This window comes from Rutidosis leptorrhynchoides, chromosome 11, assembly GCF_046630445.1.
Source record: "Rutidosis leptorrhynchoides isolate AG116_Rl617_1_P2 chromosome 11, CSIRO_AGI_Rlap_v1, whole genome shotgun sequence".
NCBI classification, from domain to species: domain Eukaryota; kingdom Viridiplantae; phylum Streptophyta; class Magnoliopsida; order Asterales; family Asteraceae; genus Rutidosis; species Rutidosis leptorrhynchoides.
The window spans coordinates 28,619,195-28,691,283 of NC_092343.1; the positions used below are offsets into that span (position 1 = coordinate 28,619,195).

The 72,089-nt window shown below is 36.1% G+C and overlaps 2 protein-coding genes across 2 annotated transcripts; both read left to right on the top strand.

Moving 5' to 3' along the window:
- The first annotated feature begins 15,394 nt into the window (after window positions 1-15,394).
- LOC139874415 (uncharacterized) lies at window positions 15,395-16,285 on the top strand. The gene has a single exon (XM_071861850.1). The coding sequence runs from the start codon at window positions 15,395-15,397 to the stop codon at window positions 16,283-16,285; it is 891 nt and encodes a 296-aa protein (XP_071717951.1).
- A 5,864-nt stretch (window positions 16,286-22,149) lies between these two features.
- Window positions 22,150-24,518, top strand: LOC139874416 (uncharacterized mitochondrial protein AtMg00810-like). Its single transcript, XM_071861851.1, has 2 exons — window positions 22,150-22,264; window positions 24,178-24,518. The coding sequence occupies exons 1-2, from the start codon at window positions 22,150-22,152 to the stop codon at window positions 24,516-24,518; spliced, it is 456 nt and encodes a 151-aa protein (XP_071717952.1).
- The last annotated feature ends 47,571 nt before the right edge of the window (window positions 24,519-72,089 follow it).

Below are 72,089 nucleotides of genomic sequence, written 5' to 3' on the forward strand. Positions count from 1 at the left end.
TAGATAGTTTTTAATTGAATAACTTGGTACATTCTCCCCACACTTGGCTTTTTTTTCATGCGTCTTTTTATATTTTAATAAATAAATTCAAGCGTTTTAGTTGTTTCTTAATTTATGTTCATTCCGAGGTAACGATAATTTCGGTATTAACACCTAGTTTTCATCGTTCATAAATATGTATAAACATGATTTTGAATTCATTTAGTTGAAAAATTTTAAAATTTTCACAATATTTAGAATATAAGCCAAGTATAAACCCGAGAGAATTTATAACCCTTCTCCACACTTGAGATCATGCAATGCCCTCATTTGCATGAAATCAGACTCTAATTATAAATTCATGAGGGTGATTAGTGTAGAAAAGTAGTTAAAGATACCCAGTTTGTAATTACAAAGCTCGTCGAATGATAGATGGTGCACCTCATCGTTCATCCCTTCTTGTTTTATCACACGTTTTTTTTTCCTTCAAAAACGGCTGCTTTTCTGAGCTGTTTGTTAATATTTGAAAATGCGTCTTTTACCTTAACTTATTATGCATGTTTATTAACGAGTTATGCACTAACCTGAACCCCGAATTTAACGTTAAGTGGAGTTAGACTTCCCCACACTTAGCTGACGACATGTGAAGTCGGTAGAATAAGTTCCACGAATTAAAATAGTGAGCCAGTTATTTACATCTCGGGTGGTATAAAATATATCAGTGGGTTTAAAGTTTAGACCCACCCGATCGTCACTACTTAATTCTTTTTTAAGTGTAGCTTTTAGTAAATGGATATGTCTCTTTTCTGGTTCTTGGTCAAATGGATCGATATACACCGATATATATATTTCTATAGGGTGGACAATTCCTAACATTTCCTTCCGTTTATTCTCTGGATCAAAGTTTTCACCTCTATTACCCAATTGGGTGAAATCCGAGGTGTCATTATCTATTACAGCTCGTAGTTCATCTTTGGTAGATGACTCGTCTATTGAGAATATTGGGTTGGAAGGTTGTGGAATGGTGAATTTCGGGATCGAAGTAGATTCTTTTTCATTAACGGTACTTATCGGTCCCACCACTTTGGTCTCGGAGGTAAAATTTTCAACGTTATCGTTTTCCCAAGAGTACCAATTTGTCACCCTTACTTCTTCTTCATCCATTGATGGATCGATGATTTTGTTGGTAGAGGCTAATGTGTCGATATGTTGTGAAATTGGTAAGACTGAATAAAAAGTATCATCGGGATAGTTGGTGATTTCGGAGCTCTCGAATTCATCAAAATTCGATGATATGAGATTTTCTTGCACAATATTCCTCAGATCAACAGGTGTGTAATCTGATAGAGTTTCAGCTTGCCTATTTACAAACTCTCTCATTTGTTCATTTTGAGCATCGAGTTCTTCGAGTTTGATTTTCATATAATCTAAAGAATTTTCAGACACATAATTTTCCTCGTCTTCTGGTTGTGGAGTTTGGATATATTCTTGGGAATAATCCCAATTAGAATTGTATTCCTCATAATCATTCCATTCAGGTTCCATGGGTGCATAATTTTCCATAGGAACGTAATAATAACATTTCCATGTTGAGTGATAATCTCCACAGATTTCACAACCAGTTATTGTTTCGTCATTCGTGATCCAAGATTGACCGAACGAATTGTCATCAACACCCGTTTGAGAGTATTGATTAAATTGATTTCGGATGTCATAAAGAGTTTCCAAAATATTCTCGAGATTTTCCATAATGCGCTTATTACCAAATTTTAGCTACAATGTGGTGCATTTACTAATTATCCTATTAGTTATAAAACTAAAAATTATATAAGTTATCAAATTAATAGACTTTTCTGATTTTGCCCACGTTTCGAATAGCCAATAGATGCAGCAGGGAGCCAGAACCCTTTAAATCGGAAGCTCACAACTCAGCCACTAACAAATCCAACTATTACTACGAACCAGAAAATTTGGATGTCTATCAATTTAACTGCTTAAAATAATTTTTCGTTTTTGAAATTTTAGAGAAAAAAAAATAGAAAATTCTATGTTCTAAAAACTAGATTGTCGAGAAATAAGAAAGAAAAAGATCGCGTCGGAAAACATCTAAAAATAAAAGGTCGAAAAATAATAAAAAGAACGTAGCGCGTCGAAACTTAAAAGTCTAAAACTAAGAATTAAAGGTTGCGTCTAAAGGTATTTAAGCTTAAAAGAAAAACTATATCCCAGATGGCAATAACTTAAAAAGGAACTAAAATATAAAAACGGCGTCGCAAAATTCTAAAGCACTTAAATCTTAGTCTAAAGAAAAAGCACTTAAGGGATTTTACGGCAAAGCCTAAAAATCTAGAAGTAAAAATAATTATGGCAAAAACTATGACTTGAAACTAAAAACGAGCGAAAAATACAAATATTTTAAAAAAATACAAATTATAAAAAGCGACAAAATATGATAAAATTACTTATTTTTATAAAAATATTATTTTTATATTATTATTTATTAATACAAATTTAATTGAAACTTAAAAACTAACTAAAATAACTAAATTAATTAAACTAATTAATAATAATAATAATTAATTCTAACCCTAAATGATTTTTAAATTATAAAAATTAAACCCTAATTCAGCATTAAATACGTACCAGGTTCAGCTGTCAGATGATCCCATGCGACCGCATGGTTTTACAACAGCCGGCTCATGCGATCGCATGGGCCTGGTTTTTTTTTTTTTTTTAATTTTATATTGTTTTTCTAAAAATATATATAAATATATTTATACAAAAATGGATTAAAAATATAGCATTTCGCCGAATCCCCGGCAGCGGCGCCAAAAATACTTGATGTTATGCGAGGCGTACATAAATAGCTTATATTTTACTAGGAAATACTATTAAATACGATACAATTTTACACAAGATATTTATTTATTTATAGAATGGATATACCTAAACCTTGCTACAACACTTATAGGTAGTGTACCTAATCGTACATTAGTGTAGTTTTTAGTAAGTCCGGTTCGTTCCACAGGGAGACGACTTATTTTACACTATATTTTAAACATCTATATTTGTACAAAATATATATTTTTATATATAATAATAATATAAAAGGGGGTTTACCGTTTAATGACCGGTTTGTCGATTTTATATTTTAAGTCAGAATTAAAACCTAATGAAAAATATAAATGACGATAATTTAAGTGCGATAATTAAAAGTGCAATAAATAAAATGATAGTAAATAAAAATGCGATAATTAAAAGTGCAATTAAATATGAAATAAAGGAATTATGCTTATTTAAACTTCCGTAATCATGATGTTTGACGTGTTGATTTTAGTTTATTCCCATGGGTTAATTGTCCTTCGTCCTGGATTATTTAATATGTCCGTCTGGTTTTTGTCCATAACAGTCCATCAGTCATAAATATAAAATGCGAGTGTCCTCGTCAAATTATCCTTATACCCGAAGTTAAATATTCCAACTAATTGGGGACTTAAACTGTAACAAGGTCTTAATTCTTTGTTTAATAAGTACACCAGGATATCGACTGCGTGTAACCCAAGGTTTTAATACTTTGTTATCAATTATGCCAAGTGTCCTTGTACATAATTTCACCCCTGTTTTAATAATTCCATAGACTATTAATCCATACCCGTGTCCGGTTAAATGAACGATTATTCGTACATATAAATACCCCGCCCATCGTGTCCGATTAAGTGTATATGGTTATTTATAGGTACGTCCAATTGTAAATATTTATATTAAAATTAACAAACTATCATTTAGTTAAACAAATATAAAGCCCATTAATAGCCCATAGTCTGATTTCCACAAGTGTCGTTATTTTGTCCAAACCCCAATTATGGTACAAAGCCCAATTACCCAATTTTAGTAATTACCCAACATCATGATTACTTCGGTATTAAATAAGCATAATAATAACTTAGCTACGAGACATTAAATTAAAAAGGTTGAACATAACTTACAATGATTAAAAATAGCGTAGCGTTACACGGACAGAGCTCCGACTTTAAAACTCGTAAAATAACCTTTACATTACCCAAACTAACTAATATAAAACTATCCTATACTATATATATATATATATATATATATATATATATATATATATATATATATATATATATATATATATATATATATATATATATATTATATTTATTATTATTACAGAGGAGTATTATTATTATTATTATATTTTAAACTCGTCGACCAGGGCCAGCTTTTATAGATATGTGGCCCGCTACAGGCCTCCATGCGATCGCATGGATTTTGGTCATGCTGGCCATGCGATCGCATGGCCCAGTTTTCCAGCTCAGGATCCTTTGTCTCATAGCTTGTCGACATGATTATATATATATATATATATATATATATATATATATATATATAAATAATTTATATAATTATTTATATATTATATTTTATTCTTGTGCATAGTTGACTCATAATTTTTGACCCATTGCGTCGGGCGTTGATAGTTGGCTCAGGTCCTGGTTCTGAATTTTCGAACGTCCTTTCGTACTATTTAATATCTTGTACTTTGCGTTTTGAAATTTGTAATTTGCACAAAAAATTATTTTCCTTAACTCCCAAAATCCGCGCAAGTCTTTTAACTCAATTTTTGGGACGCTTTTGAGTGCACTATGGCTTTAAGGACCCTTTTTCAGTTTTAGGACGCTTTTTCTTCAATTCTTTAATCTTCGTGCTTTTCGTTTCGTAACTTGTACTCTTGTCAATTTTAGACGTTTCTCATCATTAATTTGAACCACTTGAATTGTATCTTGTACATTTGAGCTTTTTGGACATTTGCGCCTTCAAATCGTCGTTTTCGCCTTTTGTCTTCGCACTTATTTAATATAAATGATTACAACTTAAAATAGGACAATTACAACTAAATAATTTACATATTAGGAGGATATTGCTACTAAATATATGTTCATTTGGAGCACTATCAATACCCTCATTATAAACCATGTTATATAACTCTTTCATTCTATTTAACCTCTAAACTATCAAGAAAATATTTTCTTAATGATTCGGTCTTTTTCGAGGTATTCTGGTAATTTGACAAGTCAGATTGTGCTATTACCGTTTCTTTTTAGAACATTAATTATGTTCATTCCGAAATTTATACCTACGAATTCTGGACCATTATTCGCTTGATTTAAAGTCGGGAAGATAAAACAAAAGCATGAAGCTTTAAAATATCAATGGGAGTATATATAAATCACAGTAAATTGGAGAGAGTATTAACTGTGGATGTCAATGATTATGGAAAGACAGAAGCAGAGACATCGAAATATAAGGGAAGATATAAAACCCAACAACCACCCAGAAATTACAAACCGTGTATATCAATGCGTATAGCAATATAAAGACACAGGAAAATGAAAAACACTATAACCCCAAGGTAATGGTAGAAGAAAATAACTTCCTCCGGTGGTAGATGAAAAAGAAGAATGACAGATATGAAAGTTAGGAGTATATCAAGAATTAGAACTGGATGAAGCATTTTTTTTTACAATCTTTTGAAAATAGAAAATGAGGAAGAAGATGTAAGAGTGATGAAAATAATGAAATGGAAGAGATCAATTTATAGCGAAATATCAAACATAGCAATCGAGGCAAATTACGCATTTAATCAAAAGAAATCTTAATTTCCTTAAATTCCGAAGAATCAAATCTTATTTAGATTATGAAGATTTTCTATTCCTTAAATTACGGAAATCAATCGTTAATACGTCAAGAGTTAAGACGAATCTCTATTCTTCATTTCACTCTTTTACGATAACTTCTCTCATACGCTTCGAATAATCGGATTGTTTTATCCATATTATTTAACGGTGATAAAACTCTATTTATCAACACATATACGGCATGAAAACATTTTTATTGTTAGTCATGACGACCTCACTTAAATTTTGGGACGAAATTTCTTTAACGGGTAGGTACTGTGATGACCCGAAAATTTCTGACCAAATTTAAACTTAATCTTTGTATGATTAACATTTTCGACACGATAAGCAAAGTCTGTAAAACTGAATCTCAAAATTTTTGAACTATTCAAATACCTTTCGGTTGTTCTCGACGATTCACGAACAATTATATGTAAATAGATACATATACTATAACCTGAAAATGTAACAAAGTGTTAAGTAAATGATAATGTGCATTAAACTTATTGGTTTGATTTTCTGATTGATATATTCAACTACAAAGTTAAAATTTTATGCCAAACAATTGAATTAAAAGATATTTATTAGGTCTGTTGTGAGGTCCACACTGATTTGAGAATTTATTCCTTTTTAACGGTATTCGGAATAAATGGTAAAGTGTTTGATGACAAAAGTTAGATAAAAGTTAGTGGTAAACTAAACTGCATAATATTTAATTGATTGTGTTTCGAACGTGCGAAAACGTTTTTCGATATAATAGAATTGGTTAATTAAGTGTGCTTGTTTAAATAACGTAATTTGGACATATACAAAAATAAAGAATATTAGCTGTTAGAATTAAGTATATGAATAACTTGTGAGATGTATTTTAAAACGTGTTTATAAATATTGAGAATAGATATTAATTTGGTTATGAAACATTTGATAAATACTATTATATTAATAAATAACGAGACAATGATTTATAGAAGTAAATGACCAAAACACTCGAAAGATTAAGATATACTTTGAGTGGTATAGTTTATTGATAATTTAAGACTATATTTTGACAAAGGTACGAGTCACGAAACGTAAAGTGATAGTTTTCTAAGCATACGAAAATGCGTTCGAGAAACCGGAACCGGGGCATAAGTCGAGTGACAACGTACGAGACCTCGGAACGAAAATTTCAAGTCAACTATGTATGAGAATAAAATATAATATATAATTAATTAATATAAATTATATAAATTATATATTAATAAATAAATATGTCGACAAATAAGAAAACAAAAGTTGGTGAGCTGGATCAGAGGGCCATGCGATCGCATGGCCTTGAAGCACAAATCCCATGCGATCGCATGGGGTACTTTTTCAGAAAAGGTTCTATAAATTGCTCGATTTTTGGCTTAGTTTTCACACATCATATATTACTCCGTATTTTATTATTATTATTATTATTATTATTATTATTATTATTATTATTATTATTATTATTATTATTATTATTATTATTATTATTATTATTATTATTATTATTATTATTATTATTATTATTATTATTATTATTATTATTAAGATTAATATTATTATTAATCTTATTATTATTAATATTATTAATTAGTATTATACATAAAATACTACGACGAGGTTATGAGCGTGTCACTTTCAAAATGGTTTTCAAGCGAGATAGAGCTAAGAAAATTATGGGTTATTGCCAAGGAGGTTATGGGTAATGTTCAGGGGTATATTTGTGAATCAAACCTAGTGTTTATCATCTCCGTTACGTCTACGTACTTTCCTACAATATTGAATCTCAATATTGATACGTAAGCACTCATATTTTATCTTTTATATATTAATTGTGTATCCATGTCTAGTGCTCGAGTATATATATTTATACATGCTTGTATGCTAAATTTTGTCGTTAAACAGTTTATGATGAATCACAAATTAAATACAGATATTACTGGTAAAAGGTATATGATATGCATGTTTTTGAAAAGTTGGCAAAAAATCAATGACTTTTCATTTAGATATCGAATAGTTTCGATGAACGGATTAAAAGATATGATCAACTGAATTATGATTGACGTTAATTGTAATTGCTTTTGAATCTGCAATTAAGATTTAAACAACTTGTTTACGAGATTGATAAATTGGATTTTTGAATATTACCAACCGAATAAATGAATCCTTATATAAGGTACGTCTCATTTTGTTAAACAACTGTCAAAATTGACCTTTTGAAACGACTTTGGATAATTTTTTTATGTCGATCTCGAGCATTAAGATTGTGATACACTATGACCTGACCTAGCTTGATAGACAATTATTGACCAACATATGTTCTCTAGGTTGAGATCTACGGTTATTTGGTATTCCAAGTTTCGGTCACATTTCGGTGAACGACTTTATGTACTGCTAAGGTGAGTTTCATTGCTCCCTTTTTAATTGGTTTTGCAATATATATTTTTGGGCTGAGAATACATGCAATTTATTTTAAACGCAATGGATACAAGTACATACTTAATTCTACACTGAGTTTGAACGTAAAAACCCTTAGCTTTGGTAACTAGTAGCTTCCAGTACATAGGATATGGACTGGTGGGCGCGAATAACAGTATATGGATCCATAGGGCTTGACATCCCCGTCTGAGCTAGAGCGCTAGCCTTTTAACGGACGTGTGTTATTTGAGTTTAGGACACGTTGGTTTGCGTGTATTAAAACGAATGGGGTATTTATCATTATAACGTTAAAGCTTAGTTACCAGGGTGCACTGTTACGTAGAATCTATTGATAAACGTTTTTGGATGAAACAACTGAAATCTTGTGATCCACTTTATATACAGATTACGCGAAACACTAAAACTATGAACTCACCAACCTTTGTGTTGACACTTGTTAGCATGTTTATTCTCAGGTTTCTAGAAGTCTTCCGCTGTTTGCTTATATGTGATACAAGCTATGTGCATGGAGTCATACATGCTTTATTCAAGAAAACTTTGCATTCACAAAATCATCACCGTGTATCTTATTTTGACTTCATTGTCAACAGATGTATTATGGTAAACTATTATTTATGGTTATTGTCTATATGTAGAAATCATCAAACGTTGAAAACCTTAGAAATTGATATTCATTTATTGTGTACCTTTTGAAAAGAATGCAATGTTTATAAAACGTATCATATAGAGGTCAAATACCTCGCAATGAAATCATTGAATGACGTATTCGTCCATATGGATTTGGAGCGATCGTCACAGGTAATTTGATTCATCAGGGTGTGCGCCATACGCATAGCTTCTGGTACATTCGCTGGTTTCAAAGAAGTGACATTTACCTGAATGTCCTTGGGGAGTCCCCACAGATACCTCTCCATCCGCTTAAATTCAGGTGTAACCATTGTGGGGCACATCAACGCTAACTCCAAGTACCTTCGGTTATAGCCATCAAGATCAGTTCCTACAACTTTCAGTTCCCAAAACTCTGCTTCCATTTTCTGAATTTCGGTTCTGGGGCAGTACTCCTCGATCATAGCCCTCTTAAACTCCTCCCATGATGTAGCGTAAGCTTCGTCAATTCCTCGTGCCTTGGTGAGCGTATTCCACCAAGTCAAAGCGCCATCCGACAAAGTGCAGGATGCGAACTTAGTCTTATTCCCTTCGTAGCAGTTACTCACATGAAATACAGATTCCAACTTCTCAAACCATCTCGTCAGCCCAACTGGCCCTTCTATTCTACTGAAATTGTGGGGCTTGCAGCTCTGGAATTCCTTGAAAGTACACCCATTCTAGAAGTTCGGGTTAGCCGGTGGAGCTGGAGCAGGGTTGGCATTCGCCATAGCTGCGGCTACTCGAGCGGCTATCATCTCCTCAAGCTGTGCTGCGGTGGGCATTTCTCTTGGACCTCTTCCGTTAGCCATCGATCTTTCAAACAAAAATTTCGACTTAAGTCAAAATCCATGAACCAACAACGTCACGACATACGGTAAACAACATGGAAACAACATAGCACACAACAACTAAGCATGGCAACAAGCAGCAGATAGCACAAAAGCCAATATGTAATAAAACGCAATATAATAAATCAACAACAGTAATTCCATTCATAATAAGAAAATTGCATACAAAAGCATAAGATTCGTACAATACATAAATGAAAAATAGGAAACTACAAACAGAATACACAAAGAAATCTGATACAATAACCCTAGGGTGAGGGTGGGTAAATGATGTCCATCAGGTGGGACATCTGGTCCTCGAGCTTAGTTACCCGAGCACGGAGGGCATGCACCTCCATCGTCAGTTCCTCGACGATAGGAGATGCTGGTGGGGCAGGTGGTGCAGATGATACGAATGTAGTACTAGAAGTAGACGGCTCTGAGTGGGTGACCATACGAACAAATGGATCGGCAGGATACGGTACAACCTTCTTACGGGCTGTGACCCTAACCAACTGTCCATGTGCGTTCACGAATGGCTTTCCTCCATTAACCTCTGGAATAACAGTACCATCGAAACGGTACCGCTTCTTCGACAGGGTAGAGGGTGGCTGCACGGGCTCCTCCTCGGAATCCTCCTCAGAATCCTTCTCGAAATCCTCCGCGCTGGTGTCATCGGATGATGATCCGTCTGAATCGTCGGAAGGTAGTGCAGGTACATCATGTACTGGTGGATGTGTCTGGCCGGTGGTCATGAGTCGATATCTTTCAGGTGTAATCGTTATGACACGTCCGTCAGCGGTGCGTCTAGCACAATGTCCATGCTAGTTACGAAAGGGACCGTCTCCGTTTCCCCCCAGGGATCACAGTACCACCAAAATGGTGCTGTGGCTCCGGGATTCTAGGGCTGGGTGGAGCTGGAATCTCCTCGGGATCATCGTCTCCGTCTGAGACATCCATCAGGGCAAGCACGTGTCCACTATCTCCAGAAAATGAATCGCCAGAGTCGCCGAAGGGTAGCGGTGAATCAGCAACAATAGTAGGCGAAGTAGCAGGCGTATCTGAGGTACTCTCGATGTCAAAGGTCATGGGCGGCATGTCTCACATCTGAACAAGGAAAAATAATTTTTTCCATGTCAGTAAGACATATAGCAAGCACGTAACCAGGCACTACAGCATCCTAGCAGTACATAACATGGCAATCGTAACAGTATTAAACAAAAGTAACATGCAATCAAAGACAGATAGTAGCATGCAGCAAGTTCACATAGCAGTAAAGGTAAGCATTAGCATGCAGCAGTAGTAAGCAGTAACAAGTAAACGAGCAAGTTGTAGATTAGTCCTATTAGCGAATCCTACTCGGCTCAGTCAAGACTCACTAATGCAACCTAATTCCCTACAACCGATGCTCTGATACCAAATGTGACGCCCCATACAAAACCATCATGTACGAATCGTCAACAACAGGTCCATTACACGGTATAATACTACATGCTGTTTTAAAACAAGTTTTGCATTCAAAAAGGATAACGTTTTACAAAAGATAACGTGACACAAAGGTCGTTACAAGCCATTATTCAAATAACATAAGTTGTGAATGCAAGATAAAAGTTCCATGATTAAGACATCTCTAAGTAATGCAGCGGAAGTCTAACACAGCCAGTCTGTAACAGAAAGTCTAAAACACCAAGACAGCAAGTCTAACAGCGGAAGCAACAACGTCTAAGCACCTGGGAAATACATGCTTAAAAGGTCAACATGAATGTTGGTGAGCTATAGTTTGTATTCAGTAATGTAATGTAGACCACGAGATTTCGTATTCAAAACATTATGAAAAGTATATGCTTATCTGTGGGCACCCGGTAACTAACTTAACGTAAAGTAAATATCACCCCCTAAAAGTACACTTGGCGAATGCGTATGTTCTCGAAGTATAAAACACCCGTTAAATGAAAGCGCGACTAGCCCGAGTGGGGATGTCAAACCCTATGGATCCATATCTAATATTCGCGTTCATCGGTTCAAAAACCAATGATTAAACGTTATCGTGCTAAGGGGAAACTTTGTGCCGTTATATAACCCACACATATGTAAAGTTTAACTACTCGTGTCTAGTACGTAAAACATAAAAAGCACATGTATTCTCAGTCCCAAAATAGTAAAGTACAAAGGGAAGCTATAACTCACAGTGAATAAGCAGTAAAAGTCGATATGAAAAGTATGCAGGTAGTAAGTCGGTCCGAAAGGTCGTCAACCTAAGTCAAAGGTTACTAAGTCAGTATATTATCCCAAAAGGTTTAAAAGTATGTAAGTAAAGTCCTAAGTATCATCATCGTCATCATCATTCGTAAAAGATAAAGTAAGTTTTCAAAAAGAATAGAGATCGAAACAAAAGGCTGATTTCGGACAGCTGCTACGACCTCTATATAAAACGAAAAGATGAGTGGTCAGTGGTCAAGGCTCCGTATGTAAGTCTTCTAACCGTTGTCCAATTTTCAGAATATAACTCATCTTCGTTTGACCGTGGCGATGGTTTAAGTGCGAGTAGGTCAGAATTTTAGCACGTCGTTACAAAGGCGTAGTGACTTTCGGAAGGCTATAAATCCTAAACTGTATATCGGATTTAGGCGAGGCCTAAATGAAAAGTGATCTACTCGAAACGAACTATCTGAAAATTAATGTTCCAGAACTCCAGGAGTCTAATCAAACCCCGAAAAAACAGCAAACAAGTGCTCCGGTGGGTTTCTTGGTGCTTGATGCTCATCACGGTTCTCATCCTTGATGCGTGTAAGCTTCAAGTGTACAACTCTTTGATGTTTTAGCATCACTTTGACCAAGTTTCAACCATAAACACACAACTAAGAGTAAAAGCTATCATTCTACAAGTTTTGAACATCAAGGTTGCCTCTTTATTGCATAAACCCAATAAAGCTTCAACCTTTGTCCTTTCTACACAAGTTTATGCATCTACATCATGTGAGATGATAAAGACTTGATCTTTATCATCACAAAAATCACAAAAAGGTTCCAAGTAAGTGAGATCTACAATAATAACTTAGATCTCAAGTATTAAGAAAACTCTAAGCTAGAAAGCTTGGATCTTTACAAGATTAATGAGACCATAAGCTAGAAAGCTAAGATCTAGTAAAAGTAATGAGACCATTAGCTAAAAAGCTAAGATCTTTAACAAAATAATGAAACCCTAAGCTAGAAAGCTTGGATCTTTAATGTTCTGGAAGATCCTTAAAGCAAAAGACTAGATCTTCAAGTTACATGAAGATCATAAACACAAGTTTTGATCTTTATAACAAAATAAAGGAATCATAAGCTAGAAAACCTAGATCTAACAAGTAAATGAAGATTCAAAGCTAGAAAGCTTGAATCTTTAATGTTCTTGAAGGATTCAAACCCAAGTTTGAGTCTACAAGATATAACAAGATCAAAAAGCTAAAAAGCTAGATCCTTTAATGATGATGATGATGATGTCGACAATGAGAAGAGAAGAATAAGAAGAAAATTTAAAACTTACACTTTTTAGAGTGAGAAAGACTAGAGAGAATAAGAGAGTAAGTGTGTGTAAATTGTGAATGAGATCAAGTGTGAAATGTGAGGAATTAGCATGGTATTTATAGGAGGTGATGGGGTGGCATGGTGGTGGTGACCGTCGGCCATGGGGGGACAAGGGGGACAAACTTTTGCTTTTTGGTTAATTGTTGTCTAAAGTTGGTGCTTATGTTGGGATCCCATGCAACAATTGTGATTATGGTTAACAAAAATGCTAGTATATTCCCTCTAATAAATGGGCATTTGTCTTACATATTAATGGGTTACTAAATTATTAAAATTGGGCTAATTAAATAGTCCATTAGCTAGAGTTGGGTGGGCTTGAGTACAACAAGGTAGAAAGTCCAACAAAACTAACTAGTGAGCATAAGTAAATTACTAAGCGTAATTAAGCAACCAAAATCCCAAGTAATTGTCATTATAAAATAACAATTAGTATTACGTAGTCATAATATTCCAATTATGACCAAAGTCAAACGTGTAACAAAATACATAGCTCGTTTTAAACGTCAAGTGACACTAACGGTCATAAAAGCATTCGGGGATCAAGTTAAGTAACTAAGTACTTAATGGCACGTTGTATGGTATGAACGAAGGTAATTAATCATGAAATAAGATCCCAGAATATAAACCAATACAGTACGCACAAATTCGCAGTTTCGCAGAAAGTAACAAGCACAAATACAAGTCGAAAAAGTCGAGTCGTTACAATAGAACAATGCGTACCTTATGCTTTAAGCCATTTACTTTGTGTATAATCCACTGACTCGATCTATGTAGTTCGTACGTATGCTAATCCCGCAGACATCAAATTCATTTTAATTGGATCAACAACAACTACTTCAAATGTGAGCCGTGTACGTTTCTCTGTTGGTAGACCACTAACCTGAGGAACATCAACCAATGCCTCTGGTATAATATAAAGCTCAACCAAATTCTGGGTTTCTTTTATGAAATTCTTTACAAGTCATAAAAATTTTCCGTCTGGTTCCCGTAATATAAAAACAATATATGTATAGCTATTTCAAAGGATTTAAGTTTTTCATTCAATATCAGGATGGAGATTTTCACAAAATATGACCGATTCCTCAAATGTAATTGGGTGAGAGTGGATATCAGGAAGAAGACTTGCACAAAATATCGTGACCTTGATAAGGTTCTGAGACAGTAATTTAAAATAATTAGTGGCTTTATCCTTGTCAGTTTGGCATACGAATTCTTCAAATTTATGTACCTCAGGTGATAGAAAATTCCAGCCCTAATGCAAATCATAGAAACACCACACCGAACTCTGCAAATGTTTCAATGTGCCAGAACCAACCACCAGATCTGAAATTATCCTATCTAGCAGGGAAAATAACAGAAAAAGACAACAATCAAAAGAGTAAAAGACAACAAAAACAACAATCAAAACTAAACGTCATCGAAGAAAAGAAACAATAAACAACTCATACCTTAATATTTAAGCCATGTACTTTGTGTATAATCCACCGACTCATATATGTGTAGTCCGTACATAAGCTAATCTCACCGACATCAAACTCATTATAATTGAATCGGTAACAACGACTTTTAATGGTATACACTGAAGAGTCAACGAAGTCAATGCTATAGATACTGGTCAAGTCAATAACATATCCAGTCAACATAGTAAATGCAGAAAATATCTCATCAGCTTAGATTATATATAGCTAATTTATATTGATTGTTAGGGTTGTTAGAATTCTGTTAGCACTATTACATTATCTTAGGGATTATATACCCTTGCTACTCCATTATATTACTCAGTGTTTCATAATGAAATCTATGTGTTCAATTCACTTTACTCTTATGGTATCAGAGTGAATCATTAACTGATTCAATCGATCCGCCATTTTCTCCGATCAATCAACTCAATCACTGATCCGCCATTTTTTCCGGTGACCTAAACGTCTCAGGTTACCATTTCACTCTTCTCCGATCAATCACTGATCGATTATCACTCAATCAATCACTCAATTGTCATCTACTTTACCTAATTTCAAAAATAACACAATTCAGATCTACTTCAATTTAACCTAATCTCTCCATCTTACGAACAAAATTCAAGATGTCAAACAACTCTACAACAAATCCGATCACTGCTGAAGATACTAATTCACCTAATCATCCTCTTTTCCTTCATCAACATGATCATCCAGGTCTGATTCTCATCTCGAAGAAGTTAACTGGCTCAGAAAACTACAGTACATGGAGGAGATGACTATTGCTCTTAATGCAAAGAACAAATTGCAGATTGTGACTGGAGACTACACTGAACCATCTGCAGATTCAGGAAACAAAGCACTCTGGGATCGTACAAATGACATGATCATCTCTTGGATTATAAACACCATATCAGATCAGATAGGTAACTCTTTAAGCTTTGTGAACTCTGCTGCTGCCTTATGGAAGGAACTACAAGAGAATTATTCTCAACTTGATGGTCACATAATTTATCAATTAACTAATAACATAGCTCAATTGAAACAAACTGATTGTACTGTAGAGATATACTACCAGAAACTTAAAGGTATTTGGGATAAACTTGATGCCTTAGAATCACCTTATGCTTGTACATGTCAATGCAACTGTGAAAATGGCAGAACTAATGGTGAAAGATATCAAAGAAAACGCCTCATGCAATTCTTAATGGGACTAGATGAATGTTATGCTAACATAAGAGGGCAACTACTGCTACTACAACCTCTTCCAACTATTGCCAAGGCTTATGGGATGATTAAGCAAGAAGAGAAACAAAGAGAAAATCATTCAATTAAAGCAACCAACTCAGTAGCTCTCTTAAGTTACACCAACAACAGAAACTACAACTCTTCTGCAAACAGATGGACCTCAAACAAAACTGCTAGCACATATGAAAGGAGAAGTCCATTCAAAAAAGGCATTTTCTGTGGAAATTATGGTCTAGAAGGTCATAATAAAGAAGAATGCTACAAAATTGTGGGATACCCTATAGGACATCCATTACATGGAAAATTCAAGCCTCAACCAAAACCACAATTCCCCAAAGCAATAAACTCACTTACCACAAGCAATGAATCTTCAGACATGGCCATGAATGTAAGAATGGATCAACTCTAAAATCAATTGAATCAAGTCCTTCTCATGATGCAATCATCCCAAACTACCTCTGCAGCTAATGACATGCCTTCTACCTCATCTGCAGGTAATCACAAAGTCATAGCATCTCATATTTCTGTGCAGAGATACAGGTTCATAGCCAACATTGTTTCTCATTTAACACATGCTTGGGTTGTTGATAGTGGGGCCACAGATCATGTCTCTACCTCCCTTAACTATATGCACAACATCCAACCCTGTAACACACCAATTTATGTCACACTACCTGATGGCCATAACACCAAAGTAACAAAATGTGGATCTGTCTCAATAAATTCTGAAATAACTCTGCATGATGTTCTTTACATCCCAACCTTCTCATACAATCTGTTATCTGTTAGCAAGATGTCTAATCATCTACCACTCTCTGTTCTATTTACTCCCTTATCTTGCTATTTTCAGGACCACAACAAGAGGATTACTCATGGCACCCTTTGTAATGGTCTATACATCATCCAACAAACCACAAGTCAACCTCTTCACTCCATCAATCAAGCTAGCTCAACTCAATCAACTTCAAACTCTGCTCTTCTGTGGCATTCAAAACTTGGTCACTCATCATTCATTGTGTTAAAACAAATACAGTCAATTTCTGATGTAATAAAGTGTCATAAATCTGTCATACACAATTGTAATATCTGTCCATTAGCTAAACAACATGCTTTACTTTTTTCTACAAGTCAATCACATGCTATCTTACCTTTTGATCTTGTACATGTTGATGTCTGGGGGCCTTACAAACACACAACCATGAACAAATACAGATATTTCCTAACCATAGTAGATGATTTCTCTAGGGCCATCTGGACATTTATTATTCCAAGCAAACAATGAAATGTCCCGTTCATATTGATTATAAACGTTCCATATTAATTGATTTCGTTGCGAGGTTTTAACCTCTATATGAGAAGTTTTTCAAAGACTACATTCATTTTTAAAACAACCATAACCTTTATTTTATCGATAAAGGTTTAAAAAACATTACGTAGATTATCAAATAATGATAATCTAAAATATACCGTTTATACACTACCATTACATAATGGTTTACAATAAGAATATATTATATCAAAAATAAGTTTTTTGAATGCAGTTTTTACATAATATCATACAAGCATGGACTCCAAATCTTGTCCTTATTTTAGTATGCAATAGCGGAAGCTCTTAATAATCACCTGAGAATAAACATGCTTAAAACGTCAACAAAAAATGTTGGTGAGTTATAGGTTTAACCTATATATTATAAAATCACAATAATAGACCACAAGATTTCATATTTCAATATACATCCCATACATAGAGATAAAATTCATTCATATGGTGAACACCTGGTAACCGACATTAACAAGATGCATATAGAATATCCCCATCATTTCGGGACACCCATCGGATATGATAATTCTGAAGTACTAAAGCATTCCAAATTCCAGAATGGGGTTTGTTGGGCCCGATAGATCTATCTTTAGGATTCGCGTTAATTTGGGGGTCTGTTCCCAAATTCTTAGGCTACCAAGCTAAAAAGGGGCATATTCGGCTTCGATCATTCACCCATATAATGTAGTTTCATTTACTTGTGTCTATTTCGTAAAACATTTATAAAACTTCATGTATTCTCATCCCAAAATATTAGATTTTAAAAGTGGGACTATAACTCACTTTCACATATTTTTACTTCGTCGGGAAGTAAGACTTGGCCACTGGTCGATTCACGAACCTATAACAAATATGTACATATATATCAAAGTATGATCAAAATATATTTACAATATTTTTAATACGTTTTACTGTTTTAAGTTTATTAAGTCAGATGTCCTCGTTAGTAACCTACAACTAGTTGTCCATAGTTAGATGTACAGAAATAAATCGATATATATTATCTTGAATCAATCCATGACCCGGTGTATACACGTCTCAGGCTAGATCACAACTCAAAGTATATATATTTTTGGAATCAACCTCAACCCCGTATAGCTAACTCCAACATTACTGCATATAGAGTGTCTATGGTTGTTCCAAATAATATATATAGATGGGTCGATATGATATGTCAAAACATTTGCATACGTGTCTATGGTATCCCAAGATTACATAATATATTAGAATACATGTATAATACAATATAAGTTAGCTAGGATATGATTTGTATAGAATTGTTACAATATTTCTCGTAGCTACAATAATCAAAAAATATCCAATCTTGTTTTACCCATAACTTCTTCGTTTTAAATCCGTTTTGAGTGAATCAAATTGCTATGGTTTCATATTGAACTTAAGTTTATGAATCTAAACAGAAAAAGTATAAGTTGATAGTCGGAAATACAGGTTACAAGTTGTTTTTGTAAAGATAGTCATTTCAGTCGAAAGAACGACGTCTAGATGACCATTTTGGAAAACATACTTCCACTTTGAGTTTAACCATGATTTTTGGATATAGTTTCATGTTCATAAGAAAAATCATTTTTCCTAGAAGAAAAACTTTTAAATCAAATTTTATCATAGTTTTTAATTATCAAACCCAAAACAGCCCGCGGTGTTACTACGACGACGTATGTCCGGTTTTACGGTGTTTTTCGTGTTTCCAGGTTTTAAATCATTAAGTTAGCATATCATATAGATATAGAACATGTGTTTAGTTGATTTTAAAAGTCATTTTAGAAGAATTAACTTTTGTTTGCGAACAAGTTTAGAATTAACTAAACTATGTTCTAGTAATTTCAAGTTTAAACCTTCGAATAAGGTAGTTTTATATATATGAATCGAATGATGTTATGAACATCGTTACTACCTCAGGTTTTGTGGATAAACCTACTGGAAATGAGAAAAATAGATCTAGCTTCAAAGGATCCTTGGATGGCTTGAAAGTTCTTGAAGCAGAATCATGACACGAAAACAAGTTCAAGTAAGATTTCACTCGAAATAAGAATGTTATAGTTATAGAAATTGAATCCAAGTTTGAATATGAGTATTACCTTGTATTAGAAAGATATCTTACTGTAAATAAGAAAGATTTCTTGAGGTTGGATGATCATTTTACAAGATTGGAAGTAAGCTAGCAAACTTGAAAGTATTCTTGATTTTATGAAACTAGAACTTATAGAATTTATGAAGAACACTTAGAACTTGAAGATAGAACTTGAGAGAGATCAATTAGATGAAGAAAATTGAAGAATGAAAGTGTTTGTAGGTGTTTTTGGTCATTGGTATATGGATTAGATATAAAGGATGTGTAATTTTGTTTACATGTAAATAAGTCATGAATGATTACTAATATTTTTGTAATTTTATGAGATATTTCATGCTAGTTTCCAAATGAACATGCTAGTTTCCAAATGATGGTTCTCACATGTGTTAGGTGACTCACATGGGCTGCTAAGAGCTGATCATTGGAGTGTATATACCAATAGTACATACATCTAAAAGCTGTATATTGTACGAGTACAAATACGGGTGCATACGAGTAGAATTGTTTATGAAACTGAACGAGGATGTAATTGTAAGCATTTTTGTTAACTAGAAGTATTTTGATAAGTTTCTTGAAGTCTTTCAAAAGTGTATGAATACATATTAAAACACTACATGTATATACATTTTAACTGAGTCGTTAAGTCATCGTTAGTCGTTACATGTAAATGTTGTTTTGAAGCCTTTAGGTTAACGATCCTGTTAAGTGTTGTTAACCCATTGTTTATTATATCAAATGAGATGTTAAATTATTACATTATCATGATATTATGTTGTATTAATATATCTTAATATGATTTATATATACAATTAAATGTCGTTACAACGATAATCGTTACATATATGCCTCGTTTCGAAATTCTTAAGTTAGTAGTCTTGTTTTTACATATGTAGTTCATTGTTAATATACTTAATGATATGTTTACTTATCATAATACCATGTTAACTATATATATATATCCATATATATATGACATCATATAGTTTTTACAAGTTTTAACATTCGTGAATCACCGGTCAACTTGGGTGGTCAATTGTCTATATAAAACCTATTTCAATTAATCCAGTCTTAACAAGTTTGATTGCTTAACATGTTGGAAACACTTAATCATGTAAATAACAATTTCATTTAATATATATAAACATGGAAAATTTCGGGTCATTACAAACAACATGTCACTTCACATATTAAATCATTTCACAAAAAAATCACTTCAATACCACCATAAAAACCATCAGATCTGACAATGGATCTGAGTTCATGAATCAATCTCTCACAGATTTCTTTACAACAAATGGTATCCTTCATCAATCTTCGTGTCCATACATACCACAGCAAAATGCCAGAGTGGAAAGAAAACACAAATAGCTTTTAGAAATAGCAAGAGCTATTAGGTTTCAGTCTCACATTCCTATTCACTTGTGGGGCTACTGCATTTTGGCTGCCACATACATCAATAGACTCCCATCCAAGTCTCTTCAAAATCTTAGTCCCTATGAACTACTTTATCATCATCCTCCTGACCTCACACACCTCAAAGTTATTGGTTGCCAAGCAAATGTTCATACACATACTCCTGATAAATTTCATCCAAGATCCACTCCTTCAGTTCTCCTAGGATACCCAACCACTCAAAAAGGATACATCCTCTATGACTTACATACTCACAAAATCATTATCAGCAGACATGTGACTTTTAATGAACATATCTTTCCTTTCAAACAACTCAACATTACTTCCACACATTCCACTATGCCCTATGAAATCTTACATCCTGTCAATATCACACATTCTGAAACATACTCACATTCTCCTCAATCTACTCAACAATCTTCTGCCACTCCTTCCACAACTCCTACATCCTCAACACACTCCAATATACATACTAATCCTACCTCTGACCAACCTTTATCCTATCCTCACAGCCCATCTTCTATCCCTGCACCCACTCCTGTCCAATCTACTCCATCCACTACCTTCACCTCACCATCTAATACTCCACCACCACAAAGAAAATCACAAAGAACACGTTTCATTCTAACCAAATTCAAAGAATATCAACACTCCATACCCACAATCAATTCTGTCTCCAAATATCATTTTTCAAAATACATCAATTACTCAAACATAAAGACTCCCACTACAAGACATGTTATCCACAACTCATTAACAATTTAACAACACTTGGCTGATCACCACACTACCACCAAACAAGCAAGCCATTGGATGTAAATGGGTCTACAAAGTCAAACTCAGAGCAGATGGTACCATAGAAAGGTACAAAGCCAGATTGGTTGCTAAGGGCTTCACACAACAAGAGGGTATAGACTATAATGAGACTTTTGCACCAGTTGCAAAAATGGTGACTGTTAGGGTTTTTCTATCCATTGATGTTCATAATCAATGGGACATTGCTCAACTAGACATCAACAATGCTTTCCTTCATGGTGATCTCCATGAGGAGGTTTACATGACCCTACCACCAGGTTACAAGCATAATCATCCACCTAATTCAGTCTGCAAACTTTTCAAGTCCCTATATGGCTTGAAACAAGCCAACAGAGAATGGTTTACAAAACTCACCACTTACCTCATAGGTCAAGGTTTCACACAGAGTTATTCTGATACATCTCTGCTAACATACAACAAAGATTCCACCTTTCGAGCCATCATCATCTATGTAGATGACCTCTTGATCACTGGCAACAATCCAAACATGATTCTTCAACTCAAAGACAATCTTCACACAAATTTTAGCATCAAAGACCTTGGTACCATTAATTACTATCTTGGCATATAATTTCTTAAACACAAAGATGGCATAACCATGTCCCAAAGAAAATATGCATTTGAACTTTTGAACATGGCTAGCATTTTAGATCAAAAACCCTCCAATGTTCCTCTTGACCCAAACACAAAGCTGTCAGCAGATGAGGGTACACCACTTGAAGATCCTTCTCTTTATAGGAACTTAGTTGGCAAACTCATTTACCTCACAATTACAAGGCCAGATCTTTCTTATGCTGTGACACCGCTAATTTTTATTTTTATCTTAAATACGTGGCGGAAGCATAATATTAATTAAATACGATATCGACATTTGTACAAACCGATGTCACGTGTCATTAAAACAATTTACATATTAACAGGAAGGGACGTAAATACATTCTGTTTTCAAAAGAACACGGTTCATATTCTAAAAGACCACATCAGAGTTAATCCGGTCAAACATAACATCATCATGCCCGTCTTCTCCCAAAAGCACTATCTACAAAAGCTAACAACCTGCAGGGAGGAGATGGAGGGGAATTAGCACGAAGCTAAGTGAGTACGACTAACTACAGGCCATAGCATACATAAGTGTTATACTAATCATGTCACAATAGTCTAACACACAAACATCACCCAAGTGCCGTCTACAGAGACTCTGGCGGCTCGGCCAAACCATTAACCACCAGCTGATCGGACTGGGGCTTACCAGAAGTTCCTCCACCACCGTATATATATACATAATCCACACGCGACGGACGCGTCATTCACATATATATACACCACGGCTGTCTAGGCCACCACATGAGGAACCCAACCCGCAGGTTGATCTCTCCTACCGAGGCCACCACACAATAGGGACGCACTGGGCTCCAGCAGACAAGCATCAACTAACATGCAGTCATCAAACAACTAACTAACCACAACAATAAGTATATCTAACAAGCATGGCAATCATAATATAACATGCTTCTATATACTATATTCTCCAGTTAGTCCCACTCACCAAATACCAGCAAACGAGAAGGTATTCAGCTATCTAATCACTGAACCTTCTCTTTCTCCTTTTCTCCTGAGAAAAACATATACACAAGTTAGTTTCTATCCGATAGCACAAAACAGCACAATACAAAAATTTTTGTCAGAAAAAGTATCCGCTAAAAATTTTTGCTTAACACTTGTGCACTTTCAAAATTTACATCAAAATCATCAAAATAAAAACGGGCAGCATAACTGCTAAAAATCAACACTTAGTAAAAAATTTCTACTGCATAGACCATCGGTCGATCGTCAGAGACTATCGGCCGATCGTCACTACACCATCGGCCGATCGACCACACTATCGGCCGATCGTTAAAATTACAACCGTTGGTCAAAGGACTTCCACCATCGGTCGATCGTCTAGTCCATCGACCGATCGTCACACACCATCGGTCGGTGGTCAGAGACCATCGGCCGATGGTAGTTCATCTGCAGCAGCAGCTACCAAAGTGACGGGTTTCTCACCAAACTCACCAATTCTCGATCTAGAGCTCGTTTTTAACCTCAAAACTCACCAAATCGAAGACACTAAACATTAAGAAACATAAACCTACAAGATTTAGACTCAAACTACATCAAATCTAACTATTTTGACCCAAAATACACACTTTGTAAAAACTAACACAAAAACTCAATTTTCTCAATGATTAAAGCATGAAATGCTACAAATCTTACCTTGATAGACTCAGTAAATCTAAAGGAACAAGATAATGTAAAAGATTTGAGCTCAAGAACAAGGATTAGAATTTAGGGTTTTGGTAGTTGAAGAAGATGAAGTACGGGTGTGTTTGTGTGTGAGAAATTTCTGGAAACCAAAAGAAGAAAATGGGAGCACTAGTCACTTAAAGTGGGTTAAATCCTACACTGTGCAACACACGGGTATTTATCAGTTATCTGATATCTTTCGTACATCATTTGGCAACCCAAACGAAGTCCAAATTAAATAAACAAACCTGTTCTGTGACCCTTGTCACGAACTGGTCCTAACCACATCATTAAATAATGACAAACATTAAATAAAAATAAAAGCATATAATAACACAATACTAACTTAAAGGCAAAATAGTAATCTTACAACTAGGTCCGATTGAGGATGTTACATATGCTGCTCAAGCTCACGGTCAATTTGGTCAACAACCAAGAACAAGTCATCTCACAGCTCTTTATCAGGTCCTCAGATATGTCAAGCTTTGTCCAGGTCAAGGGCTCCATTTCCCATCTGATAATCAACTACAACTCAAGGCATTCTGTGATAGTGACTGGGCAAACTGTCCTATCTCTAGAAGATCAATCACAGGGTACTGTATTTTCTTAGGAAATTGTCTTATTTCCTGGCAATCCAAAAAGCAAAAGGTGGTTTCTAGATCCTCCACAGAGGCTGAGTACAGGGCTCTTGCAGATTGCAAATGTGAACTCACTTAGTTACAAAGTTTACTTCATGATTTCAAGTGTACCTATTCTTCACCAATTCCCATTTACTGTGACAATGCTTCTGCAATTGCTTTGGCTTCTAATCCTATTCAACATGCTCGTACCAAACATATTGAAATTGATTGTCACTTTGTTCGTGATAAAATAAGGGCTGGTCAAATTGCTACAATCTTCATCCCTTCTTCAACTCAAGTTGCAAATGTTCTTACCAAGAGTTTGAGTAAACGTCCACATCACAAGTGCATTTCCAAGTTTGACATTTGTGACCCTTACACAATGCCAACGCGCGCGGGGGGGGGGGGGGGGGGGGGGGGGGGGGGGGGGGGGGTTAACGGTATACACTGCAGAGTCAACGAAGTCAATGCTACAGATACTGGTCAAGTCAATAACATATCCAGTCAACATAGCAAACGCAGAAAATATCTCATCAGCTTAGATTGTATATAGCTAATTTATATTGATTGTTAGGGTTGTTAGAATTCTGTTAGCATGTTACATTATCTTAGGATTTATATACCCTTGGTACTCCATTGTATTACTCAGTTGTTCATAATGAAATCTATGTGTTCAATTCACTTTACTCTTAACTTTCACTGTGAGCCATTTACGTATCTCACATGGTAGACCATCAACCCCAAGAAAACCAACCAATGCACACTTGTACGATCTCATACACAAATTTCAAGCCACCACGTCCAACCAAAGAACCTGCAAAGACACCATGGAACAACAAAACATCACTGGTAACTGGTTAAAACAGATGATAGATAAAAAATACGAACTAAATAAAAAGCATCCATAGAAAAGGTTCCTACATTGTCATCTACTGAAAAAGTATAACATAAGCTTTATTTATAAGATTAATTTTTAGAAAATATAAACTTTTTGACCTAACTTCAACTTTAACCGACTCTGACCCGACTCGGCGCCCTCATAGCGACTTTGACCCGACTCGGCGCCCTCATCGCGACTTTGACCCGACTCGGCCGGCTCAGCCCGACTTATTAGTGTTGACTGACTTTTAAGGCGTTTTTGGACGAATCAGAACGGACTAGTCCCCAAAACGACGTGTCGGCCAACTCAACCGACTTTCACAACCGTGGATATTTCAGACATCAATCAACTTACCAAGTAAAACCTGCTTAGCAAGTGGTCCAGTTGTTACATACGCATTAGTGGCATAAGATGTATGCGAAAATTCCTGTTTCTGCATAACAACTATTATTTCGTTGATAAAATAGTTGTTTGAATTGATGTATCGCATTATCTACAAGTGGAGTGAGCTCTGAATCCGTGAAATTATTAATAAGTACCATACGAATTGCTTGTATAAGTGTATTATGTTTGCAAAACCAATCATTGTAAGCATCAGCAAAAGTGAAATCCACGGTAGATAACTAAAATAATTAAAAATAAGGAACCTAAAGAAAGCATATAACATCAAATGGTACTGTAATGTAGAAAACAGAGTAATAGTTCATATAAAATTGTAATATAATGATCGGACATCAATATTAAAGGTATATTCATCAATTAGTAGTTTCCCTTATAAGAATAATTTGATAATTTTGAAGAAATAATACAAGAATTCGAGAATTTGAAACAGGATGCAAAGTATCAAAATTCGAGAGGGTCATACCAGTTGTTGATCAAATTGTTCGCAACCTCCATAGAATCAGATCGACCTTTTGATGAAATAGAGTTCATATTTGAATAGATAACAGCAGTGTGTACCTGATGATTTAGAAGAAGTATGGAAAATAATGGGATGAATTGTACTCCGTAACTGCTACGCTTCAAAAAGGTTACTACATATCAAACGGTTTTATTTTATTGTGCTTTTTTATTTATTTCGTAACATAAGGTCATAATGGCTAGAATTTTAACATGTACTAGGATTTTTTAAATAACTATATCATCATATTTGTTTTCTTATTATAGATCAGGAGATTACAGTTTTTTTTTCTAATTTTTTTATTTTTTTTTTGCAAAAAAAATGACTACTAAAAAATCAATTTTTTCTCTCAGAAAAGAGAAAAGGAAAAACAAAATACAAGAAACAAACAAGATATGTGTATGTGTATGTATTGCGCAAACTTAATTAATTTAAATATTATTGGTTATGATCAATTCAAAACAGTATAATTACTAAATTCAACACTTTTATTCGTGAGTTGTACTGTACAACTCATCAATGTATGGATTTATCAATTCTAGTGTTGGATTTATCAATAGCCAAAGCTGATCATATGTGCGGGCACTGTTACAAAAGTTGGCCGACTTGGCCGACGTGTCGGCCAACGCCTCACTTTTTAGGCATAGGCTGACGCGTCGTAGCTAAAAAAACGGTCAATGCTAAAAAGTCGGTCAAAGTCTAAAAAAGACTGTCAAATTCGGTCAAAGATGGTCAAAGTCGGTTAAAGTCGATTAAAGTAAAAAAATATTATATTTTTATTTTGTAATATTGTTAATTGTTCATGTTTATTGTAAATATAGTTTATATTATAAGATTCGATTATATATATATATATATATATATATATATATATATATATATATATATATATATATATATATATATATATATATATATATATATATATATATATATAATATAGAGGGATCAAATGAGAACTTTTTTGTGTGAGAACCTTGAGAACTAAAAAATACACTAAAATTCGAGCAAAAATGGGAAATTCGAGCAAAAAACTCCATATTCGAGCAAAAAATAGGACAAGGACGAGCAAAAAACCTGATAGTCGAGCAAAAATGGAGAAAGTCGAACAAAAAAAAAGAAGGACGAACAAAAATTTGATATTCGAACAAAAAATTTGTTCTACATTAATTCGAACGCAAAAATGTAGAACATATAGGTAGTCGAACAAAAATTTTGATATTCGAACAAAAAATGGTTCTACATTTTATTTCGAAAAAAAATTTTTTTTTTTTGCTCGACTATGAAATTTTTGTTTGTTCGTGTTTTGTATTTTTGCTCGAATTCCTCTTTTTTTGCTCGAATTTAAGTGTATTTAGGTGTTTTTTTGGAGTTCCTAGAGTTCTCACACTAAAAAAGGTGTCACTGGATTCTCTCCCTATATATATATATATATATATATATATATATATATATATATATATATAATAAAACTATTTTAAAAAATCAACACTGGTCAACGCCCGACGTGTCCACGTTGCATCCCCGTCTCGACCGACTCATCCCTCCAAGGTCCCGACCGACGCGTCCCCGACTCGCGTCTTTTACAACTTTGGCACATATGTATTATCGGCACACATATTTGCGCATTAAAGGCGCGCATATCAAATCCAGCTTTAACGCATAAAGATAAATTAGCGCAATGTGCTACTTTGAAAACACTACAAATAATTATGGACCTCGACGTTGGATTCTGTTACGAAAGGATAAGCTCATACATCAAAGCTATGAGGTTAGTTGTACTCCTGAAGTATTGATTGTGTGATCAGATGGATCGTTACTAACGAGACATAGTGATCCTATATTCTCAGATGATGATCTAGGAAAAATTATCACAAGATCCTTAAAATGTAACAACAATTTCAACATATTTTGTTGGAAGTTTTATTGAAAATTTCGTGTAGGGTAAAATAATCGATAGCCGGATAAATCACTGAATCGTGGTATCACTTTCCGAAAGTAATTATTCGACCCTTATTGCTGTAGCGACCCCGACAAATCGTCAAGTGACGGCGTCGACTACGTGGGTCCCATTACCTGGTCATAAGTCTTTATGACAAAGTTTGACCAAAATATGTCGCCTTCATTTCAAAATAAAGATTGTTTCCCAAGTTTACAAGAATTGTTCAACCAAAAGTTAAGTTACAAGGTTATAAGTACATTTGAAATCTAGGCGACATGGTTTAAAGTAAAGTCAAAAGACGCTCCAAAATGCATGTATACTCGACATCCAAACAAGTATCAAAAGAGCGCGGAAGCATGTATCGCTAAGCATTCAAAAACCTGAGAAAACATAGAAGAATCTGTCAACGAAAACGTTGGTGAAATCATAGGTTTAGTAAGTATTAAACGTTGTTTTTGAACCACAAGATTTTGTATTTCCATAACGTAGATTATCCAAATCATTTGCATTCCAAAAGTGTTGTTATACGCGAGCACTCAATTATCAAAACTTAACCAACGTTACCCCATCACACAGTGCTAGAACCCGCACTAAAACACAAAAATATATTTCATCCGCATAACGGTAGCGAACCGTCCGAATGAGGGTTTGTTAAACCCGTATGGCCACACAATATAAGTTCTCGCTTACACCCTGCAAGTGTAACTAATGATAATCGAATTGAGGCATTTTTGTTCTAACTCGCACGTGGAATGTTTGTTTTCACACTTGTGTTCAAAACATAAAAGTAAGTAGTACAAGATGTAACAAAGTATATGTTTTCTCAGCCCACGATTTAAAAGTATAAAAGTTGTTGAAAAGGTGGGACTATGATCTCACCTTGAGCGCGAGAGTTAATAAAGTACTTCAACAAGTAGACGCGTGCAAAGACAACGCTAGTCTTGACCTAAACAAATAGGTTGTATCAATAACGATAGTCACGAAGGGTCAAAGATGTTCAATTAGTCCTATGGCTCGACACGACTCGATTATGTAGCATGTGAGGCAAATTGTCAAGTTTTATGCAAGATACAAGTATAGAATCATGTTAGAAAGATTGCATAATTAATTGGTTAAGTTTGACAAAAAGTCAAACTTGGTCGGGTCAAAGTCAACGAAAAAGTCAACATGTTCGGGTCGGGTCCCGGACTATTTTTCTATGCTAATTATTCATATACAAGTGTATTAAAACAAGTTTCATGTGAATCGGAGGTCCGTAGGTCATCAAACATTTCACGTGAAATGGGACGAGGAGGTCAGAATCTGACCAGGTACATCTGCGCGCCGCGCGGGGATGGGGCGCGCCGCGCCACCATCTGTGCAGGCCTGTTTCTGTTTTTCCACAAGTATGCACGAGCCGAAATCAATTCTAACACAACAATTGACCCGCAAACACTTATAATGCCTATCATATATCGTTGGAAAGGTATTTTGACGAGGAATACAACTAAGCACTTATGGTCAATCAATAACATCATTTACAATAGCCGAAATCTCATCAAGTGAGCAATAAAAGTCCATTTTCAAAGTTTCAAGTTCATCAATTGCATTTTGAGTTTCGGGAAACCAATTCACACATATGATATACCGTTTTGAAGGTAATGAAGCACACATTACTACTAAACACTAACAATTGATATTCCATGACATTCAAGCATCCAAAAATTCATGTCAAGAACTATCAAACCCTAGTCAAACATCTCAACATCAATAATCATGTTTTTGAAGTTTTCTTAATCAACCTACACATCAAATTGAAGCTAATGATGCTAGTAACACATTTAATACATGAACTTTAACAATTAAACAACATATGATCATCCAAAATCAAAGATTAAGCATGCATTTTTCATTTTCAAGCTAGTTACACCAAAAACAACAAATCGAGCATATAAATTACATACACAACATCACAATGAGCCATAGACACTAATTAACACACTTTTAAGTCAAGAACATGAATTTAAAGAAATCTAGTGATTTAGAAATGTTACCCAAATGTGATGAAATTGGTACCAAAACGAAGAGGAAGTTGTAAGGAGCTCAAATATGTAATTTGTTTTGCAAAATACCCGCTAGATCATAAATGGATGATGAATCTTTGTGTTTGGAGTTAGAGGGAAAATGGAGGAAGTAATAAAATGGAGGAGGTGATAATGAAAGGGTGGAAAGGGTTTGACCCTTTGACCTAGTCAAAGGTTTGAACCCTTGGCAAGTTTGGTCCCTCAACTATGAATCGGGTGCGGGAATTAACCGAACGAATTATTTTAAATTTCACGGGAGTACGGGAGATATTAAATTCCGATAACGAGAATATTTAAAATGTTACTTAACAAAGGATACGAATCTAGATACGAAGGGTATTATTTAAAAAGAAAAAGACGGGCGTTAAAATAATTTAACGGAAAAATGCGGGATGTTACATTATCCACACCTCAAAAGAAATTTCGTCCCGAAATTTAGTTGAAAGTAGTAGTCGATATCTCCTACTCGAGACTTTACGTTGTCAATGCTATGAATAAGTGAAAGTACGTCCTTGAGTGTTCACATGAATTTGGATAGTCAGGGTTTTACGTTGTATTAAGGTTTGGTTTTACGATCCCCAGTTTCAATTGGTTTTCCTCTATGAAGAGAAGTTTGTCATCAATAGTTGATGTATCTAGCAGGATTGCACGTTCCTGTTCCGCAGGACACGTTTCTAAGTTTGTTACACGAAAAGTAGGGTAAACGGAAACTTAATTGCATCGGAAGTTCTAAACGGTAGGAAGCGGTTCCAATACGCCCCAAGGTTTCAAAAGGTTCAATATTGCAGATATAGCCTTTCTCAATTTCCTAAAATGGATTTCACCTTTCCAAGGTGCGGTTTCTCAATATTACGCGATTACACACTGGGATTTGTGAGGTTTTCATCTAAGTTTGGTATAACTCTTTTGGTGACTATGGGTTGTCTCGAGCCCTTCTCGGACTTGAATGATCTCAATTGTTGTTTCTTGATTGAGTTCAGATTCTGTGTTTTGTTTGCCACATGCGTTGGTTAAATGAACAGGGGTATGACATTAGCGGTCATATAGGGTTTCGGAAGTGCTGCGTTAATATACGAGTGATAGCTGTCGTCGTAAAAGGAACTACTAAAGGTGACAATACCAGTCTGTAACATGTCTTTCCAAGATTGAATCGTACGTTTGCTCAGTTCGTCGGTTGTGGGAGATACGCGGTACGTATGTCCAAGTGGGTTTCCAAGGTTTCTTGCAAAACTAGAAGCGATACGATTATTTTGATCCGAGGTAATTGGCAATGGTACACCGTGTTAGAATAGGGTCTCTTAAGATAGGTTTGAACAAGTCAGTTAGGGTTCGAAAAAAAAAAAGTTCGTTAGGACTATTCACCCTCGTGGCGAATACTAAGGTAATATGAGGAATTTCTCTATCCATGGAGAAATGTTACAAGGAGTTCCCTTAAACGGAAGTGCGAGCGATAAAGATAGGAGTGAAATGAGGACTTAGAATAGGATGAGCTTACATCTCGAGGTTGCCATAACGTGCCTCTAGTTGTCAAAAAAAAAATGAAGTCTGAAAGAGAAACGAGATAGTACACGTAATTGTATAGTTCGGGGTTGAATAATGGTTGGACGATTATCAGCGATGCAAGGGCGTTAAGTCAAAGAAGAGTGAAGTATCGTTGGATTGTGTGTTATCTTAAATTCCAGTAATATCAGACAGTAACGGTGAAATAACAGAGGTATGTGTGTGGTACGTGATGACGAGAAAGTTGATCGGATCTACAGTTTAGTATTCGAATTCTTCGTGCAAAATAACGAATTTTAGTTACGTTAATTTTGAGTCGAGAGAGTATGCCTCTCGGCGTTCATGTAGAAATATTTCCATGTTTGAGTTCCATCTGTTGCTATACGATTTTAACTAGAAATGTTGGTGTGAAGAATCACGCTCAAGGTTCGAACACGGAGAGGTTTAAAGTTTTCCCTTAGTGAGTTAACGAGTTTAAAAGTCGGGTAACACGAGAAAAGTCAGAAATGAATCTTCGGTGATAACAGGCGAGATCTAAGATTTTACGAATACAAGTCTGAGTTGAGAGAGTTTCATGATTACGTGTGGCTTGATTTCGAGATTGATTGTAATGCCTTGACCATTAACATCATGGTCTAGAAAATTTGACTTCGTTCAACAGAAATTCTCACTCGGAGAATTTGGTATAAAGTTGCTCTTTTCTCAAAAGTTCGAGCGTAAGATGGTGATGTTGTTCGTTTTCCTTCTTTACTTAAATAAGTTAAGATGTCATCTATAAATACGATAACAGATTTGTCTAGATAAGTTTTCATACGTGGTTCGGGAGGTTTATGGATACGGACGAGCCTTGGATAAATCGAATGGTACTAAGAGAGATTTACAACTAACGTTGCGAGTTCGGAAAGACTTAGGAGACGTCGTCTCCCTTGACCCTCAATTGATGATAACCGGAACGGAGGTTGATTTGGAACATACGAGATTCATGCAAATAATCATGAGGTCATGGATGAGAGGGAGAGGGTATCGGTTTCAACCGAAAATTTCTTAGTTCACAATAATCTATACATAAATGTAGGGCAACAATTTCTCCTTAATGAATAGGTTTTGAGTTCCTTAGTTCTATTGGTGTCGAGTTCAATTTCTTAACGTATATCCTCCGATAATATTTATAGGCACACAATATTTTTTCGTTGGTCGCTTAAATCGCCTAAATAGTATCTAGGGGAAAAGATGGAATATAAAGAGCACGAGTCAAATCCTTGGTTATAAAACGTCTAACGGTACTCGAATCGAATAAGTATGAAATATACGGTTTGTTGTGAAGAAACGTACCCGTGACTAGTCCATCATCGCCTCGGGTATCCTAGGTGTAGATGTTGTAAGTTCAACGGCGCGCGTTGGTTTTTGCTTTATTCTTTGGGCATTCATTCCTAAAATGACCCGATTGGCCACATTTGTAGCAAATACTCGGCTTTGGTGCGTCGGGCCCCTTTTGAGTGACGGGGGCGGTACTTCCACAATACTTGGCAATATGACCACTACCTTGGCACCGATGGCAAATTAGCTTGCCACATTCACCAAAATGATGCTTGTGGCATTTGTTGCAAAAAGGTCGTGTCCCGGCATAACTTTTCTTGCCGACGGGGTGAGAGGTTCCTTGGCAAAGTTGTTGTTGTAGTTACTCGATTGGGGGGCTTCCCATTTTCTTTTGTTGTCACCCGACTCATCCTCGGCTTTAGGTGCCGGCACTTCAATCTCGTCTACCGTTTCGATCAATTGACGGGCCATATTCAGGGCCTCTTGATGATTACTGGGTTTGGATGACATTACTCCTTGTTTGATGCTCTTGGGAAGACCATCCATGTAAAGTTCAACCCTTAGAGGTTCGGGGGTCACGAGGTTTGGGCACATCAAGGATAGCTCAGAAAATCGTTGGTTATATGCCTTTAGGTCATTCCCGACCGCTTTTAAAGTTCTTAGTTCGTGTTCGAGCTTACGGGTCTCTTCGCGCGGGAAGTATTCGGTGATCATCTTTTTCTTTAAGTCAGCCCATGAGAGAGTGTGAGCTTCATCGATACCCACCGACAGCACATACGTATTCCACCATGTGAGGGCGATACCGGCGAAAGTGTGGGTGGAATATTTGACTTTGTCTTGGTCCCGACAACCGCTTATGCTAAAAACGGCTTCTGTTTGCTCAAACCATCGGGTGAGCACAACCGGTCCTCCGGTCCCATCGAAGGTGTGAGGTTTGCACCCCATGAAAGTTTTGTAGGAGCAACCCTCGTTTGAATTACCGACTCCATGGTTGTTGTGGTTGTGGTTGTTATTGATGTCGGAGGAGATACTAGCCATAGCCGCACCTATGGCGGTGGCTATCATGCGTTGAAAAGCTTGTTCGGAAGTTTCATTACGTGGCCCGCGACGGGGAGGCATTGTTCCTTCAAGACACAAGAATATCGTTGATTAGTATTCTCAATAATACTAATCATGATAGGGAATGATGATGTAGAGAAAATTTTCCTTGACTCGCCTTAAATTCTTTATGTCATAATGTCGGAATGTCCATATGAATCACCGTAATATAATCCCGAAAATTATATTACCCTGATTCTCATGTGCATTTAACATTACCTCATAAAGTCAAGGTGGCGCGTCAACCAAATTTATCAACGTAAGATCAAGATCGAATACGAGTTAGATATGATAGAAGAGTTCGAGTATAGATGCACAAATAGTCAAGTAATTCCTACTTCAGTCTATATGCCGGTTGTAGTCTAGATTCACCTATGTACCCTATGACTCGGGGTGGACACAAATGAACTCTAAATCCCTACAACCAAGGCTCTGATACCACTTGTAGCGACCCCGACAAATCGTCAAGTGACGGCGTCGACTACGTGGGTCCCATTACCTGGTCATAAGTCTTTATGACAAAGTTTGACCAAAATATGTCGCCTTCATTTCAAAATAAAGATTGTTTCCCAAGTTTACAAGAATTGTTCAACCAAAAGTTAAGTTACAAGGTTATAAGTACATTTGAAATCTAGGCGACATGGTTTAAAGTAAAGTCAAAAGGTACTCCAAAATGCATGTATACTCGACATCCAAGCAAGTATCAAAAGAGCGCGAAAGCATGTATCGCTAAGCATTCAAAAACCTGAGAAAACATAGAAGAATCTGTCAACGAAAACGTTGGTGAAATCATAGGTTTAGTAAGTATTAAACGTTGTTTTTGAACCACAAGATTTTGTATTTCCATAACGTAGATTATCCAAATCATTTGCATTCCAAAAGTGTTGTTATACGCGAGCACTCAATTATCAAAACTTAACCAACGTTACCCCATCACACAGTGCTAGAACCCGCACTAAAACACAAAAATATATTTCATCCGCATAACGGTAGCGAACCGTCCGAATGAGGGTTTGTTAAACCCGTATGGCCACACAATATAAGTTCTCGCTTACACCCTGCAAGTGTAACTAATGATAATCGAATTGAGGCATTTTTGTTCTAACTCGCACGTGGAATGTTTGTTTTCACACTTGTGTTCAAAACATAAAAGTAAGTAGTACAAGATGTAACAAAGTATATGTTTTCTCAGCCCACGATTTAAAAGTATAAAAGTTGTTGAAAAGGTGGGACTATGATCTCACCTTGAGCGCGAGAGTTAATAAAGTACTTCAACAAGTAGACGCGTGCAAAGACAACGCTAGTCTTGACCTAAACAAATAGGTTGTATCAATAACGATAGTCACGAAGGGTCAAAGATGTTCAATTAGTCCTATGGCTCGACACGACTCGATTATGTAGCATGTGAGGCAAATTGTCAAGTTTTATGCAAGATACAAGTATAGAATCATGTTAGAAAGATTGCATAATTAATTGGTTAAGTTTGACAAAAAGTCAAACTTGGTCGGGTCAAAGTCAACGAAAAAGTCAACATGTTCGGGTCGGGTCCCGGACTATTTTTCTATGCTAATTATTCATATACAAGTGTATTAAAACAAGTTTCATGTGAATCGGAGGTCCGTAGGTCATCAAACATTTCACGTGAAATGGGACGAGGAGGTCAGAATCTGACCAGGTACATCTGCGCGCCGCGCGGGGATGGGGCGCGCCGCGCCACCATCTGTGCAGGCCTGTTTCTGTTTTTCCACAAGTATGCACGAGCCGAAATCAATTCTAACACAACAATTGACCCGCAAACACTTATAATGCCTATCATATATCGTTGGAAAGGTATTTTGACGAGGAATACAACTAAGCACTTATGGTCAATCAATAACATCATTTACAATAGCCGAAATCTCATCAAGTGAGCAATAAAAGTCCATTTTCAAAGTTTCAAGTTCATCAATTGCATTTTGAGTTTCGGGAAACCAATTCACACATATGATATACCGTTTTGAAGGTAATGAAGCACACATTACTACTAAACACTAACAATTGATATTCCATGACATTCAAGCATCCAAAAATTCATGTCAAGAACTATCAAACCCTAGTCAAACATCTCAACATCAATAATCATGTTTTTGAAGTTTTCTTAATCAACCTACACATCAAATTGAAGCTAATGATGCTAGTAACACATTTAATACATGAACTTTAACAATTAAACAACATATGATCATCCAAAATCAAAGATTAAGCATGCATTTTTCATTTTCAAGCTAGTTACACCAAAAACAACAAATCGAGCATACAAATTACATACACAACATCACAATGAGCCATAGACACTAATTAACACACTTTTAAGTCAAGAACATGAATTTAAAGAAATCTAGTGATTTAGAAATGTTACCCAAATGTGATGAAATTGGTACCAAAACGAAGAGGAAGTTGTAAGGAGCTCAAATATGTAATTTGTTTTGCAAAATACCCGCTAGATCATAAATGGATGATGAATCTTTGTGTTTGGAGTTAGAGGGAAAATGGAGGAAGTAATAAAATGGAGGAGGTGATAATGAAAGGGTGGAAAGGGTTTGACCCTTTGACCTAGTCAAAGGTTTGAACCCTTGGCAAGTTTGGTCCCTCAACTATGAATCGGGTGCGGGAATTAACCGAACGAATTATTTTAAATTTCACGGGAGTACGGGAGATATTAAATTCCGATAACGAGAATATTTAAAATGTTACTTAACAAAGGATACGAATCTAGATACGAAGGGTATTATTTAAAAAGAAAAAGACGGGCGTTAAAATAATTTAACGGAAAAATGCGGGATGTTACAATTGCCTGGGTTACACGAATATCACTTTGGGATAAGACAGAGATTAGTTCTTGTTATTGGCAGTAAACAATAACTCTTTTGCATAAGAGTATTAAGGTGTTTTTGTATCTATTTTTTCTCATGAATGATAGTCCTTATTTATAGGCACCCAAAAACAAGTATTATTCCACGATGGAGATGTTTCACTAACTAATTTCCTTTTCAAATCTAAAACAAACCCTTTTCATAAAGTTGTTTGTTTTATTTCCAAAAACCAAATCAAGGAAATCGATTAAATTCTTTTCATAAAATTTAATTTCCTTTTCAAATCTAAAACAAATCCTTTTCATAAAGTTGTTTGTTTTATTTCCAACAACCAAATCAAGGAAATCGATTAAATCCTTTTCATAAAGTTGTTTGTTTTATTTCCAACAACCAAATCAAGGAAATCGATTAAATCCTTTTCATAAAGTTGTTTGTTTTAGTTCCACGATGGAGATGTTTCACTTAGTGCAGGAATAATACTTCCGTAATCACTCAAATTTGTGATAATGGAAAACCACTTTCGGGTCCGAGTAATCTATCAGTTAATAGGTGTACACTCCATACCTCCTAACCCATTTACAAGTGTAGATTAAATCCCTCAATTACACTAAATTTCCAACAATCCTCCCCAATTTAGTGCAATTCGTTTCATGAGAATTAAACAATTAAAACAAAAACTCATGCATAAATGAAAATATCTTGAAGATTGAATTTTCACCTTAGTACATTACACATTCCAAATATTCGAGAATCAGGGTGTTCTAAGAATTGAACCCTTCAACCCATTTGAATAACTGAAAATAATATACACATAAGTTTTCAAATACTCTAAAGCTATCCTGACACTTTACAAGCCATGTGTCCATATTCTTTCATGAATGTAATCCAAAGCTAAAAGTCCAAGCTTTGTTGAAGCGGCAAAACTTCACATTCACATAGGTAGTTCACTTCAGTCATGCACCTGCTCTTGCACTTTTTCAAATGAACTGTTAAGAAGCTAGACTTTAACCTCACCTTCAGCAGGTCCGAGTACATACCTTACCTTGGGATGATATAAAATTTATGTACTCCAAATTTCTAAGTATAAGCCTTCCGCATTGAATTCAACTTCTAATTTTCATTGGAAGGGAATTGGGTATCTTATAATTAGACATTTATGTGGACTTTAAACACATCCCCACATCAGACTTGTCAACCAAGTCTCTTGCCAATCCCTTCGTCAAGTGATCAGCTAAATTCTGTTGTGACCTCACGAACACTATAGAAATCACCCCATTCATGATGAGTTCACGAATCAGACTTTCCATTGTACATCTGGCTATAAGCCTTTGCCAATGTCGCAGCACTATCACAATGGATAAACATGGGTGCTATAGGTTTAGGCCATAATGGTATCTCATGGATCAAGTTTCTAAGCCATTCTGCTTCTTTACCAGCAGCAGCTAAAGCAACAAACTCAGATTCCATCATTGAGTTGGTAATACATGTGTGCTTCTTAGAAGCCCATGAAATAGCACCTCCCCCAAGCAAGAACACCCAACCACTCGTCGAAGAATGATCTTCAATATTGGTTATCCAACTCGCATCAGAATATCCTTCTACTACCGAAGGAAACCCATTATAAGATAAACTATAGTCTATAGTTTTCTTCAAGTACTTCAGTACCCGCCTAATTGCTTGCCAGTGATGAGTACTAGGATTACTAGTATATCTACTCAGTTTTCCCACAGCAAAAGCAATATCCGGCCTTGTACAAGTCATGGCGTACATCAAACAGCCAATCACCTGAGAATACTCAAGTTGTGATACAGCTTCACCTTGATTAGGCATAAGCTTCTCACTTGGATCAACAGGGGTACTCACAGGAGTACATTCAAAGCAATTGAACTTTTTCAACACCTTCTAAACATAATGAGATTGACAAATCAAAATTCCTTTGCTTTCACGTTTGATCCTAATGCCAAGGATAACGTCAGCCTCCCCCATATCTTTCATGGAGAATTTTGATAACAAAAATTCTTTTGTTAAATCAATCTGACTTTGGTCAGTCCCAAAGATTAACATGTCATCAACATATAGACAAATTATAACTCCTTTACCAAAATCATCAAATTTGCTATATACACATTTATCTGCTTGGTTTAATTTAAAACCACTAGATAAAACCACTTCATCAAATTTCTGATACCATTGCTTAGGTGCTTGTTTCAAACCATATAAGGACTTCACAAGTTTGCACACCTTGCCTTCATTACCTGGCATGACAAAGCCTTGAGGTTGGTTCATATAAACCTCCTCATCCAATTCACCATTCAAGAATGTTGTCTTCACATCCATCTGGTGAATAACCAGATTGTGAATTGTAGCCAAAGCAATCAACAGTCTAATGGTAGTGATACGTGTCACGGGAGCATAAGTATCAAAATAGTCAATTCCAGACTTTTGTCTAAAGCCTTGAATGACTAACCTTGCCTTGAACTTTTCAATAGTTCCATCTACCTTCATCTTCTTTTTGAAGATCCATTTGCAACCCAAAGGTTTGCAACCAGGAGGTAGATCAGCTAACACCCAAGTGTTATTGCCCATGATAGAATCCATCTCATCATTAATTGCCTCTTTCCAGAATGCAACATCCTGAGACCTCATTGCTTCATCATATGTTTTCGGATCATCATCAACATTGAAACAATACGAATATTGGGTAGAAACATAATTCCTGGAACCTTCAATTAAGTATAACTGAAAATCAGGTCCAAATGATTTAGGTTTCCCTTTTCTTTTGCTTTTTCGAATCTCAAGTGACTGATCAACAGCCTTTTCAGAGACTTCATCATTACAATCCTTATTGATTCCATTGTTACTTGGAATCATATCCTTTGGTCTAGGTATAGATGAAAATCGATTTTCATCAAAGATTGCATCCCTTGATTCAATCACAGAATTAATTGAGACAAACTCATTAGGCTCTATAACATAGAACCTATACGCCTTGGAATGTTCAACATATCCAATAAATATGCAATCTATACCTCTTTCACCCAAACTTTTCTTCTTGGGATCAGGCAGTCTTACAACAGCCCTACAACCCCATACCCTAAGATAGTTCAAGTTAGATTTTCTTTTATTCAAAAGTTCATAAGGTGTAATCTTGTTCCTTTTGTTAGGAACTCTATTAAGCAAATAACAAGCTGTTAATATAGCTTCTCCCCAAAATCCCTTACTTAAACCCGAATAGGATAACATGGAATTAACCATCTCTTTGAGGACCCTATTCTTCCTCTCAGATATACCATTTTGTTGTGGAGTATAAGGAGCTGTGGTCTCATGGATAATACCAACGGATTGGAAATACAATTGGTCAATGTATTCACCTCCCCTATCCGTTCTAAGTCTTTTAATCAATGCCTTTTGTTGTAATTCTACTTCAGTTTTAAATATTTTAAATTTATCTAATGCTTCATTCTTAGTATGTAACAAATAAACATAGCAAAATCTAGAAGCATCATCAATAAAAGTCACAAGATATTTTTTGTTCCCTAAAGTAGGAGTTGCATGCAAATCACATAAATCACTATGTATTAATTGCAAAATCTCAGTATCACGATGTATATTTTGAAAAGGTTTCTTAGTGATCTTTGTCAATATACACGTTTTACACTTTTCATTGTTCATATCAAAGGCCGGTATTAATCCATCTTTAGACATATCTTGCATTCTTTTAAAGTGTACATGTCCTAGTCTAGCATGCCAAAGAATAGAATTATTTATGCTAGTAGTAGACATACAAGCAATATCAACACTTACATGTTCAATGTTTAGTCTAAACATTCCATTACTCAAATAACCAAATTCAACAAATAAACCATTTTTAGATAGAACAAACTTGTCAGATTCAATAACTTGCTTGTAACTACAATTATTCAACATACTACTTGAAACCAAATTTTTTCTAATTTGTGGTACATGCAAAACATTAAACAAAGAAACAATCTTTCCAGAACTAAAACTTAAATCCACACGACCACGTCCATGAATAGAGGCTGTTGACTCATTTCCCATATGAAGAATTGATCCATCAGTGTGATGACCCGGAAATTTCTGACCAAATTTAAACTTAATCTTTGTATGATTAACATTTCCGACATGATAAGCAAAGTCTGTAAAACTGAATCTCAAAATTTTTGAACTACTTTCATATATTTAAATACCCTTCGGTTGTTTTCGACGATTCGCGAACAATTATATGTAAATAGATACATATATACTATAACTTGAAAAGGTAACAATGTATTAATTATTTGATACCGTACATTAAACTTATTGATTTAAATATCTATTTGAATATATATGATAAGTAGAAATATTTATTATTAAAATTTATTTATAAATAACTTCTAATGTGTATTTAAAAATTGATTTATGTATATTAAAAAGATATATACATATATATAATTTCAAGTTATTTAGTAAACGATAGTAACATTCGTTTATTGATTCGATTGATATTTAGATAAGTTAACTAAAGCGTTTAAGATGAACCAGTAAAACACTAATTTGCTACAGTATTTTCAAATTGCTACAGTACCCAAAATGCTACAGTGTTTTCGAAAATCACTATTTGCTACAATGAAATTGCTACAGTAAAAATTGACTTTGCTACAGTGAATTTGCTACAGTAACTTTGCTACAGTGGTATAGCTTATGGATGATTTAGAACTATATTTTGACAAAGGTAAGAGTCACGAAATGAAAAGAACTAGTTTTCTCAGCGTACGAAAGGGCGTTCGAAAAACCGAAACCGGGACATAAGTCGAGTGACGACGTACGACTTTTCGGGACAAAAATTACAAATTAACTATGCACATGAATTTAATATAATATATAATTAATTATATAAATTATATAAATTATATATATTATATTAATATTAAAATATGTCGACAAGCAAGAAAACAAAAGGGTTGTGTGCTGGACAGCCGGCCCATGCGATCGCATGGGATATAGCCTTCCCAGCCATGCGATCGCATGGCCACCAGGGACAGGCCACAACTATAAATACCCGATCATTTCTGTTTCTGATCTCATTGTAATTACTCCGTAGATATTTATTTATTATATTATTATTATTATTATTATTATTATTATTATTATTATTATTATTATTATTATTATTATTATTATTATTATTAAGATTAATATTATTATTATTAATCTTATTATAATATTATTATTAGTAGTATATATACATAAAATACTACGATGAGGTTATGAGCGTGTCACCTTCAAAATAGTTTTATGAGCGGGATAAAGCTAAGGAAATTATGGGTTATTGCCAAGGAGGTTATGGGTAATATTCATGGGTATTATTTGCAAGTCAAACCTAGTGTTATCATCTCCGTTACGTCTACGTACTTTTCTACAATATTGAATCTCAATATTGATATGTTGAGATTTACGGTTATTTGGTAATCCATGTTTCGATCACATTTTGGTGAACGACTTTATATGCTGCTAAGGTGAGTTTCATAAGATCCCTTTTACTCTCTACAATTTTGGGCTGAGAATACATGCAAATGCTTTATTAACCGATATACAATATTTATAAGTGTGAGTTTCATTTGCTCCCTTTTTAATTGCTTTTGCAATATATATTTTTGGGCTGAGAATACATGCACTTTATTTTAAACGCAATGGATACAAGTACATACTAAATTCTACACTGAGTTTGAACCGAAAATCCCTTAGCTTTGGTAACTAGTAACTGCCGGTTATAAGAACTGGTGGGCGCGAGTAGTTATATATGGATCCATAGGGCTTGATATCCCCGTCCGAGCTAGAGCGCTAGCCTTTTAACGGACGTATGCTATTTGAGAAGCGTACACGTTGGTTTGCGTGTATTATTAAGATGATTATACAAAGGGTATAAATTATATATACATTAAGTTTAGTTACCAGGGTGCTCAATTTCGTAGAATATTTTGATAAACGTTTCTGGATGAAACAACTGAAATCTTGTGATCCACCTTTATATACAGATTATGCGCAACATTAAAACTATGAACTCACCAACTTTTGTGTTGACACTTGTTAGCATGTTTATTCTCAGGTTTCCTAGAAGTCTTCCGCTGTTTGCTTATATGTTAGACAAGCTATGTGCATGGAGTCGTACATGGCATATTTTTCAAGGAAACGTTGCATTCACCAAATCATCACCATGTATCTTACTTTGACTGCATTGTCAACGGAAGTACTATTGTAAACTATTATTTACAGTGATTGTCTATATGTAGAAATCATCAGATGTCGAAAACCTTTGATTTAAATATTCATTTATGGTGTGCCTTTTCAAAAGAATGCAATGTTTACAAAACGTATCATATACAGGTCAAATACCTCGCAATGAAATCGATGAATGACGTGTTCATCCATATGGATTTGGAGCGATCGTCACAATCAGTCACCGAATCGTAAGTCTTGAACCAACATCTATCTTTACATACATGAATAGTAGCTCCAGAGTCAACCCACCAAGCAACATCATCATCCTGCACAAAACAAATCTCAGATATATATGAAACATAATAATTCTCAATTGAATTATTAAATATATTCTGACCTTTCGGGGCTTGGTTGTTCGAACCATTGCCCGAACCATTTGTGCTAGATCCCTTAGCATTGTTAGTGCCAAAAATAACCTTGCAACCCCTCTTCAAGTGTCCAGATTTACCACACTTCCAACAAGTCAATTTAGACTTCTTATTAGGATCAACTTTGTTATTACCTTGATGTTTACGTTTTCCCTTTTTGTCATTATTACTAGTGAACTTTTTATGTTCCACCATATTGACAACAGACGTACCAGCAACTTCGTTGCTCTTTGGCTTGTCATTATCCTGCAACCTGAGGGATTCCTCAATACGCAGATGACTACCCAACTCAACAAGAGTTAACTCCTCCTTCTTATGTTTCAAAGAATGTTTAAATTCTTTCCAAGATGGAGGTAGTTTATCAATTATGCTTGAGACTTGAATAGACTCATCCATGTTCATCTTATGTTGTGTGAATTGACCAAGTATACGAATGAGCTCATTGTATTGTTTCAAGACCGGTCTAGAATCGACCATCTTGTAATTATTAAAATTACTCACAAGGAACTTTTTACTAGAAGCATCCTCAGACATATGCTTGGTTTCTAAATAGTCCCATAGTTCTTTAGCAGATTCAACATTTAGGTAAATATCAAAAAGGGAATCAGCCATACCATTGAGGATTAAACCTCTAGCGATGTAGTCATCGTTCTCCCACTTGAACCTTTTCCGAATTTGTTCAACAGTGACATCATCACCATGATCTTCAGGAATTGGTGTGCTGAGTACGTACACCACACTCATGCTGCTCAGAAAGAAGTGCATCTTCTTTTGCCATCTCCTAAAATCAATTCCCTCAAACTTATCAAGTTTAGAGAAATTCGTCGTCATGTGTTTCATCGTAGCCGCCATCGATTATAACAAATAATTACTTTCGATTGTTGGAAGTTTTATTGAAAATTTCGTGTAGGGTAAAATAATCGATGGCCGGATAAATCACTGAATCGTGGTATCACTTTCCGAAAGTAATTATTCGACCCTTATTGCCTGGGTTACACGAATATCACTTTGGGATAAGACAGAGATTAGTTCTTGTTATTGGCAGTAAACAATAACTCTTTTGCATAAGAGTATTAAGGTATTTTTGTATCTATTTTTTCTCATGAATGATAGTCCTTATTTATAGGCACCCAAAAACAAGTATTATTCCACGATGAAGATGTTTCACTAACTAATTTTCTTTTCAAATCTAAAACAAATCCTTTTCATAAAGTTGTTTGTTTTATTTCCAAAAACCAAATCAAGGAAATCGATTAAATCCTTTTCATAAAATTCAATTTCCTTTTCAAATCTAAAACAAATCCTTTTCATAAAGTTATTTGTTTTATTTTCAACAACCAAATCAAGGAAATCGATTAAATCCTTTTCATAAAGTTGTTTGTTTTATTTCCAACAACCAAATCAAAGAAATCGATTAAATCCTTTTCATAAAGTTGTTTGTTTTAGTTCCACGATGGAGATGTTTCACCTAGTGCAGGAATAATACTTCCATAATCACTCAAATTTGTGATAATGGAAAACCACTTTCGGGTCCGGGTAATCTATCACTTAATGGGTGTACACTCCGTACCTCCTAACCCATTTACAAGTGTAGATTAAATCCCTCAATTACACTAAATTTCCAACATATTTTACCCTGTAAAATAGGTTCGATCAGCACGCGGATTAAAGAAATCTATAAACCATAATTTTGTCACATAATTAAACTCCTAATACAATTTGTGTAGGATGTTACATGTGATCAATCTCGTGTATGATTCATATTTATAGAAGACCGACATAATCAAATACTGTAACCCGATTAGTGATGTTAAATTTGACTATTCTTGCTTAGGATTTATGAAAACGTATGTTATTGATTCGAACTATATGATCGTCCGATCATAATCTTATGTTATACTTGAAAGAATGGGTTAAAAATTAATGAATATGGTAACTTCGTCCATTAAAATAATATTTGTTTTGATTTCGGTGAGAATGCTTCTCTCACACGCTTTCTGTTAGATGTTCTAACAGTTTAAATGACTGATGAGATAGATTTGGTAAACTCTTAATAGTTTTATAGTAGTTTAACGAAAGTAAAATCAATATATATTTGCCCCTAAATTTGAATTATTTTAAAATGACAAAATAAAGGGTATAATTGAAAATGTTGTATGTAACAATTAATCTTATATGTAATACGGAGTAATGTTTTTATCATATGTTCTAAAAGTACACATTAGACAAAAAAAAAAAAAAAAAAAAAAACCCTAACTTTTTTTCTTAATATTAACAAACTTGTTTATACCAATGACACATTTTCTATTTTCTATTTTCTATGTTTTTGTAATATGATTTATGATTATGATTGATTAAATATTTAAGGGTATTTATAGTATTCTAGTTCCAGGTTATATGTGTGTTTCAACTAGGGATGGCAATGGATACCCGATCTAGTGGATATTCATCCGATTCACCCAATTATTCGTGAATATGGACGATCTAAATGGATATGGATATGGATGAAAAAATTTAATCCATGGATGAACCCGCTTCCACCCGAAATAACTAAATACATAAATTTATCACTCAAATTAGTATCATTTATGTAGTGATATTTCATTAATTATATTCATATTCATCTTTTGTTATATTTTCTCTAAAAATATAACTTTATTCTTATATTTTGTTTTGTTTAATTTAAATGTATTTATCGTACTTTGGTGGTTTAAATGTGATTCCATGTAATTAAAAGTAAGCAACTTACATGTCGATATCTTTACACATTTAATAGGCTATTTATTGAATATTTGTTATATAGATTAGTAAAAATGTGACTTTCGGTCGCATAAACTATTAAAAAATATTACTTTTGAACGTATATAATGAACCACCGCTTATAATTGTTAAAAATAAGATAAATTTAAACGGATATGGATAATTATCCATTAACCCGCTTCACCCGACGGATATGGATATGGATGGATGAAAACTAAAAAAAATAAATGGATATGGATATGGATACGGCCTTACCCGATCCATACCCGATCCATTGCCATCCCTAGTTTCAACTTTCACTAGAAGACAAAACAAAAAATATTAAATCTCATCCCTTAAAAAAGACGAACCAGAAGGATTTGTTTAAAAGGTTTGGGTTCCTAATACATTGTATTTAGCAGCCTTATTCATCTCTATTCACATTATTTATTGTTATTATGTACGGAGTAATTATACTTTATTTTATTACATAATACAAAAAATGGAAGTATCATGCTCCACAATCAACATCCTAGAGGTTGTCTTTTAAAGCTGACCACAACCAATGTTTTCACCTTATGAGTCCAAACAATACATAAACAATACATGCATAAATACATAAATAGATATATAACACTAAAAACACACACGTATTAAGAGGTTAACCGTTAACATATAAGATTTTTTGTTCAAACTAGTTTAATTAAATGTATATTTACTCAGATAAAAATACCGTAACGCGTTGTTCTTCAGTTTTTTATGAAAGAAAATAAATGAAATGAAGGAACTGAAATCCTTTCAATCTAAAAGTAAGTGTTAGAGAATATTAGAAATAATTGTCCTTTTAATTCTTTCCATTTTTTCTCTTTAAATAACTTAGGACCATCAAATATTTTTTAATTCTTTCAAATTGATTTATTTTCTTTCCAAACTAAAATTTTGGAACAGGGGCTAATTGTCATCCTTTTTAAAAATCTAAAACGTATAAGATTTCAATATATATTCCATGCGTCCGAAATCTATTGTTTCTACTAATGTTTTATTTAGAAATGTTGCAGGTCGCACAATTTGGAACGAAATCATCAAAGCAGGGAAATCCGCGGACGGCTATGGTGTTAACTTCACTATTTCAATATCCAAAAATATTGGGAACGGTTCTAACACCAAATTTTGGCATGACAACTGGTGCGGTACTGAAAAATTTTGTACCCAATTTCGAAGATTATATATGCTTGAATCAAACAAAAACGCCACGGTTAGGGAAAGACTCAAGACAAACAACACAACGACATCCACTTCATGGAACTGGTCCCGTGCACCTAATGGTCGGAGCCTCACCGAATTAACAGAACTAAATAATCTCGTATCAACCATCAGTCTCTCCAATAAGCCTGATACTTGGAAATGAAATTTAGATCAATCCGGCATTTTTACAACAAAAGCTTTAGCCACAATCCTCGACAACCTTAAACTTCATACACCGTCCTCCACCATTAAGACACCAAGGAATAAACTCATACCCCAAAAAATTAACATCTTCATTTGGAGAGTTCTATACGGGAGAATCCCAACACGTGTAGAACTAGACAAAAGAGGAGTTGATCTCGACTCCATCCTCTGCCCACTATGCAACCTACACATAGAGTCTATTGAACACATATTAATTCATTGCACGTCTACATCAAACGTCTGGGAATCAATTCTACAATGGTGGAACCTCCCAGCCAACACCTTCACCAATCTCCGTGACATAACCTTAAATGATCAATCCTTCACCACGTCACAAAATGGTGCTAACATCTGGCAAGCCATTAAATGGGCATCCACTTACATTATCTGGAAATACCGGAATATCAAGGTCTTCGGTAAAAAAGAATGGTGTGCCGCAACAATCTTATCCGAAATCCAAACACAGTCTTTCGCATGGATATCCAAAAGACACAAAAAATCTATAGTTATGTGGCACCAGTTGCTAGTCAATCCCGCCTTCTACATCTCCTCAAATCATCAGAGATCCGGCATTGGCTAATTGTAGCAAAGTCCTATTCGTCAGTGCATTCATGGCTTGGATTTCCATTTTCACTTGGTTAAATGGGGAGTGTCAGCCGACTTTGTCATCGCAAGCGCGGTACTGTCTGGTTGCCTCTTCCCAGCTTGATGTCTCAAGTTCCGCGGTGTCTTTGGTCTCCTAGCCCATGAATCTGTACATTTTTCATTTTCGATCTCATTACATTGTATAGTTGTATAGGGCTTTGTAACTCTCCGATATATTAATAATACTTTTTGCTTGCTTTTCAAAAAAAAAAAAAAGTAAGTGTTAGAAAATTAGAAATAATTGTCCTTTTAATTCTTTCCATTTTTCTCTTTAAATAACTTAGGACCATCAAATATTTTTTAATTCTTTCAAATTGATTTATTTTCTTCCCAAACTAAAATTTTGGAACAGAGGCTAATTGTCATCCTTTTTAAAAATCTAAAACGTATAAGATTTTAATATATATTCCCTCCATCCGAAATCTATTGTCTCCATACAAAAACACACAGTTTAAAATAAAATGGTTGTTACATTTACTTTTTGTTAACTTTTGAGTATTACCCGTTGCCTTTTATTATTTTTTTGTCTTACATGTATAAAGTAGAGACACAAAAAGACTTTATCACATTATTTAATTTTATCATTTTATAGAAGTGAACAATAAATGTAGGACATTTTTAAAAAAAATATTGGACAATAGAATTGAAACGCATGGAATAATTACAAACTTAGTGTATGCCTATAATGATTCGAATCTATCTCTAAATCACAAGCACCTTATACACTCGTTTATACCTCCATATGTTTAACAATGGTCGATTCTTGTAACCACTCTCTTTACCAAATCTATAGGTGTAACGTGGTCTTTATGTGTGCGTGATACACACGTGCGTGATACACATACAGCCAAAAGTTCAAACGAGAACCACAAAAATGGCGAGAACTGCGAGAACTTTTAATTTAAAGAACATTTTCACATGTGAGTAGATTGAATCATCCATAAATGTTGATGGACAGTAAGAATGAACATAAAATATTATGAAAAAATTTATATTTTACCGATATAATCAAATATATAATTTCTCGTTCACAGGTGCACATTTCTTTGTGTAACATGTGAACACTTCATATAATTAACAATTTAACATATAATTTGTCGTAATGAACATATGTTTGTTAGTGATATGAACATTAATTAACATTTGTATGTAATTTGTTGGATTTAAATGCATAAAAAGTATAAAATCAAGAATTCTCGCAGTTTTCGCCTTTTTCTGGTTCTCGTTTGAACATGCCCATACACACACATCCCCATAGGTGGTTAATAAATCCTATCCGGGTATGGATATGATGCTTTCCATAATTAAAGGCGATATTATTGGGGTTTTGTTATGAAAGCTTTAGGTCAGTTTACGTCGGTTTAGATGGTTCTAAACTTAGAGTTTGCTTCATAAACTCCTTAAACCACACAACATATGACATAACATTAACTTTGTCGGATTCATCACATAAGATCGAATTTCAGGCTTCCAGGTCAGAATTTGCGATGGTAACCTACAAACCTTGTTTGGGACATCAACTAACGAATGTTGTGGATGGTAGACTATCATATCGATATGGATTATTCATGATAACCAGACCATAGTGTTAAATATTAAAATCCTTAAACCCCATATTATTCACAATCATGAGTATATTTTCACTCAAAAAATATATGTTAGATATGTACACAACCTAACAATCATCCTTTTAAAAAATTCTATAAGATTTCCATATAATTACAAACTTAGGATATGTTTGGCGCGAAACTTTTAGAAGATTTTAGCTTTTAATTTTTATGAAAAATTCCTATTTAATAAATAGCGGAATTTGGATAAAGGAGCTTAAAACTTTTAGACCGAAGAAAAAAGTCAAAAGCTACCAGAACTAACATTTAGTTTTTAGCTTCTAGTTTTTTGACATTTTAGTATTTCTTTAACAGATTCAACTACCCTACAAACATCAAAATATATCTAAATAGCTAACATTTAGTTTTTAGCTTCTAGTTTTTTGACATTTTAGTATTTCTTTAACAGATTCAACTACCCTACAAACATCAAAATATATCTAAATAGCTAACAGTTATCAACTAAAAGCTACCACCTACAAGCTACAAGCTACCAGCTACAAACAAAAAGTTACCAGCTACCAACCAGTTTTGTCAAACATACCCTTAATGTTTGCCTAATAATAATTCGAATCTCTCTCGAATTCACAAGCACGTCATACGCGGGCGATTCTAGTCATGAGGGTGGAATCCTTGGATCCCACAAATTAGGGAAAAAAAATTACAATTTATTCTTCGTATTGTGTAGGACACTGTTAAATTTAACTATAGAATCCACATTTTTCTAGGATTTATGGTTACCATTAAATTACTCTTCATGTATAATTAACTTTGAAATTTCTTTTGACCACATTGAATTTTTACTACCTCCATAGACTTAACAACGATCGTTTCCTTTAATCACTCTCGATTGATCTGATCTCAAACTGAGTTTGCACGATTATTAAAGTATTAACGATTTATCACCAGCCCTTCACGAGTTAGCTCAAATATCGATTAATCAAAAGTAATTCAACATTGATTTTTTTACAATTTGAAATGATAATGATAAGTTTTGGGCCGTGATAAGTACACCTAGGTCTTTGATAAATCTATATTAATTGTGCAATAGATATCTCTACAACACAAACTTGTAATATCCAAACAATATAAATTGGTGAATTTATAATAATTTGGATCGGAATATTTAAAATGTGTTACTTGAAATACTGTTTTTTAAGGTTAATGCATTTCCATGTCTGCAATTAAAGTCAAATGCAGAGTAACGAATGTGTCAATAACATGCAGGGCACATTTGTGTGTGTGTCAATAACGAATGTGTCACAATTCAATTATTCATGTCATGATTGACAGTATTCTTTTTAGTTTTGTTACAACCAAATTTTCGTAATCGGATAACATTTCTTGACAATCAAGCACACAACGATATATTCTAATTACGTCATAGTCACATTCATCTAAATAGAAATTAAATTTCAACTAACTAAAATTTCTTCAATTTCAATTTGTAACAACCCAAACCAATAACCAACCGAATACGCGAAATAAATTTTTTTTTTATCAGAAGGGTACGCCACGCGCACCACCTTATGGTGCGCGGCGCGCACAGGCCCATTTCAGTTCTGTCCGGTTTTGTCAATTTTCAAATAAAGATCTCCCACTTCCCGACATATTTAGAAGAAACGCTTTTCACAACATGATGTAATAGTTAAAACTCACACGATTCGATAATAAAATAAGTTTTACGAAACCGGGCCCACATATGCCGTAATACGAGTTTCGTACAAAAGTATAAGTTTCAAGCGAATTAGTTTAAATTCCAAAAGACACTAGAGCATGATGTTTGGGGGTTAAACTACCCAACTCTCGGTCAAACTTCAAAAGCTAACACATCCAAAAGCGTCCCCTATCAAAACAAAGAGGGATCTCTAATCCAATCGAACGCCCTTACCCTTGTCAACGCCCGAGCCTATAAAAAGGTAAACAACGAGAGGGTAAGCAAAGCTTAGTTAATGCAATAATTATACATATACATATATAACCTACTTACTTGCAATCACTTACACAATATCGTTTACAAGCTAGCAATTTGACAACTATGCAGCCATTATGCACAAACCAATATCCGCAATTCACAATAAGCTAGTGACACTAATAGCATATAGTTCACAATTACATATGCTAAAATAAAAAATTCACACAACCATGGTTAACCAATCGTACAAAGGAATGGTACTCGAATTTTCCATCGGTGTTCATAACAACCGTTAGCGTACAACAACATATATCACTAACCCTTGGCGGAACGACAACACATATCCGTTCATAAAACCGTTAGTGTACAACGACATATATCACCAACTATGACAACACATATCCGTTCATAAAATCCGTTAGTGTACAACAACATATATCACTAACTCGGACAACACATATCCGTTCTTAGAAACCGTTAGGGTACAACAACATATATCACTAACTAGGACAACACATATCCGTCCCTACAAATAAATACATTAATACATACATGTATACTTATTCCACTCACCTTAACACCAAGATGATGCTTATGCACTTTCGAAAGCTTCAAAGCAAAGTACCTAATACATTAAGTACACATTCAATACACAACTTGTGGAACTAACCACATTACTTACACTTGAGCATTTAATGACCCAATTGCATTAAATAACTCAATTACGCCAAAACCGCCCTTAAATGGCCAAGACTCATCTTAAATCACTAAAGCTAGTGATTTAAAGTCTACTAACTCTAACTAACACAAACTTAGGGTAATTCATACCCATTTCACCCAATTAGGTCAATTATTACCTATTTGACCACTTTAAGGTCAACACACTCATTTCGGGTCATTCACAAACCCACATACACCCATTTACTAAACATCTAGGTGTGCTAGTAATTAACTAATCCATTTTAGGCTCATAAATCTCAATTAACACTTTGAACCCTAGGTTAGTTACTATTGAGTCTTCATGACTCAATCTTACCCAAGAACACCCAAATTCACCAAATATGGGTTTTATGTTCATCACTAACCCAAACCCTAACCCTTATACAAATTAAAATAGGGAAATCAAAGTTAGAACATACCACCACAACCAAAATGTAGCTAACGACTAGATGAACAACTTTAATACTTGAGCTTTAACCCGGATCAAGCTTCTTCCTCCTTGATTCAAGCTTTCTCTCACTTAAAGTGTTTTCTCTCTCTAGGTTGAAGTGGAATTGAAGATGGGGTTGGTGGTTGTGTTGAATGTGCATCAACCACCAAAAATCTGGCCATAAGTGCCCTAAAACCGGCCTCAAGTGAAAGGACCATCATGCCCCTCATTAAACTTAAATTAAAAGCAGAAGTCTGTCAACAAGAGAAGTGCGCCACGCGCACACTTAATAGTGCGCGGTGCGCACATGTGGTCTGAACCAGTTCTGCTTTTGTTTAATTACACTCTGCAGTCCACACTTTATGTACACTATTTACACCACTGTACAATTATTATTCGAGTCTTACAACTCTCCCCCACTTGAATCGGAGCGCGTCCTCGCGATCCAAGCCGCATGACAAGCGGGAAGATACACTAACACAAACTCTTCAGGCTCCCAAGTAAACTCGGAACCTTTACTACGACGCCATTGAACTTTAAACGTTCTCACCTATTTATTTCTCAACCGTTTGACCTTCTCATTGAGTATAGCAATCGGCTCCTCAATATACTCTAACTTATTGTTTAGCTCAATCTCGTCTAAAGGTACCCAAGATGAATCATCCGTAAGACACTTACGGAGATGGAAAACATGAAACGTATTATGGATGACCGCAAGCTCTTCGGGTAATTTCAAACGATACGCGACTTCACCAACACGAGCTAAAATTTTAAAAGGACCAATAAACCGAGGAGCTAACTGTAACATCCCACCTTTTTCCATTTATTTTTCCGTTATACTAATATAAAGTCCGTTATATGTTTATAACATCTCCCGTTGATACGCGTTTTAAATTATCTCGTTTAGGTAATTCCCGCACCCGAACGAAAGTTGAGGGACTAAACTTGACAAGGGATCAAACCCTTGACTAGGTCAAAGGGTCAAACCCCTTTCACCCATTCATTACCATCTCCCTATCTCTCTCTCTTTCTCTCTAGCAAGAACACACCCAATTTCCTTTCTCATTCATTCATCATCTAAATCCGGATTAGGGAGCTAGCAACCAAATAAATTACATATTCGTGATCCTCTCTTCATCCTCTTCATTTTGGTACCAACTTCATCTCATTTGGGTAACTTTCTAAAATCACTAGATTTTGTGTTCTTGATGTTTTTAACTTATAAAAGTGTTAATTAGTGTCTATGGCTCAAGTCTAACATGAATATATGATTTATATGCTCGATCTCGTTATTTTAGTGTAACTAGCATGAACTTGAATTTTGGTGTGTTGTTCTTGAATTTTGGATGATCATATGTTGTTAGATGTTGAAAGTTGATGTTTCAATTGTGTTACTAGCATCACTAGCTTCAATTTGATGTGTAGGTTGCCTTAGAAAAACTTCATGAGCTTGATTATTGATTTTTGGTGGAATTGAGTTAGGGTTTGAAGAACTTGAAGTGATTATTTGATGCGTTGATTGCCATGAATTGTTGTTAGTAAGTTGTTAGTTGTATTGTATGCTCCATTACCTACAAAATGGCATGTCACATGTATGCATTGAATGCCCAAATCATTAAATGTGCATTGGTGAGTTAGAAGCATTAATGTGGGCATTGAATGATCACTTGGTTGGAAAACTCGGTTGTTACAAATGAGGTTTTTGATTGTTAAATTGTGTTTAGTTGCATTCTATGTCAAAAGAGCTTTCCAACGATATAAGGTGCGAGTCCTAAGTGTTTGTGGTTTGCGTTTTATGCTTATTTGAAGTTTGGATCAAGTTGGACAAGTGAAACAGACCAGGCACCAGCACCCGCCTATTGTCGCGGCGCGACAGAAGGGTGCCGCGGCGCGGCATAAGCCGTGCCCAGCTTCTGTCTCCGGTGTCCATTTTATGGAAAATGTTTGGCATACTACGGACCTCCGATTCACATGAAACTTGTTCTAACATGTTCATATATGATTAAAAACCTCAGAAAAATAGTTCGGAACCCGACCCGAACGTGTTGACTTTCGTTGACTTTGACCGACCAAAGTTTGACTTTTAATCAAACTTAACCAAATAATTGTGCAATCGTTCTAACATGTTTTTATACTTGTACCTTGCATGAAACATGACAATTTGATTCACATGCTATTATGATCGAGTCTTAACGAGCCATAGGACTAATTGAACATCTTTGACCTATCGTGTTTACCGTTATTGATACAACCTATATGTTTAGGTCAAGACTAGCTTTGTCTTTGCACACGTCTACTTGTTGAAGTACTTTATTAACTCTTGCACTCAAGGTGAGATCATAGTGCCACTTTTACTCTTTTTGAACTTATATTTGGGATGAGAAAACATAAACGATTCTTTTGAACTAAGTGAACACAAGAACGGGAAAACAAACATTCTACATACGAGTTTAGAACAAAAATCCTCAATTCGATTATCATTAGTTACACTTGCCGGGTGTAAGCGAGAACTTATGTTATATGGCCATATGGGTTGACAACCCTCATCTTTGACGGTTCGCTACCGTCTACGGATGAAATATATTTTCGAGAATCAGTGTTTGTTCTAGCACTAAGTGATGGGGTATACAATGGAAGGAATGTTAAGCTTTGATAATTGGGTGCTCGTGAAACAAACTTTTGGAATGTATTACTATTATTTCATTGATGCAAATCTTGTGGTTCACTTGTACTTACTTACTTAAACCTATGATTTCACCAACGTTTTCGTTGACAGATTTCTATGTTTTTCTCAGGTCCTTGAACGATACATGATACATGCTTCCGCTCATTATTTTGATACTTGCATTGGATGTCGAGTATACATGCATACATGGAGCGTCTTTTGGATACTTTTAAATTGTGTCGCATAAGTTTCATTTGTACTTAAAACTTGGTATCGTAACTTGTGGTGGAACTATTCTTGTAAAACTTGAACAACCTTTACATTTGAAATGAATGCGACATATCTTTTGGTCAAACGTTGTTTTAAAGACTTATGACCACGTAACGGGACCTAAGTAGACGGCGCCGTCAATGACGATTTGGTCGGGTCGCTACAGATGGTATCAGAGCGTTGGTTGTAGGGATTTAGAGTTCATTAGTGTCAACCCCGAGTCATAGGGTACATTGGTGAGTCTAGACTACAACCGGCATATAGACTTAAAGTAGGAATTACTTGACTACTTGTGCATTTATACTCGAACGCTTCTACTCATATCTACTCTTAGTTCATCTTAATCTCACGTTGTTTAATTTGATTGACACGCCACCTTGACTTTATAGAATAATGTCGAATGCACATATGAATCAGGGTAATATAATTTCCGGGATTATATTACGGTGACTCATATGAACGTTCCGACATTATGGCATAAAGAATTTAAGGCGAGTCGAGGAAAAACTTCTCTTTATCTTTATTCTATATCACGGTTAGTATTATTGAGAATACTAATCAATGATATTCCTGTGTCTTGAAGGAACAATGGCTCCTCGTCGTGTACGCCGCAATGAAACTCCCGAACAAGCTCTCGAACGGATGATAGCTACCGCCGTAGATGCGGCCATGGCCGGTCACTCATCCAACAACAATAATAATAACAACCACAACAACAACAACAACAACAACAACAATGGAGCCGGAAACTCAAACGAGGGATGCTCCTATAAAGCTTTCATGGGGTGCAAACCTCACACTTTTGATGGAACCGGGGGACCGGTCGTGCTCACCCGATGGTTTGAGCAAACGGAAGCCGTCTTTAGCATAAGCGGTTGTCGGGACCAAGACAAGGTCAAATACTCCACTCACACTTTCTCCGGAATTGCTCTAACATGGTGGAACACCTATGTTCAATCGGTGGGTACCGATGAAGCTCATGCCCTCTCTTGGGCCGATCTAAAGGAAAAGATGATTGTTGAATATTTTCCGCGCGAAGAAACCCGAAAGCTTGAGGAAGAACTAAGAGCTTTGAAAGCGGTCGGAAACGATCTTAAAGCTTATAATCAACGCTTCGCCGAACTATCCTTGATGTGTCCTAATCTTGTTAATCCCGAATCTCAAAGGATTGAGCTCTACATGCTCGGTCTTCCAAAAAGCATCAAACAAGGGGTGATGTCATCCAAACCCACTACTCATCAAGCCGCTATGAACATGGCTCGCCAACTAATTGAAACGGTTGACGAAATCGTAGTTCCGGCACCTAAGGCCGAGGATAAATCGGGCGGCAACAAAAGAAAGTGGGAACCCTCCCAATCAAGCAACAACAACTTTGCTAAGAAGCCTTACACCTCCGACGGCAAGAGGGATTATGCCGGGAACCTACCTCTTTGCAACAAATGCAACAAACATCACTTTGGTGAATGTGGCAAGTTAATTTGCCACCGGTGCCAAGGAGTTGGTCATAAGGCCAACGATTGTAAAAGTGCCACTCCCGTTGCTCGAAAGTGGCCCAATGCACCAAAGACGGGCACTTGTTACGAATGTGGTCAAACGGGTCATTATAGAAATGCATGCCCGAAAAGGAAAGATAACACCAATACGCGCGGCCGAGCTTTCAACATCAACACCGAGGAAGCCCGGGATGACACTGAACTAGTCACGGGTACGTTCCTTCTCAACAATTCTTATGTCTCTTGCTTATTCGATTCGGGTGCCGATAAATGCTTTGTATCCAAGACTTTGACTCATTATTTTAGCACTCCACCTCTTCCATTAGATACCACTTATACCATTGAGGTGGCTAACGGGAAACTATTAAGTGCCAACACATATTACCGGGGGTGTACGTTAAACATTTTGGGTAAGGAATTTGAAATTGACTTGATACCCATGGAACTAGGAAGCTTTGATGTAATAATCGGTATGAATTGGTTAGTCAAAACGAAATCTCACATTCTTTGTGATCTTAACGCAATCCGAATTCCTATCGAGAATGGTGAACCTTTGATTGTCTACGGCGATAAGAGTTGCACTAGACTCAACCTCGTTTCGTGCCTTAAAGTTAGAAAACTACTCCGTAAGGGTTGTTTTGCGATCCTTGCCCACGTTAAGAAAGTCGAGTCCGATGATAAGCATATCGATGATGTGCCAATTGTTAGTGACTATTCCGATGTATTTCCCGATGAATTGCCGGGTCTTCCGCCTCATCGACCGGTTGAATTCCAAATCGATCTTATCCCGGGAGCCGCACCCGTAGCACGTGCACCATATAGACTCGCTCCATCTGAAATGCAAGAATTGCAAAGTCAAATCCAAGAACTACTTGATCGAGGTTTTATCCAACCTAGCCATTCACCTTGGGGCGCTCCAATTTTGTTTGTTAAAAAGAAAGACGGATCCCTACGAATGTGCATTGATTATCGTGAACTAAATAAATTGACGGTTAAGAATCGATATCCTCTTCCTCGCATCGATGACCTCTTTGATCAACTACAAGGGTCTTGTGTATATTCGAAAATCGATCTCCGCTCGGGTTATCATCAATTAAGGGTTAAGGGGGAAGATGTCTCCAAAACCGCTTTCCGAACTCGTTATGGTAGTTATGAATTTCTTGTAATGCCATTTGGTCTCACTAACGCACCGGCGGTGTTCATGGATCTTATGAACCGCGTGAGCAAACCGTATCTTGACAAATTCGTTATCGTGTTCATCGATGATATTTTAGTCTATTCAAAAAGCGAAAAAGAACACGAGGAACACCTCCGACTTGTGCTTGAACTTTTAAGACAAGAAAGACTCTATGCCAAATTCTCCAAGTGTGAATTTTGGTTGAAGGAAGTTCAATTTCTTGGTCATGTTGTAAGTGACCAAGGTATTAAAGTCGATCCATCGAAAATCGAAGCCATTAGTAAATGGGAAACTCCTACTACTCCTACTCACATTCGTCAATTCTTGGGTCTCGCCGGGTACTATCGTAGATTCATCGAAAACTTCTCTTTGGTTGCACGTCCTCTAACCGCATTAACTCACAAGGGAAAGAAATTCATTTGGGCGACCGAGCAAGAATCCGCGTTTCAGATCTTGAAGACGAAGCTAACCACCGCTCATATCTTGTCACTTCCCGAAGGCAATGATGACTTTGTTGTATATTGCGATGCCTCAAAACATGGTTTTGGGTGTGTATTGATGCAACGAACGAAAGTCATTGCTTATGCTTCTCGACAACTCAAAATTCATGAACGAAACTATACGACACATGATCTCGAACTCGAAGCCGTTGTCTTTGCACTTAAAATGTGGAGACACTATCTTTATGGAACCAAGAGTACTATCTTCACCGATCACAAAAGCCTTCAACACATCTTCGATCAAAAGCAACTAAACATGAGACAACGACGGTGGATTGAAACTTTGAACGATTACGATTGCGAGCTTCATTACCATCCCGGGAAGGCAAATGTAGTAGCCGATGCCTTAAGTCGAAAAGAAAGAGCGGTGCCTCTCCGTGTCCGAGCTTTAAACATCACCATTCACACCAACCTTAATAGCCAAATTCGGGTAGCCCAAGATGAGGCTCTCAAGGATGAAAACCTTTCACACGAGCTCTTGAACATTCTCGTCTCTCGATTCGAAATTAGGGAGACCGGACTCCGATATTACGCCGGAAGGATTTGGGTGCCTAGTTATGGGGACCTACGAAGCCTTATTTTAGATGAAGCCCATAAGTCACGATACTCGATTCACCCCGGTGCCAATAAGATGTACCACGACCTTAAACAACTATGTTGGTGGCCGAACATCAAAAGGGACGTAGCTACTTATGTTTCCAAGTGTTTGACATGTTCCAAAGTCAAAGCCGAACACCAAAGACCGTCCGGACTACTTCGACAACCCGAGATCCCGCAATGGAAGTGGGAAAGGATAATGATGGATTTTATCACCAAACTACCAAAAACGACGGGCGGTTATGATACCATTTGGGTTATTGTTGACCGTCTCACCAAATCCGCACACTTCCTGGCCATGAAAGAAACGGACAAAATGGAGAAACTTGCACAACTTTACATTAAGGAGATCGTAGCCCGACACGGTGTACCTTTATCGATTATCTCCGACCGAGATGGCCGTTTCGTTTCTAGATTTTGGCGTACATTGCAAGAAGCGTTGGGAACACGTTTAGACATGAGCACCGCATATCATCCTCAAACCGATGGACAAAGCGAACGTACAATTCAAACCTTAGAGGACATGTTACGAGCTTGCGTGGTTGATTTCGGAAAAGCTTGGGACAAGCACTTACCTCTCGCCGAGTTCTCTTACAACAATAGTTATCACGCGAGTATTAAAGCCGCACCCTTTGAAGCGCTATATGGCCGCAAATGTCGTTCACCTCTTTGTTGGGCCGAGGTAGGCGACGTGCAAATCACCGGACCCGAACACATTCACGAAACCACCGAGAAAATCGTTCAAATCCGAGATAGGCTTAGGACGGCCCGAAGTCGTCAAAAGAGCTATACCGACAAACGACGCAACGATCTCGAATTTCAAGTCGGTGACCGAGTAATGTTAAAAGTCGCACCTTGGAAGGGTGTAATCCGTTTTGGGAAACGCGGGAAGCTAAATCCGCGGTATATTGGTCCTTTCGAAATCTTGGAGCGTATTGGAACCGTTGCTTATCGTTTAAATCTTCCGCCTCAATTGAACTCCGTTCATCCTACCTTCCATGTATCTAACTTGAAAAAGTGTCTTGCCGAACCCGATATCGTCATCCCTCTTGAGGAACTTACTATTGATGACAAGCTTCATTTTGTGGAGGAACCGGTTGAAATTGTGGATACCTCCGTCAAGACATTGAAACAAAGCCGAATCCCGATTGTCAAGGTTCGCTGGAATGCCAAAAGAGGACCCGAGTTTACTTGGGAAAGACAAGACCAAATGCAAAGGAAGTATCCTCATCTATTTGTGAATTCGGAAACGCAAGATCTCGAGGAAGAAACAACGACTACTACGCCTACTTAAATTTCGGGACGAAATTTCTTTTAAGGAGTAGGTAATGTAACATCCCACCTTTTTCCATTTATTTTTCCGTTATACTAATATAAAGTCCGTTATATGTTTATAACATCTCCCGTTGATACGCGTTTTAAATTATATCGTTTAGGTAATTCCCGCACCCGAACGAAAGTTGAGGGACTAAACTTGACAAGGGATCAAACCCTTGACTAGGTCAAAGGGTCAAACCCCTTTCACCCATTCATTACCATCTCCCTATCTCTCTCTCTTTCTCTCTAGCAAGAACACACCCAATTTCCTTTCTCATTCATTCATCATCTAAATCCGGATTAGGGAGCTAGCAACCAAATAAATTACATATTCGTGATCCTCTCTTCATCCTCTTCATTTTGGTACCAACTTCATCTCATTTGGGTAACTTTCTAAAATCACTAGATTTTGTGTTCTTGATGTTTTTAACTTATAAAAGTGTTAATTAGTGTCTATGGCTCAAGTCTAACATGAATATATGATTTATATGCTCGATCTCGTTGTTTTAGTGTAACTAGCATGAACTTGAATTTTGGTGTGTTGTTCTTGAATTTTGGATGATCATATGTTGTTAGATGTTGAAAGTTGATGTTTCAATTGTGTTACTAGCATCACTAGCTTCAATTTGATGTGTAGGTTGCCTTAGAAAAACTTCATGAGCTTGATTATTGATTTTTGGTGGAATTGAGTTAGGGTTTGAAGAACTTGAAGTGATTATTTGATGCGTTGATTGCCATGAATTGTTGTTAGTAAGTTGTTAGTTGTATTGTATGCTCCATTACCTACAAAATGGCATGTCACATGTATGCATTGAATGCCCAAATCATTAAATGTGCATTGGTGAGTTTGAAGCATTAATGTGGGCATTGAATGATCACTTGGTTGGAAAACTCGGTTGTTACAAATGAGGTTTTTGATTGTTAAATTGTGTTTAGTTGCATTCTATGTCAAAAGAGCTTTCCAACGATATAAGGTGCGAGTCCTAAGTGTTTGTGGTTTGCGTTTTATGCTTATTTGAAGTTTGGATCAAGTTGGACAAGTGAAACAGACCAGGCACCAGCACCCGCCTATTGTCGCGGCGCGACAGAAGGGTGCCGCGGCGCGGCATAAGCCGTGCCCAGCTTCTGTCTCCGGTGTCCATTTTATGGAAAATGTTTGGCATACTACGGACCTCCGATTCACATGAAACTTGTTCTAACATGTTCATATATGATTAAAAACCTCAGAAAAATAGTTCGGAACCCGACCCGAACGTGTTGACTTTCGTTGACTTTGACCGACCAAAGTTTGACTTTTAATCAAACTTAACCAAATAATTGTGCAATCATTCTAACATGTTTTTATACTTGTACCTTGCATGAAACATGACAATTTGATTCACATGCTATTATGATCGAGTCTTAACGAGCCATAGGACTAATTGAACATCTTTGACCTATCGTGTTTACCGTTATTGATACAACCTATATGTTTAGGTCAAGACTAGCTTTGTCTTTGCACGCGTCTACTTGTTGAAGTACTTTATTAACTCTTGCACTCAAGGTGAGATCATAGTCCCACTTTTACTCTTTTTGAACTTATATTTGGGATGAGAAAACATAAACGATTCTTTTGAACTAAGTGAACACAAGAACGGGAAAACAAACATTCTACATACGAGTTTAGAACAAAAATCCTCAATTCGATTATCATTAGTTACACTTGCCGGGTGTAAGCGAGAACTTATGTTATATGGCCATATGGGTTGACAACCCTCATCTTTGACGGTTCGCTACCGTCTACGGATGAAATATATTTTCGAGAATCAGTGTTTGTTCTAGCACTAAGTGATGGGGTATACAATGGAAGGAATGTTAAGCTTTGATAATTGGGTGCTCGTGAAACAAACTTTTGGAATGTATTACTATTATTTCATTGATGCAAATCTTGTGGTTCACTTGTACTTACTTACTTAAACCTATGATTTCACCAACGTTTTCGTTGACAGATTTCTATGTTTTTCTCAGGTCCTTGAACGATACATGATACATGCTTCCGCTCATTATTTTGATACTTGCATTGGATGTCGAGTATACATGCATACATGGAGCGTCTTTTGGATACTTTTAAATTGTGTCGCATAAGTTTCATTTGTACTTAAAACTTGGTATCGTAACTTGTGGTGGAACTATTCTTGTAAAACTTGAACAACCTTTACATTTGAAATGAATGCGACATATCTTTTGGTCAAACGTTGTTTTAAAGACTTATGACCACGTAACGGGACCTAAGTAGACGGCGCCGTCAATGATGATTTGGTCGGGTCGCTACACTAACTTTCCCCGTTTTCGAAATCGAATAACACCTTTCCATGGCAAAACTTTAAGCATCACCATGTCACCTTCTTGGAACTCAATTTGTCGTCTTCGCTTATCGGCATAAGATTTTTGTCTATCTTGGGCCTTTTTCAAATGAGTCCGAATCATATCAATCTTGCTATTCGTCTCTAAAACCAAATCGGTACTCCCGATTTCTCTTTGACCCACTTCGCCCCAACAAATCGGAGTTCGACACCTCCGCCCATAAAGCATCTCGTAAGGTGGCATCCCGATACTAGTATGATAACTATTATTGTACGAGAATTCCACCAAAGGTAAGTGCTCATCCTAACTACCACCGAAATCAATAATACACGCCCGTAACATATCCTCCAAAGTTTGATTCGTACGTTCGGTTTGATCGTCCGTTTGAGGATGATACGCTGTGCTCAATTTAAATTGTGTGCCCGTATCTTCATGAAACTTTTCCCAAAACCGAGATGTGAAACGAGTATCTCGATCCGAAATAATAGATATAGGAACCCCGTGTCTCGATATCACCTCCTTGATAAACAACTTAGCCAAAGTTTCTGACGATATCGCTTCCCGAATGGGAAGAAACAAGGCACTCTTCGTCAATCGATCAACTATTACCCAAATCGAGTCAAATTGGGTTCTCGTCGTCTTTGGTAACTTTGTGATGAAATCCATGGTAATGTGCTCCCATTTCCATTTCAGAATTTCTAACGGTTGTAACTTACCATACGGATTTTGGTGTTCGGATTTCCCTTGCAATCACGTGACGCATTGTTCAACATACTTAACAACATCACGTTTCATGCCCGGCCACTAATACTCTTTCCTCAAATCAAGATACATTTTTGTCGCGCCCGGATGAATAGAATACTTTGACTTATGTGCTTCATCAAGTAGCACTCGTCGATGATCACCCATTGTAGGCACCCACACTCTTCCTTGAAAAGATAATAAACCATGCGGACCTAACGTAATAAACTCCGTTTGTCCCACGATTCGTTCCTCATGCTTATTGTTAACAAAAGCTTCGATTTGAGTCTCGCCAAGCTTTACAAGAAAATCGTTAGTAATAATCATGTGTAACGATCCTACTCGTATCGCCGGATGTTGACTCTTTCGACTTATCGCATCCACGACCACATTCGCCTTACCCAGATGATAAAGTATTTCACAATCATAGTCTTTCACCACATCCATCCATCTACATTGACGATAATTCAAATCTCGTTGATCGAAAAGGTGTTTCAAACTCTTGTGATCTGAATAAATCGTACACTTGACACCATACAAGTAATGGCGCCAAATTTTCAACTCATGCACAACCTCCGCCAACTCAAGATCATGAGTCAGATATCTTGTTTCGTGTTACTTTAATTGTCAAGAGGCATAAGTGATGACTTTACCCCTTTGCATTAGAACACACCCGAGCCCATTTAAAGAAGCATCACAATAAACCGTCATGTCTTCCACCCCTTCCGGCAATACTAACACCGGAGCTCGACACAACTTTTCTTTTAACAATTGAAAAGCAATTTCTTGCTCGTTCTCCCAATTAAATCTAGTGTTCTTTCTCGTCAACTTCGTCAATGGGGAAGCAATCTTAGAAAAGTCTTGGATAAACCGACGATAATAACCGGCCAATCCGAGAAAACTTCGGATTTCCGTAGGCGTAGTCGGTCGTCCCCAACTCTTCACTGTCTCTATCTTCCCCGGATCTACTTGAATACCATCCTTGTTCACAATATGGCCAAGGAACTGAACTTCCCTTAGCCAAAATTCACATTTGGAGAATTTTGCATACAACTTCTCATTCCGCAACGTCTTTAACACACCACGCAAATAATGTTCGTGTTCCTTCATACTCTTCGAATAAACAAGTATGTCGTCAATGAACACAATTACCGACTTGTCCAACATAGGTTGGCACACTCGGTTCATAAGATCCATGAACGCCGCCGGTGCATTTGTAAGACCAAAAGGCATAACTACGAATTCAAAATGCCCATAACGCGTTCGAAAAGCCGTTTTATCGATATCCTCCTCACGGAACCGCATTTGGTGATAGCCGGACCGTAGGTCAATTTTAGAGAAATACGTTGCACCTTGGAGTTGGTCAAACAAATCGTCAATCCTAAGGCAATGGATAACGATTCTTGATCGTCACTTTGTTCAACTCCCGATAATCGATGCACATCCGCATACTACCATCCTTCTTCTTCACGAATAAAACCGGAGTGCCCCATGGAGAAGCACTCGGTCGAATAAAACCCTTTTCAAGCATTTCTTGGGTTTGATTTAACAATTCTTGCATTTTCCGTTGGTGCTAAACGATAAGGAGCTTTAGCAATGGGGGTAGCCTCCGGAACCAACTCAATGCGAAATTCAACTTGCCTTTTCGTCGGAACACCCAGTAACTCATCCGAAAAAACGTCTTCAAATTCATTTACCACCGGAATTTCACGAATGGGTGGTGGCTCATCACTAGAATCAACAACATGGGCAAGAAAAGCCATGCCACCACTAACAAGGAAACGACGTGCCCGTGCAAAAGTGCATATCGGCACAAGTCTTCTTCGCTTATCGCCATGAATAATTAACTCTCCCCCACTTGGAGTCTTCACACAAATAGATTTTTCATGGCATGCAATATCGGCTCTATAACGATCGAGCCAATCCATACCAATGACAATATCAAAATCACCCAAAGTCATCGGAATGAGATCGATTTCAAAAGTTTCGGTACCAAACACAACATTACAATTTTTACAAACATCAACCCCTAGCACCGTTTTACCATCCGCTATTTCGACTTCTACCGGATGACTTAACTTAGCTAGCGGTTTATTTAACTTAGGCACAAATCGAGGCGACACAAAGGATAAATTTGCACCACTATCAAAAAGTATTCGTGCCGGGTTAGAGTTAACCATGAAAGTACCTTAGACGACTTCATTGGATTGTTTGGCCTCATCATTGGTCATTAAGTAGTTGCGTCCCCTAGCCGTACCCGCCGCATTCTCTAACTTCTTAACATGGTCATTATTCAAATCGGGACATTCCGGCCTCTTGTGCCCTTCTTTACCACAATTATAACAAGTGAGTTCGGTTGTAGATGATAATTTCGGGCAATCACGAGAGATGTGACCTTTGTGCCTACAATTGTAGCAAGTGACCACGTGACCACCGGAATTTCCCCTCTTCACACTACCAACACTTTCGGAGCCCTTCTTGCTATTCTTATTTGAAAAGTTCTAATGACTCGAACCCTAAAACTTTCTTTTGCCGAAAGTAAAGCCACTCTTTCTCAAAATGAGCGCCTCAAAACCCTTTGCCATGTTGAACAATTCATCAAAGCTTTTTACCACACTTACACTAATCTTTTCTTGATAGTTATCGTTCAAGATTCGGTAAAAATCTTCTTTCAACATTTTATCATTCCCGACATACTCCGGGCAAAATTGGGTCTTTGACAAGAAAACGGATTTGAGAGTGTTCAAATCCATCGATCCTTGCCTCAAGGAAAATAACTCGTCCTTGAGTCAAGTAAGATCGACCGAAGTTTGGTATTCGTCAAAAAACTCCTTCTTGAATTCTTCCCAAGTGAATTCCATGCATTGTTCTCCGCCATAAAGTTGGATCTTCGCGTCCCACCACAATTTAGCATCACCTCTTAACATGCTACAACCGTACCTCGTCTTTTTATCGAGAGGGCATTCACATGTACGAAAAGCCCCCTCCATATCGGAGATCCAACGGGCACTCTTAAGTGGGTCCCGTTTACCATCGAAGGTGGGAGGTTGAGAGTTCTTGAAAATCTTATAATAGAAGTCCCGTCTCCCCACATTATCCTCTTGTAGAACAAACTTAACTTGTTCCCTAACCATACTAACTAGTTGCTCGTCGATCGTATCTAGAAACATCTTCTTAATGTCTTTGAGAAACTCCGCTTTTTGACGTTTAAAGATGGCCTTAACTTTGGCCGTGAACTCAACGTCCTCACTCGTACTTCCGTCATTGGTGTCGTGTCCATTTCTCATCTTCATTCTATAAAACGGAAATAGGTTAAACAACGAATGAAAAGACATGACACATATACATATTCACCTCACCGTCCCATCTTGCTCAACAATCGTCGTACATCGCTTGTTTGACACGATTTGAACTCGTAACAATGGTAGCTAATCATTGTTACGCGAGCACGTCGCATTAACTCGCTAGTACAACGTCTATCCCGCTTGATGATTGCAAAAACACAACACAAAACAATTAGCGTATAGTTAGTTCACCTAAACTTAGGCACCAACCAATCCCCGGTCCGACCCGTCTCCTACAAGTCCCGCATAAAGCGTATACATAATTCAAGTCTAAGTCTAGGCACCTATCTCAAATCGCCTAAATCCCTTAGACCATGCTCCGATACCACTTGTAACAACCCAAACCAATAACCAACCGAATACGCGAATTAATTCTTTTTTTTTATCAGAAGGGTGCGCCACGCGGACCACCTTAGGGTGCGCGGCGCGCACAGGCCCATTTCAGTTCTATCGGGTTTTGTCAATTTTCAAATAAAGATCTCCCACTTCCAAACATATTTAGACAAAACGCTTTTCACAACATGATGTAATAGTTAAAACTCACACAATTCGATAATAAAATAAGTTTTACGAAATCGGGCCCACATATGCCATAATACGAGTTTCGTACAAAAGTATAAGTTTCAACCGAATTAGTTTAAATTCCAAACGATACTAGAGCATGATGTTTGGGGGTTAAACTACCCAACTCTCAGTCAAACTTCAAAAGCTAACACATCCAAAAGTGTCCCCTATCAAAACAAAGAGGGATCTCTAATCCAATCGAACGCCCTTACCCTTGTCAACGTCCGAGCCTATAAAAAGGTAAACAACGAGAGGGTAAGCAAAGCTTAGTGAATGCAATAATTATACATATACATATATAACCTACTTACTTGCAATCACTTACACAATATCGTTTACAAGCTAGCAATTTGACAACTATGCAACCATTATGCACAAACCAATATCCGCAATTCACAATAAGCTAGCGACACTAATAACATATAGTTCACAATTACATATGCTAAAATACAAAATTCAAACAACAATGGTTAACCAATCGTACAAAGGAATGGTACTCGAATTTTCCATCGGTGTTCATAACAACCGTTAGCGTACAACAACATATATCACTAACCCTTGGCAGAACGACAACACATATCCGTTCATAAAACCGTTAGTGTACAACGACATATATCACCAACTATGACAACACATATCTGTTCATAAAATCCGTTAGTGTACAACAACATATATCACTAACTCGAACAACACATATCCGTTCTTAGAAACCGTTAGGGTACAACAACATATATCACTAACTAGGACAACACATATCCGTCCCTACAAATAAATACATTATATACATACATGTATACTTATTCCACTCACCTTAACACCAAGATGAAGCTTATGCACTTTTGAAAGCTTCAAAGCAAAGTACCTAATACATTAAGTACACATTTAATACACAACTTGTGGAACTAACCACATTACTTACACTTGAGCATTTAATGACCCAATTGCATTAAATAACTTAATTACGCTAAAACCGCCCTTAAATGGCCAAGACTCATCTTAAATCACTAAAGCTAGTGATTTAAAGTCTACTAACTCTAACTAACACAAACTTAGGGTAATTCATACCCATTTCACCCAATTAGGTCAATTATTACCAATCTGACCACTTTAAGGTCAACACACCCATTTCGGGTCATTCACAAACCCACATACAGCCATTTACTAAACATCTAGGTGTGCTAGTAATTAACTAACCCATTTTAGGCTCATAAATCTCAATTAACACCTTGAACCCTAGGTTAGTTACTATTGAGTCTTCATGACTCAATCTTACCCAAGAACACTCAAATTCACCAAATATGGGTTTTATGTTCATCACTAACCCAAACCCTAACCCTTATACAAATTAAAATAGGGAAATCAAAGTTAGAACATACCACCACAACCAAAACGTAGCTAACGACTAGATGAACAACTTTAATACTTGAGCTTTAACCCGGATCAAGCTTCTTCCTCCTTGATTCAAGCTTTCTCTCACTTAAAGTGTTTTCTCTCTCTAGTTTGAAGTGAAATTGAAGATGCGGTTGGTGGTTGTGTTGAATGTGCATCAACCACCAAAAATCTGGCCATAAGTGCCCTAAAACTGGCCTCAAGTGAAAGGACCATCATGCCCCTCATTAAACTTAAATTAAAAGCAGAAGTCTATCAACAGGAGGAGTGCGCCACGTGCACACTTATCAGTGCGCGGCGCCCACATGTGGTCTGAACCAGTTCTGCATCTGTTTAAATACACTCTGCAGCCCACACTTTATGCACACTATTTACACCACTGTACAATTATTATTCGGGTCTTACACAATCAGATTTCATTTTTTACAAATCTTAATGTTTGTAAGACCCCAAATAATTTTGAGGTATTAATCTATTGTTATTTATTATTTATTAATTTAACAATATTAGAAAAAGGACTTTAGTTGCAAGAAAGGGACCTAACTTATAAGACTTTAAGTGGGAGGGTAAAAGGGTAAAATTGTATTAAAACCCACTTAAATAAAATGTGAGCTGCATCTCATTACTATACTATCTAAAAGACAAAACCATGTAGCACTATTCATCAATAGTAATCAGGGGTATTTTCATCATTTCACCTTTTTTTTGGTCTCCAACGATAAAAGAAGCAACTTTCGTACAAGAATCAACCCTTCAATGTTACCAAAAGATATCGAAAAAAATTCTTTTTTACAAAAAAATCAACTACCTTTTTTTCTTCCTCAACGATAAAAGAGACAACTTTCATAAAAGGAACAACTCTTTAATGCTACCAAAAGATATCGAAAAACATTATTTATTACAAAATAGATCAACTAACTTTAAAAAAAAAAACGCTAAAAGAAGCAACTTTCACAAAAGGAACAACCCTTCAATGTTAGATGTCGAAAAAAAATTCTTTTTTACAAAATAGATCAAGACTTTTTTTTTAACTCGCATTCAAAATGGAGCCCCCGGCGCGAAGTGAGGGCTCCGCAACAGGTTTCATCCAAAATACAGAATTTTTAGTGTGAGAAACTAGAGAGAAGTGGGTAGTGGCGAATTTGAGAAGAAGGCATCAAATCCTTTGATTTCCTTCCATGTAATTTGATTTTTGTTGATCACTAGTATCACTAATATCTTCTAACACTACTAGAACTTTTGATTCTTCATCTTCTTCATGAAATTGGGGGTTTCCGAACCCTAACTTGAGCTATGAACAATTGACTCTTTAAATTCGAAATTTATTACTTAGATGGTGTTGTTGTTGTTAGAAATCAAGGTTATGAGGGTTTGAGAAAGTGGGGTTGTGAAGAAGATGAACTAGTCAAATTAAGCTATTAAACGTATAAGATTTGTTTGGGTCAAAACCTAAGTTTTACTTTTACAAGAAATTTGTTGATTTAGTTAAGAAGTTTATGTACAAGTCAAAGACTTGTATGTCTAGTGATGAGATTGAAGAATTACAATTTGTAAGTCTTGTGTTCTTGTTTAGAACGTGTAAAAATGGGTCTTGTGGGTCTTTAAAGGAAACCCTAGACTTGATTGTTACTAGTTAATTATAAATTGAATGTATGTGATATTTGTGTATGTATGTAGTGACCCGAACTTTTCCATGTTTATATATATTAATTGAGATTAATATTTACATGATTAAATGTTTCCAACGTGTTAAGCAATCAAACTTGTTAAGACTTGATTAAATGAAATAAGTTTCATATAGACAATTGATCACCCAAGTTGACCGGCGATTCACGAACGTTACAAATTTGTAAAAACTACATGTTGTGGTATATATAGACATATATATATATGGTTGACATGAGATTATGATGAGTAAGTATCTCACTAAGTATATTAACAATGTGTGATATACATAAGAAATGAGATTACTAAGTTAAGAAACTCGAAATGATATATATAACGATTATGGTTATGATAACGTCTACTAAATACATATGTATCATATTAAGATATTGATACACTATATTTAACATGATAAAATGATATTTAAATATATCATTAAGTGTGTTAATGTAACGACCCGACCAAAACCGTTATTGACGGCGCCGTTAACTTAGGTCCCGTTGCGTGGTCGTAGTCCCTATATGAGACTCGTTTGACCAAAATTATGTCGCATTCATTTGAAAGGTACAAGACTTGCAAGTTTAGTTTACAAAACCGTTCGACAACAAGTCTAAGTTTACAAAAGTCATAAAGTATAAATGAAATAACTTGCGACATAATTAGTTTAAAAACACAGTTGCTATAAATAGCGTAAGTATGTAAACAAAAGTTTGAATCCAAAGGTGCTATCACTAGCGTATGTATGTATGTATCTTGACTCCAAGCAAATAATCAGAGTGTATGCATGTATGCTTGACCCCAAGCAAGTATGAGTGTACGCGGAAGCATGTATCAAATAGCCAAGTATGAACCTGAGAAACATATAGAAAACTGTCAACGAAAAACGTTGGTGAAATCA

Excerpts from the sequence above, each read along its gene's own strand:
- LOC139874415 (XM_071861850.1), top strand. The coding sequence starts at position 15,395 with ATGGAGGAGATGACTATTGCTCTTAATGCAAAGAACAAATTGCAGATT.
- LOC139874416 (XM_071861851.1), top strand. The coding sequence starts at position 22,150 with ATGGCTAGCATTTTAGATCAAAAACCCTCCAATGTTCCTCTTGACCCA. Across the intron at positions 22,265-24,177 it reads TCTTTATAGGAACTTAGTTG|GTCCGATTGAGGATGTTACA; the intron begins GCAAACTCATTT and ends TCTTACAACTAG.